The sequence below is a fragment of the Primulina eburnea genome, chromosome 4 (assembly GCF_022965805.1).
Source record: "Primulina eburnea isolate SZY01 chromosome 4, ASM2296580v1, whole genome shotgun sequence".
Classification (NCBI taxonomy): domain Eukaryota; kingdom Viridiplantae; phylum Streptophyta; class Magnoliopsida; order Lamiales; family Gesneriaceae; genus Primulina; species Primulina eburnea.
Window position 1 is genome coordinate 3,000,746 of NC_133104.1, and position 52,255 is coordinate 3,053,000.

A 52,255-nucleotide genomic window follows, 5' to 3' on the forward strand; every position below is an offset into this window, starting at 1 on the left:
ATAGAATTGTTTCCACGGTGTAAATTATCAACTTCGGAAGCAAATAGATCGTCTGATTTTTCAGAGTTTAAGTTCATGGTTAGCCCTCAGAAGGTTGAATCAAATAAAGAAGAAGATGACTATAAAAGACCAGAAGATGGTGGAACAAATACCGACGAAGGAAGGATTAATCAAACACGTTTCGATTCAGATGATGAGTACATAGAGCTCAAACCTACAAGAGTGAATCCAACTAATGTTAATGAAGAAAGTTTTGCCTGCGAGGAGGAATCTAAGGAAACCAAGGAACTAAAAGAACCCGAAAGATTGAAAGGCAAAGGGAGCTCTTGGGATTCAGATTTTAATGATGAAAATGAACCTGATGTGCTGTGGGAACACCAGCATTTAGTTCAACAGATGAAAATGGAGTTGAAAAACTGTAGAAGTGGAGGGCTTCCTACTATATTAGAAGATTGCGAAACTCCGAAAATGGTGGAAGATTTGAAGCCTCTAAACATAGATCAGAAGTTTGAGCACAAGGATTTAATGGAGGAAATTCACAAGTTTTACAGGACTTATGCGGAGAAAATGAGGAAATTGGATGTCTTGAATTTCCAGACGTTACAAGCAATGAGTAAAATTAAAACTAACCTTTTTCTGCTTTCATACTTGTGTTTCTTATTTTACTTAAGTTCCATGTTTTATTCGGATAATTTAAACTGGTAGACTCGTGATTGCCAATGCATTATGCATCTGCCATATTGTTAGCTGCTTAAGTCGCTCAACGATTGAAACATGTCAATACTCAATAGGTCTCGTCTGAGATTTAAAAAATTTGAACTATGTATAGCTTTTTGTCTCTGTGCAATTACATTGGCATTAGACTGAAGGTTAGTCCTTCGATTGCGACTCGAAGGGATTGCTGGGAGAAGCGTGGTTGAAACCAACAATTACCCACTTAGTTATTGTGTTGCTACCTAGTAACAGATATGGTTTTCCACAATTTTTTGAGAGGGTCAACAATTAAATTTTCTGAAGATTTTTCACGTGAGTAGTTGAATATTATCTGGTTTTTCCTCACCTCCAATGTTTAATGCTTGTCACATGTCATATTATTGAAATATTTTGGTCAATGAATTTAGAAGTTGTTTGGTGGTCTCTTTCCCGTTCTTTAAATGTAATTCTGCCTAGTTATTTATGAACTTCAAGAGTATATTCCACCAACTTTACTTTAGTAGTATTGCAATGGCCCTCCATCCACTGAACATACTTTCATTTTTCCTCGAAATACTGATTCGTAGTCGTTATATTTTAAATTGGTTATGGACGGCCTCAATTAAATAACTACTACTTTTACATATAATTTATTCATAAATGCATATTATATGTGAAAAATTTCATCCCCACTGTTAACATTTCTGGTGTTTGTGGAATCTAATTTATGAACATGTTACAGGTTTCTTGCAGCTAAAAGATTCTGAAATATTCACTTCTGGCAAGAAGAAATCTGCTTCAATGCTAAAACAGTTCACTTTACCGAAAATTTGGCCTGGAAAAGTACAGAGGATTCATGCTGATCCGACGCTTAGGACAATAGTTGAATTGAACCGTGACTTAGAATTGGTTTACGTTGGACAAAGTTGCCTTTCGTGGGAGATTTTATCATGGCTGTATATAAAAACAAAGGAGTTACTACAATATGATTCTGAAGGGAATCATTCGTATAATCGTGCAGTGGAAGAATTCCAGCAGTTCCAAGTGCTGATACAAAGATTTGTGGAAGACGAACCGTTTCAAGGTCCCAGAGTACAGAACTATGTCAAGAACCGGTGCATGATCCGGAGTCTACTTCAAGTCCCATTAATCAAAGGTAAAATATACCAATAATAATTTTTTTTTTTTTTTTTTTTGCATAATTTGAGCAGTGTTATTGGTTTGTGGAGTTTAACATGAGCTTGAAATTCCATACAGATGATTGTGCCAAGGACAAGAAGGAAAGAGGAGAGGAAAATGACTCAGTCTCACTTGAATTTTTAGTGCGAACCATAAAGGAGTCGATGCTGGTTTTCCGTGAATTTCTACACTCTGATAAGAGTTCAAAAGATCATGGACCCAAGATGGATACTCAAGAACCCGAAAATATGACACTTCTAGCCGATGTAATCACAGCCCTTCAAAAGGTTTGACGAATGATCTTTCTTGGAAACCAACTTACCGTATCATTCTTTTATTTAATACAAAAAACGTTACTGTTTTGATGTTTTTGCAATGCAGAAAGAGAGAAGACTTAAAGAAAATATAAGAAGTAAGAGCTGCATAGTGAAAATGATGCAAAAACAGGAAGAATGTGACCAAATTTGCACGTGCGAAGTGGAATTGAGATTGATTTCAAGAGTTATTGGACTCGCAAGGTTGAATAGAGACCAATTGATATGGTGCCAGAATAAGCTACGAAATATCAATTTTGTGAACAGGAGGGTGCATTTGGAGCCATCTTTCTTGCTTTTTCCCTACTAATTAGACTACATTTTTATTGCCTTTGTAAATGTATAATGGTTTCTACTAAAGAAAAGAAAAGGAATCTGTAGAACACTTCTATTGTGCAAAATTTGTCGGTATTGTGGCCATTGTGTTTATAGGAGTTCTTTATTATGTGCAGGACCGAGTGTTTGTCGCTTTATCAAAAGCTATAGCTAGCGGTAATGGTGCAACTCAAATCTTTTAAACCACACACCAGCTCAAGCACCACGGTTCGATCATTCTACCAAGCAGGAATAATTATTACACTCAACAATCTCTCTCAAAAGCTATAGTACAGTAAATTTTCGTAAAAATCAGTAAACTAAACAGTGAACAAAACACAATAGAGCAAAAGTTAAAGTAAACCATACCGAGTTATGTACAAAGTACAGTGTCCTTAAAACAGATTCGTCTCTTCCTGTATGTGTTTCGAGGATCTTCTTAAAAGTCTTTTTCTCATGATACAACGGAACAACCAACAGTGACTTAGCACGAATCACTACTACGACGAACTGAAAACGTACTTTTACTTTATGACCGAAATTTAACGGAGGGTAAATAAAAAACTAACAATATGAAATGCAAGAGAATGTTTGAAAGAGATAAGATCTTCATATATTTGAAATGAGAAAATAAACACACTATTTCTAATCGTTAACTCATTTGAATCTGTTCAGGTTTCTATATCCCGTGGGAAAAGACTCGGGTGGTGTTTCTATATCTACGTTTTGTATTGTGAGGTTGAAACTTTATATTTTTGTACGTTCAGATTCTTTGAGATACAACTCTTTGTTTTTTGGGGCTTTGTCTTCCATTTTATCGAAGACATGTTAAAAGAGCGTTCTTTCGAGATGGGGCCAAAAAAATTACATACAAGATTTCTGAAAGATCACTAAATGATTTTTTAAGTAAAATAATTTTAAGTTAAATATTTAATTTTTTTAATCGAGATCTTTTCTCTCACATTATATGGAGCTACAGCTGCCTCGTGAATTTCAAATTTGTGTGTGCTATATCAGACATCTGAAAGAAACTTGTCAAAAATAATTTGTGAGACTTCTACGCCATTCAGATTTCAGTTGTTTTACACATCACAAGGTAACAGTACCCATAAAAAAAGGGGAAAACCAAAAAATAAATAGATTTGGAAACAAATGAAAGAACCATGTACTACCACGAATCAGCCCTTACAATTGTTGGTAGAATAATTAGCGGAGAACTCACTAGGACAAGGGGAAGAATCCCACAGAAAATTAGACCTCCATGCATCACCTAAACTCGATGGAAAACTATAACCAAATCCCATATTCACATCAAATTGTTCCACATTTTGCACCAACCCTTCACCTTGGCCAAGATTTCCTTGTACAATGTCCTCGGCTAACACAGCTGAGATGCGGTGGCATTGCTCACTCGATGTACTAAGATCCGTCTTATCTGAGCCTGTATCTAAACATTCAAACATGGATCTCGAGATATTCCCCAGCAGCAAGGAATTTGAAATGTCATTAACGGTATTTTGTGAGACCGGGTAGGATGTATCTCCATGGGAAATTGATAGTACTTGAGTTGGTCTGTGTTCCATTTGATCATAAACTAGTTTGCATGGTTGAGGAAGAGAGAAACTAGCAACGGATAACTGTTGAATGTCACTGCCGGAGAAACCGAATCCTACGGATGAATATTTTGTTTCATCTGAACATGTCAAATTGCTGGAACTGAACTGAATCTTGTTTACAAGACAAGGGCTTTTATCCGACACTGGAGACACCCAAGAATTAGAGATAGCCCTTTGTGTATTCGAGTTAGCTTTCTTGAAAATCCGACATATCGCCCACGCTTCCTGAAAAGATAAAAAAACACACGTACATCACAATTTTTTATCATTATAGTCGTAAGAAAAAGATGAACATTAGGTACAAAATTTAAGGTTCTTACATTTGTGGGAATGTTTAATTTGTCCAAATATCTTGTGGATAAAGCTGAGTCTGAGACCGAGGGTAACCGAAACTCATGCATCATCCAGTCAGTTTTTAACCCTTTAGCCGCCCTGCCTTTGTAGAAGACGAGGGATTTTTTTAAGCCGATGCATTTCGATCCTTCGGAGGAGTAGATTGGCCTGTCTGTGCCCGTGGCTTTCCAAAATCCAGCGCCGGTTACACGGTTAGGACGCGAGCTGTTCCTGTATTTTCTGTCCCTTGGACAGTAGAAGTACCACTCTTTTTCTCCAGTCGCCGCCAGCTCTATACACACACAATATTCTTACTTAAATCAAATCTAACGTCAAATTAAAGTCGTAGGACATGCAGATAAGACATATATATCAAGGGTGTGGTCATGTATTTCTCGAACTTACTTGGAAGATCCCATGGATCATATTTATAGATATCTAGTTGCCTAATAAGCTCGATCGAGAGCTGTTTCTGTTGAATCTTCTTTCTCAGATAAAACCCTACAAGTTCTTCATCAGTTGGATGAAACCTGAACCCTGGCAGCAAAAGATCATCCACTTCCCCGTTTCTATCCTCCATGTTCTTCACAGAATCGTGTAATATGTAGGATTTAAAGCAAATTTCCAGAAAAAAAGAATCTTAAAAATTACGTGCATATACAATTTAAACCTAATACCAAATGCACGAGTATTATGCAGTATATGAAGCCCTGGCTTGCATCCCAAGAACCGAAGGATCAGCCGCCCTTTCTGGTGAGTTTAAGGAGCTTATATTTTCTAAAATAGCCTAACTAATTTATAAGCTTAAAAATTATTAGATTCAATCCCTTAAGAACAAGTACCAAGAAAATCACAAGTCAAGAAAATATATTTATTTCAGTTATATATTTGGGATTCTTGCTAAATCGACTCTTATTTAGTAAGTTTATAAGGAAAACTCCTAATTTATGCATATGGGTCAGATGAAAATAGAAACCCGAGAACCCAAAAATCCGATCCGATCCGGTTAGACCTGGTTGAACGGGTTTTTCTAAATAATACCTTATTAAACTTATATAGCATTCTAAGTCCAAATCTTGGAATCTGAATGACATTAAAATCAGCCATCATGCATGGAGATTAGAATGCAATAATATTGGTTTCAACATGTCAAAGTTTGAGTTTAAACCAAGAGTCTTATTAAATAATTTTTAAAGTCAAGACAAAGCAAGCTTCTTAACATGTGGGTTAATTTAATATTGGACATCGGCATTTCAAATTTTGTAAGAAAAAGTGGACCAAAACCAACTCCCAATGCAAAAGATCAAAACTATATTCAATTATTAATTCACTAATTAAATTCCCATGAAACTATAGTTTAATCAAGAATATAATTAATATTTAGTGGAGTCAGTGTCTCTCAGGATCCACAAATGCCTCTTCTATTCCATTCCCAAGCTTCTATTCCACTGACTTGTCAGATTTAAGTAATATGTATTTGAAATAAATTAATAATTGATTAAAGATATGTTTTTATTAATCTAGCTAGCGTTGGCCAGGAATAATTTCTGAAGGGAATAATATGAACCATATATCATTAATACATTTGTAATACTAATATATATTTTTGGGTCATTTTCTTTTTTGTGGTCACATTATTTTGGGTCTACGTACTCTCACATAAGAATAATTAGTAAAATTTTATTTTGACCTTGTTTGGTAAGGAATGTGACCTGTTAATTTTTGTCTTTTATACATTGAAACATCAAAATAAAAATACAAAATCTTAAAATATGTTTAAAATATTTAGTCTTCATAAATCTTACGTTTATTCTAATTGTAACAAAAATAAACCAATTTGCTGATGATTCCATTGACAAAAAGGTCACAAGCTTGCGACGAGATATCGGGTTCGAGACATAATTGAAATAAATCTCATACTCTTAACCTCAAATTAAAAATAAATTAAAAAATTTAACAACGTTATCATAAATCTAATGATGACATGCATGTTAAAAGGGTATATCTGTTGCACTCGAAAAAATTATGTAGGACGGCTTGCACTAATGCACTACCCGAAACTCTAAAATTTTGCAAAAGAAAATTAACCATTTTATGAATTAATTATTTATAATTAATAAATGTAAAGTTCGTGAAATCATAAGATGTTAAGAATTGTTGGAGAAGGGCACAACTAGGAACTGATCAAAATGGCAATATATATCTCTTACCAAGTGATTTTTTTTTTTTTAAATTTAAGTGTTACTTTAACTCCTTCGGTTCAAGGGGTGGCATGTTCTATGGTGCTTTCGAAATACGAAACTCGCCGTCCCCTTTCTGGGATGGAAAACCATGAATCTTGTCGCGAAATGTATCATGAAAATCCGACTAGTTTGTCGCGAAATGTATCACGAAAACACAATGGATTTTTCCTGAAAGTGCTAACAATATCATAGATAAGAAAACCTTCATTTCATACAAGTTATTCCTAAAAAATGAGGAATAACTCTAGTTTGTCCGATTCCATACAATTATCAATTTCAAATTGTACCTAAATATTATTTTCCAAGGTATCTCCACACGTATTTGAATATATCTAGTATTTTGTAGCCTGTTTTCAAATCTCACGAGGCTTGGATTTCCTCAAATCTTCTTGCTTGTCGGAAAGATACTATGCAAATTTCCTAAATCCCCTCTCTCAAAGTTCGATTAATATAATTAACCAAGCAGTATTTAATTTAGTTATCGTACCAAAGATTTCCCTAAATTGAATGCATGCGGGCCCGGGGTTTCACGAGTCAAATGCAAAGTTTTGGACTAATTGAAGCCTTTGAAATCTCTTAATCTTTGACCTTGGGTTTGCTTCCCAGACGTGTAATGTGAAAAACTGTGTCCAAATTCCTTCCATTGTTAGCACTCTCTAATTATAAATGGAAAAATAATATTTTTGGTTATGTGAATTGTATATTTTTCACTTTCTGTCTTATCGGTCAATTCATAATTTTAATCAACTAATATGCACTTTTTTCTTCTCATTTTAAGTCCTCTTCACTAGAAGGCATATGTGACGTTGTAAAATGATTTTGTGGCACCGAAAAATACTTACATATATAACACCGAAATATGCTGACATGATACAGAAAAATGTCGACGTTTTCGGTATCACATCATCACTTCAACGAAAAAAGAACTTAAAATGAGAGAAAGTGCAAGTTGGTGAACTATAATCGTGAATTGATAAATAACACCACAACAAATGAAAAGTTTGTAAGTTATATGACAAAAAAATGTTATTTTCCCAATTATAAATCAATAGATACATATTGTGTAGGTAAATATTTTCAAATTTTAGTTTTTTGTGTGATATTTTACCGTTTCAGTAAAATTTCCATAATTTATTATGCCAAACTAGTTACAATCGCATTAGAAATAAGCATAGACGAGGGGATCACCCAGCCTTCGAAACCAGACAAAGAACTAGCCGCTCTAAATAACTTGTGGACCGTGGACGACATGATTCACTGATCTTTTAACGAAAACAAAAGAGCATGATTGTAAATCCAATGCAAGAATTTTACACTCTACAACAATCAATCCTAGGCTAAACAAATTTGGAGTCGGATCCTGTAAAACTTTATAACCAAAAGAGCATCGGATTCATAACACAAACCATAGCTGAAGCAGCTTGTAGATTCAGGAAACCCTTGGTGAGATTAAATTTCAGCATCTTTCAAATGAGAAGGGAAAAAATTGTTTAATCTACGCACCGAAATGTGGTAGCTACAAGTTTCATTGCCATAAAAAAAAATAAAAAAAAAATCTATGCACATATTAGAATATATATTAGGGTTTTTTTTCTGTATATTACTCCATATTTCTGATTTATTATAATATTGTATAAATAGTATAGATTAGCTGTATGGTACATATACATGGGTAGTAATTAATAATTCACCAAATTTTCTAAAAAAATATTTATAACAAAAACCAAAGTCTATAATTAGCCTAAAGAACCTGAACAAGCTAAATGTGAATAATTTTTTAGTGTGGAAGAAATAAATAATATAAGAATATACTGTATATGTAAGATTTATTAAAATTGAATATGGGATAATTCCCAACATAGAATTTTATCATAATGGTTTAATAAAAAAAACAAGCATATATTGATAATTAGCGACTGTTAAATAATTGGTCTATAATTAAATAGAGATCGAGAGACTCTAATTAGGGACTGATAACATAGAGAGAAGAAGAATAGGGTTTCTTATTGAACCGTAGAAACAACCTAAAGAGTTTATATAGTTAAGGTTTACAATGAAAGTAAATAGACTAAAATATCCTTAGGCACTAATAAATATAATATTACTAATATAATATAACTAATATTCTCCCTCAAACTCACGATGCTGCAGCGATAAGCATTGAGAGTTTGTCAGACAAGAAACGGAAGCGCGAAGCCGAAAGTGCTTTTGTAAACATATCAGCAATTTGCAGATGAGAAGAAACAAATGGCAATGTGATGGTGCCGATCTGTAGGTGGTGTCGAGTGACATGACAATCAATCTCGATATGTTTGGTTCGCTCATGAAAAACTGGATTGTGTGCAATCTGAATAGCACTCTGATTATCACAATGTAATGGAGTTGGGTGACAAAGAGAAATACCCATATCAGCAAGCAACCGGCGTAACCAAACGATTTCACAGGTAGTCGAGGCCATGGCACGATACTCTGCTTCTGTAGAAGAGCGAGATATGACATCTTGTTTCTTGCTCTTCCACGAAATAGGCGAGTCACCGAGGAAAATACAAAATCCAGTGGTCGATTTGCGATCCGTAGGATCACCAGCCCAATCCGCATCAGAATAAGCACGCAGCTCTAACGAAGACGTAGAAGGGAACAAGAGACTATGAAACTGAGTGCCCCGAAGGTACCTGAGAATACGAAGAACGGCAGCCCAATGAACTGTAGTAGGAGCAGTGACAAACTGACTAACCATATGAACAGCATGCGCAATGTCTGGGCGAGTCACAGTAAGATAAACCAAACTGCCTACAATGGTACGATAGAGACTGGAATCTGTCAAAGGAGTGCCATCCGACGGAGAGTATCTAGCATTAGTCTCAAGGGGAGTATCAACAATCTTGTTGTCAGTGAGTCGAGTACGCTCAAACAAATCAGCTATATACTTTGATTGAGATAAGAGATAGCCTTTTGGAGAATAGGCAACCTCAATTCCCAAAAAATAACGTAGCACACCCAAATCTTTCATAGCGAAGCAACGTGCCAACTCAGACTTCAAAGACTCAATACCTTTATAATCATCACCAGTAATTATCATGTCATCAACATACAAGGATAATAGAATACGACATGCCGTTGTACGCTTAACAAATAATGCCGAATCGTGGTTACTAGGAAGAAAGCCAAACGAAGTGATCACTATGGAAAACTTCTCAAACCAGGCACGTGGTGCTTGTTTGAGACCATAAAGAGCTTTGCGAAGTTTGCAAACTTTACCAGGTTGATGAGCTACACCGGGAGGAGGTGTCATATAAACTTCCTCATGAAGATCACCATTCAAGAAGGCATTCTTGACATCCATCTGAGATATTTTCCATTGACAAACAGAAGCAACTGCAATCAGAGTTCGAACAGTCGTCATTTTTGCAACAGGGGCAAAAGTTTCTTCGTAATCCATGCCATACTCCTGGGAATAGCCTTTAGCAACAAGTCGGGCCTTGTATCGTTCAATAGATCCATCGGATTTGGTTTTAATCTTATACACCCAACGAGAACCAATGGTATGTTTTCCAGACGGCAGCGAAACCAAATCCCATGTATGAGTCTGGTGTAGAGCAGTAAGTTCCTCAGCCATAGCAGCCTGCCAAAGAGGATCACGAACTGCCTCTCTATAGGATGAAGGCTCGGAAAGACGATGAACAGAGGCAACAAAAGAAGCAAAGGAAGTAGAATAAGATGAGTACTCAAAATCAGGGAGTTTAGTAGACTTACGAGTACGAGTAGACTGACGCAGAGGAGGATCGTCCGCAATCTCATCCGATAACTGGGTGGTCGTAGGAGTAGGGGCATGAGAGGTGGATGCCTCGTGAACCAAAGTATCAGATAGAACTTCGCCGGGGTCGGTATCAAAGGGGTCAATACGAACTAAATCTGACCGTGTCATGTGATGAGAACTAGCAGGAACAGAAAAGAAGGGAATATGCTCTAAAAACACAACATGACGCGAGACATATAGTTTTTGACTAACTGGATCAAAACAACGATATCCCTTTTGACCAACACCATAACCCAAAAAGACACATAAGGCGGACCGAGGAGACAATTTATTACGCTCAACATGTGGTCGGAGAACAAAGCAAGTACAATCGAAGACGCGCAACGATGAATAATCAGGTGAATGACTATATAACTTTTCAAAAGGGGACAAACCGGAATTATGAGATATAGGAATTCTATTGATCACATAAGCAGCTGTAAGTACTGCCTCCCCCCAAAACTCACTTGGAACCTCGGCTGACAACAAAAACGAACGAGCTGTTTCAACAAGATGACGATGTTTCCTTTCAGCAACACCATTTTGTTGAGGAGTGTCTGTACACGAGGTTTGGTGGATAGTCCCATCAGAAGCAAGTAACTGAGAAAAATTGTTAGAAGTGTATTCACCCCCCAAATCACACCGAAAACATTTAATGACAGAGGAATGTTGGGTTTTCACAAGAGCTCTAAAGTTACTGAATATGGTAAGAAAATCAGACCTGTGTTTCATAAGATAAACCCAAGTATAACGAGTGAAATCATCAATGAACGAAACATAATATCTGGAACCCCCTTTGGTGGATACAGGAGAGGGTCCCCACACATCAGAATGCACAAGATCAAATGGCGCAATAGACAAAGAAATACTTTTATAAAAAGGCAAGGCTGAAAATTTAGCCAGTTTACAACCACGACAATCAGAAATATCATGACTGGATAAATGACCTAAAACTCCTGTAGACAACAAAAAATTTAAACGAGACGCAGAAACATGACCCAAACGAGAATGCCAAAGATAAAAATCAGAAGACGAACAACTCAAACGAAAAGACGACAAATCCACACTAGAAGCAGCAATATCTGATATTTGGAGCTCATCCAAAACATAGAGTCCCCCTTCCCTACGGCCTGTCCCAATCACCTTCTGAGATTGCGGGTCCTGAACACAACAATTGGTAGAAGTAAAAAGAACTGAGAGACCAGAATCACACAATTGACCAACAGATGCAAGATTTAAGGTTAGACTAGGAATATGGTATACATCTGATAGAGATACACGAGATGTGTTAACAGAGCCAATTCCTACCAATGGCATTGGAGTACCATCGGCGGTCATGACAGACAAAGAGGGAGCAGAAGTAACAGACGTAAAAGAATCAATATCAGGAGACATATGATGAGAAGCGCCTGAATCTAAGATCCATAAGGGAGACGTTTTACCTGAATTAGCAGACAAAGACAAACCTTTAGGAGAGGAGGCTGACATGGCATGAGACTGTGAAGTAAGGAACTGCTGAAACTGCTCAAACATATATGGATCCAAAGACGGGGCAGCAACTGCATTGTTGGATTGAGGTGGGCGATACGACCATGGAGCAGTCTGCGACGGGCGTTGTTGTTGTGGTGGTCGTTGTTGCTGCTGTTGCTTGCCTTTACTCAGCAATTTCGGACACTGAGCCTTCCAATGACCTTTCCCCTTGCAGAAAGCACATTCATCCAGAGAGACCTTAGGAGCTGATCTGTTTTGGTTGCTAGGTGGAGAATGTTGAGGAGCAACAAAGACGGATGGAGTCGTATTTGTGACAGACACCTTATCTACTTTAGACTTAAGCCGAATCTCCTCTGCTAACAGTTCATTAACCACTGAATCAACAGATGGAAGAGGAGAACGATGTAGAATTGTCCCACGCAATCCCTCGAAATCATTCCGAAGGGCCATCAAAAACTGTACCAGCCGTTGGGCTTCTCTACGAGAAATATACGGTTCAAATGCTCGCAGCTCTGCAGACTCAGTGAGAGCCAACTGATCCCAGAGATTAGTCATGGCAGAATAAAACTCTTGAATACTCATATCATTCTGCTGAAGTGCGCGAATATCTGACTCCAATTGATACTGTTTGGCGAAATTAGACTGCGTATACAATCTAGCCAGATGATCCCATACCTCTTTAGCCGTCTCATACTTAGCCAACTGAACACCAATAGAGTGAGTAACAGAATTGTTAATCCACGTAATAATTTTTGAATTATCAGCCTCCCAATTGTCGACCAAGGCCGCATAATCGTTTGCCTGGTCGTCTGTAGGTTTAACCCGCACACCTGTAACATAGTTCCACATAGATTTTCCACGCAAAAAATTCTTCATAACATAGCTCCAATACGTGTAGTTTTTACCATCCAATTGAATACTAATCGACTGAAGGGAATCATCCTTACGACTAGCCATAATGAAATAGACACAGAGAATAAATCCCCAAATCTGAAATTCTTGAATCAACAGAAATTTGAAATCCCCAAATAACCAAATCAACAGATTCGAAAAATCCAAATATTGACAAAATCCAATCAAACAAAGCGAGAACAAATCAAAGCGAAAAATCTGAAAAACCGAAAATTCTGAACCTCAAATTGCAGTCTCGTTTTTCCCTAACCGAACAGTCTTAGAAAACAGAAAAAACGATCTCCACCGTTCAGAATTTACCTCTGTATGTTCTAAACCAACTGTCAAAATTTCAAGACGATCCAACGGCTGAAACGTGAGAGATCGCAATTCTCGTTCTGCTGCTGCTGAAAAATCCGAAAATCCGAAAAAATCCCCTTCTTTTTCTTCTTCTTCTTTTCAAATCCGAGAAACGTAATTCGATCCCCAATAACTATAGACTGGATTAACAGTCTCTCAAAACTTCAAACAAATTTATAGGGCGGCTCTGATACCATGATAACATAGAGAGAAGAAGAATAGGGTTTCTTATTGAACCGTATAAACAACCTAAAGAGTTTATATAGTTAAGGTTTACAATGAAAGTAAATAGACTAAAATATCCTTAGGCATTAATAAATATAATATTACTAATATAATATAACTAATAGGGACCACGGCCTAATTTTCAGTCCTCATAAGAAATTATTTCTTAAAACATAATGAGTATAAACCGAAATAAATATAATTATTGGAGACCAACATAAATAATCTCTCTAATATAAACATTTAAGTCGCTAATGATTTTTGCAAGAAATTATTAGGTTGCATTTTGATGGATGAATTTGATGCTAGAGATTTCAAAACCATAATTAAAAATTCATTGGTTTGTTTGACAAAATCCACTCGACAATAGATTTCAAATCCGAACTAGTTTTTTTAGTAATAATGTGAATTCCATATTCACTCCAACATGAAGTCATTTCAAATTCATGCTTCAAATACCCTCTCAAATCCAAATTAAACAATAGTGTTTGGTCAGCAATTTAGACCAAATTAATTTTCGGTCACTTATTATCTCTCTAAATTCCGGGGGTTTTCCAGTTATATGGTATGTATTTTTAGAAAACGAGAGATAGTTAACATAAAAATAACATATATATTTCATTATTATTTTAAAATTTTAAAATATGCTATGTTATCTTTTATTTAATAAATGTCTTTGATACCGATGAACATTGAATAAATTTAATAATGGATGCATGTTTCCTTGTTTTTATTAAAGTAAATTTATTGAAATATAAACAACCATACCTAAATTTTGTGCAGAAAATACATATATGATGACAAATGAAATGAAATGAAATTATTACCTCTCCATATAATTGACATTAAAACAATCTCAAAATATGGCAAGCGATTGTTCATTTTCAAATTCTTAATTTGTGGCCAATATTTGTTGCATACATATATGGACCAAATGGAATTTAAAAAACACGAAAATTATTGTGAAACCTTCCATGTGGTTTGGCTCAGGTTGGCATATATATCATTCATTGAGTGACATTTTTGACATTTTCCCGACCTCATTTATTTATGTTTTAATTGTGACATTTTCCCGACCTCGTTTATTTATGTTTTTATGGTATTTAGGTGTATTATTATTATTATTATTATTATTATTATTATTATTATTATTATTATTATTATTATTAAAAATTATTTATTTGTTACTACATCATTTTTCCTAAACTTCAATTCCAATGGTCCCAAGATTTTGTTTGATAATAATATTATTTTCACATTATTTGAATCGATACTTTATTCCATGGCTTCAGTCTATATTTTTCTCCTCTAGTGCGGTGAAAGATACACTAGAATATTTTTTGAATTCTATGTGAAAAGACCCCGATCAATGCGTGATGATTCGATAGGAAAATGGACATACATTGCTTATGCATATACAAATATAAAATCGAACGAGGGATTATTTTTTTTATTACAAATACCATGTGTGTGTGTGTGTGTGTGGGCGTGTGTGGTCTATGTCTTGATCCTTCTAAAGTCCATTCTCCCCTCATTTCCTTTTATTTATCTAAACAAAATTTCAAGATTTTCAATGATGACTCGTGACATGCCCCAAACCCGGGATCACGTCTATGAGACTGTACAATGGGTCCCTATAGCAACTACTTCATATTCGTCATTGCTTTATGAAAATGATTAACTAAGTTGCTATAGAAGTCCATTGTAAGCACGTTATAAGCTCATTTTAAATCTTTAATTTTTATCATGTGAGACAAGGGGTATCACAATCACCCCTCCTTCAGAACGCGACGTCCTCGTCGCGGCCTGACCACTCGATCCACCAGCGCCGATAATCTAGATGTGACTCCTACATTAAAGAAGTGGCTCGCGTCATGTAACACTTTGCCTCGCAGGTTCAAGAGGTGTCTCTCATGCACGCAGCATTTTGTCTCGTATAGAACTTATTTCCCGGTGTTCCTTGTCGGTTACCAGTTCAGATACCATTCTGTCACGCTCTGAACCCGAGCCCACGCTTGCGTGACTGCAGAATGGGCCCATATAGCAACTACTTCGTATTCGTCATCACTTTACGAAAATGATTAACTCAAGTTGCTATAGAAGCCTATTATAAGCTCATTATAAACTCATTTTTAAATATTTAATTTTTAACATATAGGACAAGGATATCACAACTCGTTCTTGAAAACAACATTTTCTTTTTCATGTATATATATTTGGTATTTGAGGGATTCGCTATTTCAATTTCCACCATTTTTCAAATCTTTTGCTAATGTGCTTTTGTTTTTATACTTTTAAAATTATAAAATTGACATGTGACTTCTAGTTCGACAGTTTTTATATGCATGAAATGGAAACGGTTTTAAGTTTGTTTAATATTAATGGATCTTTAGTTTAAGAGGAAAAAAAAGACAAAAAAAAATGCATCTATATAATCCAAAAATAATTACAATTTACACATATTTGTACTCTTCCCTCCCTCAAGGGTACTTGTTATATATATATATATATATATATATATATATATATATATATATATATATATATATATATATATATATATATATCTATTATCTATTATAAATATATGAGTTGAATTATGAATTTACATCTATGTCCTTATCTTCATTAAATAATATTCATTAATACATGGCTCTTTGGTTATTTTGTTTCATTTATCAATTAATGTAATCTAAATCTAAATTAAATTGAAGCAAAACAAAATTTTGCATTCATTTTTTTTTTTATGAAATTTGCAATCCATTTTTTTAAAAAACTTATATAAATAATGAATTTCAAAATTATATCTATTATCTATTATTACTATTATAAATATATGAGTTGAATTGTGAATTTACATCATTGATATATATATATCCTAATATATCAATATTTTTATTCATGATTCAAGTCGGAGCAGTTTTTCTGTGAAACAGTTTCATTGATATATATCCTAATATATCAATATTTTTATTCATGATTCAAGTCGGATTAGAGACATATTTCACAAAATTGACCCACGAAACAGTTTCATATGAGTTTCTGCGACAATTTTATTTTTAATTTGAGCAAATTAACATCCATGAATAACGTAAATTCTATGAATTTACATGTATGTCCTTATTTTCGTTAAATAGTCTATTATTTTATTACTATTATAAATATATGAGTTGAATTGTGAATTTACATCTATATCCTTATCTTCATTAAATAATATCCATTAATACAAAATTTTATAATTTTCCATATCAATATTTTTATTCATGATTCAAGTCGGATTAGATATGTTTCACAAAATTGACCCACGAAACAGCTTCATATGAGTTTCTGCGACAATTTTATTTTTAATTTGAGCAAATTAACATCCATGAATAACGTAAATTCTGTGAATTTACATGTATGTCCTTATTTTCGTTAAATAGTATTAATAAATACATGTTTTTTTGTTTTGCAGGTATTGATTAATTTTACAATAAATTAAAGAAAACTGAAATTTTATTTTGGAATAAGATTTATAGTCAATTTTTTTTTATATAAAAAAATTATATCTTTAATGAAATTTAAAGTAAGCGATACAATGTCAGCAGTACGCACAAAAACTTCCTAAGACTTCATCCATATATGAATTTACATCTATGTCCTTATCTTCATTAAATAATATCCATTAATACGTGTCTCTTTGGTTATTTTGTTTTCATTTATCAATTAATAAAATCTAAACTAAATTGAAGAAAAACAAAATTTTGCATCCATTTTTTGTGATCAAATTTGCAATCCGTTTTTTTAAAAAACTTATATATATAATGAATTTCAAAATGATAAAAATAATAAATATATATTTTAGTTTGTTTTTTCATAGTTATTAATAACTTCTAAAATAAATTGAAAAAAAATAAAATTTAGCTACCATTTTTCAGAGTGGCATTTAAATTTATCTTATATTTTTTTGGAACGACATTTGCACTCCATTTTTTTAAAATATATCTTTAATAAAATTTTAAATAATAGTAATAATCCATTTTTTTAAAAAAATTATATCTTTAATGAAATTCAAAATGATAACAATAATAAAAATAATTTTTTGTATGTTTTTTCCTAGCTACTACTATTATTATTGTTACGACTGAAAATATATGACTTTAAATTGTGAATTTACATCTATGTTCTTATGTTGATGAAATAATATTCATTAATACATGTCACTTTATTTGTTTTTTTATGTATTAATTAATAAAATTTAAATTAAATTGAAGAAAAATAAAATTTAACCTCCATTTTTTGTGATGAAATTTTCACTCCATTTTTTTTGAAAATTATATCTTTAATGAAATTCACATTGATAACAATAATAAATATATGTTTTTTGTTTGTTTTTTCCTTATCCATTAATGAGTTCTAAAATAAATTGAAGAAAAATGAATTTTAACTATTGTTTTTTTTAAATGAAAAATTTATCTATCATTTTTTAGAATGAAATTTAAATTTATCTTTCATTTTTTGGAATGAAATTTGCACTCAATTTTTTTAAATATATGTATCTTTAATAAAATTTAAAATAATCTTAATAATAAATACATTTTTTGGTTTGTTCTCACATCTATTAGTGAATTCTAAAATAAATTGAAGAAAAATAAATTTCAGTCACCACGTGTTAGAATGAAATTTACACTCCATGTTTTTTCTTTAAAAAAACAATATCTTTAATTAAATTTAAAATAAATCGAAGAATAATGAAATTTACGTTCATTTTTTTAAATGAACTATATTCTTATTTTAAAAATATTTATTTTTATTTTATGTATCTCTCCTTTTTTGTGTGATTTGTGAACTGTATCTCTATTTTTAGGATGTCCTTTTGTTTGATTTAAAATTTTTCATTAATCAATAATTAATAATTTTTAAAATAAATAGAATAAAAATGAAGTTTACGTTTTTGTTCAAAATTTTATATTTATCCAATTTTTGAGTAAGTCTTCTGTAAGACAGTATCAAGTAGATATATCTCTAAAACGAGTCGACATTTTTTATTGAATAATGTTAATGCATTTTAAAATAAATCGAAAAAAGATGAAGTTTACAATATTCTTCAAAATTTTATAATTCTCCAATTTTCGAGCAGGTCTTCTGTGAAACAGTTTCATTGATATATATCATAATATATCAATATTTTTCTTCATGATTCAGGTCGGATTGGAGACATGTTTCACAAAATTGACCCACGAAACATCTTCATATGAGTTTCTGCGACAATTTAATTTTTATTTTGAGCAAATTAACATCCATGAATAACGTAAATTTTGTGAATTTACATGTATGCCCTTATTTTCGTTAAATAGTATTAATAAATACATGTTTTTTTGTTTTGCATGTATTGATTAATTTTACAATAAATTAAAGAAAACTGAAATTTTATTTTGGAATAAGATTATAGTCAATTGTTTTTAAAAAATATTATATCTTTAATGAAATTTAAAGTAAGCGACACAATATCAGCAGTACGCACAAGAACTTCCTAAGACTTCATTCATCTATGTACTACTCTCACTCGTGCATGCTTAACCCAACAAAACTAAATAACAGTGAAAGATTAATATTTTAACTTATTCAAATCCTTTTTATGTGAAACAAATTATTCTTACATCTATAATTACTTAAAATGATTTGTAATATTTTACTGATGTTTTTAAATATTTTTTTTGCTCAAAAAAAAAAGTTCTAAAAATATTACAATATCTTCATGCTTTATGTCCTATCAAATTTCTTTCGATGAATACAATATAACTTGTAGCTAATTTTTTCAATGACGCGATTTATGTATAGATCTTTATAAATTCAAAATATATCATGAGAACTTCAAAAATTACGGTTGTTATAAGTCCCACACGTGCAACGCACGTACATATCTTCTAGTATATATATATATATATATCTGTATAGACACACAAACACACAATTATATATATATATATATACATGATGTATGTGTGTTTGTATATATATATATGATGTATGTGTGTTTGTATGTGTGTGTATATATATATATATATATATATATACACATACAAACACACATACAAGTGATGTGGTTCAAATTAAGCCAAAGTTCTCTGCCCACACCGATTCCCATTTCGTATATTTCGACTTTCTCCTCATATCTACATAAAAAATTCTCTCGTATTAATTTCTATTTCATAATTTTTTTCCTACAAATCAAATTCACTATATGAGTACTTCACGAAGTAGCGACAACTTCCGGGACAATTCCTTTTCCTCGTACTTAGATGGAGTTGAGGAAACCTTTGTGCTCGAATTACGATCTTCCAAACATGATCCCGCTTATCTCGGAAAGCATAGGACGACGGAAGATCGAGAAATCGACGTTTTTGATGCGAAAAAATATTTCAATGAAGGCACGAATTATACCCCCATAGTTGATCGTAACAAAGGGCTGCCAGATCACCGGTCCAAGAAAGATGACCCCATAATTCAAGTATTGCCTGCAAAAGATTGGGATCAGATAGCGACCGCGAGTGTTCGATCCGAGTCAAGCTGGAGCAGTGGAAGCGGCATGTTGCATAGTGTTCCGAGGAACCAGAAGCCCAAAAAGTTTAAAAGAAAGGGCTTTCTTGCCAACATTGGCTGCAACTGTTCTTGTAGTGACAAGAATTCTGTCGAAATCGGAGATTTTGATCGAGATAACTGTTCCACTAAGAGTGGTAATATTCTGGTTAAAACCAGTGATCCTTCGGTTAAGAAATCCCCGTCGGAACATGATACGAGAGCGAAGTTTCTTGATTCTGAAATGAAAGAGGGTCATTTTAGCTTCCCTGTGTTAAATTCCAAGACTGGAGATGATGCAGCAAGAACGCAAATACAAGCCGAACAAGAGGATGCCACTAAGCGAAAGTCATTGAATGTATTCGGATCCCCCATTCTTGAAAAGGGCAAGAACCGCCTGAGCCTGGACAAGAAGCTATCAATGTTGACTTGGGATGCAGTACTTGTTCCAGGAGTAACTGAAGAAATCAAGATCCCTCCAATTTGCAGTGATTTGAATAACGATGGCGACAGCGATGCAAGCTCCGATTTATTCGAAATCGAAAGCCTGTCGAAAGGTAATTCTTTTCTCTCCAGGCAGGCATCAGATTGCCTGTCAGGCTGTGTAACACCTCGAAATTGTTATGCACCAAGTGAAGCCAGTATAGAGTGGAGTGTTGTTACGGCCAGCGCGGCAGATTTCTCCATCTTCTCGGATTTCGAAGAGCAGAGATCCACCACCACCATCACCACCACCACCACCACTTCCACTGCCGCCACTACCCCAAATCCTCAAAAACCAGGCCTGAATCCAAGAAACAGCACACTCAAAGAACTGTCGAAACGGCGTACGGGTATTCTTTCAGGCTGTAAAAGTGAGAAAGCAGTTAGAGTTGCCGGAGACGCACATAAATCACATGAGAAGGAGTTATCAAACACAAGAAATCTCCTAAAATCGGACACGCTTGCACCGAGTAAGGTTCCAGGATTTGAACCAAGAAAAATACAACAATCTTTTGAACATCTGTTGTACACTTAGTAAACTGTCATGTTCATGTTCCACATGGTCAGTTTTTGACCAAATTATTGAGTGAACATATTACGGTAAATGGGAAGAATAAGTGTGTTTATCAAAGCTCATATTTATTCAAACTACAGAAATTGATATACCATCTTTTGGGTATACCTGTTTGGCTGATGCAGTTAATAGCATTGAGTACAAGGCTCCGAGTCGATTGATTTTACCCATGTTTTTAGCTGATTCAGTCGTGAAACATTGGGTCATCCGAGCTAAAATCCGGGTATACATGCATGTGGCTCCGTCACTTGTTTGTAGCTGATTCAGTCACGAAGCAACGTGCAGCCGTTGCACCATACCCAACTTGAATACAATATAAATATTAATAGTAAATTTGTAAGTAAATGTACATATATATTTTTTCACAAATTAGTCAATAAAAATATTATTTTACTGTTCATCTATCATTTCAAACAATTGTTTTCTTTTTGTTTGATTTGAATCATTCAATATTTCGTTCAAAATTTTTTTCATGCTTATTTGTTCGATTAAATTATGAATCTCATCATCATATCTGATTTTCATGTTTTTTCATCGTCGAATTTGATGTTAATCTCTTTGATACTTGTTTGTTTTTTTTCCGTATGGTGTTTTTATTTTATTTATTTGAGTCGTTCATGCTTCGGCTCTTACTCCATTGTATTTCATCTTTTTTTAAGTCTCACTTGATTTTTCCACATCTTTGACAACCATTGACAACACATAATTTTTCTTAGTAAATAATTTTCTAGTTTGAAATTAAGCTTGTGATATTTCTTTTTGGTTCTCTAATGTTCTTTATGTTAAACATATATTTTCTCTGTAAATGAACTAAACTCATATTTAATTAAGCTTTCGATGAATCAAACATATTTTTTATTTCGAAATAATTTTATTCTTTATGAGACAGACGTTTGATTTATGAGAGGAGATAAACTGAAAATGGGATGTTCTTTGCATAATTTGAATTGAAGAAAAGCGAATGTTCTTTGCTTAATTTTACAAGTGACGCCCTAATTCATTAGTGATGGTGAGAAAATGGGATGCATTCAGTCACATTCCATAACAAACGTATTAATGGCATGGTCCCTCAAGTAAAGGGACAGCCACTACCAGGATGGCAATTTGCCCTCCTCTTTATCTGATGTCTTGGAAAGGTAAATAAAATCATCCTACATAATATTATAATCATTGTAATTAAAGATATTATGGCTGCGGTCAGATCGTTCCAACTCAAAGGACAAAATTTGTTTTCAGAAAGAATGCGTGGATGTGTCACGTCTCGAGTCCGGATCCGTATTTGTGTATGTGTGATTGTATAATGAGCTCTTATAACAACTACTTTGTATTCATTCTCGTTTTACGAAAAATGATTAACCCAAGTTGTTATAGAACTTCATTGTAAGTCAATTATAAACTCATTTTAAATTTTTAATTTTTAAATGTGAGACAAAGATATCACTGTATGCGTTTCAAATTAGAGTACTCATATTGGGAAATATTTAATTAGCATTAGTTATGTTAGGTTAGGACGTATTTTTTTTAACAAAAAAAAAACAGATTCGAACTTATGAAAGCATCGACGCATATTGCACGTATGCGGAACTTGTACCAGATCCACCTTCGAATTAAGGTGGATCCCGGAGTTGGAGGGGAAGAACATGCACTACAAAAAAAATACTCTTACAAAAGCGGTTTTTTTCAATTATAAGATCGGTTTTTAACCGCTCCAACACTTGTACCACCGGTTGCAAAATCGCTTCTCTTATTTATGACCTTATATCTTATAGAAACGGTTTTTTCAACCGGTGGTACAAGTTGAAGAACCGCTTCTATTGTTTATTTTAGGTACGGTTTGATAATGCTCGTACCCATTACCCATTACGGTTTTTTTCCGATATTGTACCTACAATTTGTGACGATTTATGAGAAAACGTCGCCTACAAAATTAGCCACAGATTTATGTGAAACCGTCACTACTCAGCGACGGATTAAAACACCGTCGTTTACAATTTTAGCGACCGAATTAATAACCTGTCGCTAAAATTAGCGACAACTTGTTCATGAATTCCGTCGCTAACTTAGCAACGGTTATATCATGATTTTCGTCGCTAATATTTTCGGTAAAAAATAAAAAATAATAATAAATCTAGAAAAACTTACAACACTATGATAACATAATTCTTGATCTTAGCTACACTTAAAAATTTACTAAAAATTAAAGGGAAAAAATTTACATTAAATCCAAACTAAAATCGTGTAAAAAAAATTTTATTGTTGTGAAGTGGTAAAATTGTGTAAGACAAAAAAAATTTAAATATTGTGAAGTGGGGAAAGAAAATGGATCGGAAGTGGAGGTATTTATAGAAAATTCGACGACGGTTAATGAAACAACTGTCGCTATTAGCGACGGTTGCCGAATAAACCGTCGCTATTTATGGCAGTTTTTTCAAAATTTAAATTAGGCAACGGTTTATCTCGTGCTCGTCGCTATATTTAGCAACGGTAATGCTATAACTGTCGATAATATTAGCGATGGGTTTAGTAAAACAGTCGCTAAGTGAATACATGCGACGGTTTGACTTTACCCGTCGCTAAATGTAGCAACGGTTTGGTAAGACCGTCGCTAAATGTAGCCACGGTTTGATAACACGGTCGCTAAATATAGCGACGGGTGTTAGTAAAACCGTCGCATTTTTTAAAAAGCGACAGTTTGTATTAAACCGTCACGAATAAAAGCGACGCTTTGTATTAAACCGTCGCGAATATTAGCGACGGTTTTCGCAAATATCGTCGCTAAATATGACAACAGTTCCGGAATGCTCTTAATAGTTATATCAATAAGAACAATGTATAAAAAAGGTTTATAAATGTATTTAATAGGTGCAAATTTCAAATCAATCCTAAAAAACCAGAGCTATAAGAGCGGTCCACAACACCGGTTTTGTGAAAGCACTGTTAAAAATATTCGGTTAGAGTAGTTTCCAGAATAGTTCAAATAGTTAAATCAATATGAGAAATTTATAGCAGCAGTTGATACAAATCGGTACTAAAAATTGCGCAACTAAAGCGGTTATGCGACCACTCCTAAAATTAAGGAAATAGAAACGGTTTAAGTAAAATCGATTTTGTTGTTCAGTCTGCACGAACGGTTTTAGAAGTGGTCCTCAAAAAATGTTTCTAGAAATACTTTTTTTTTGTAGTGAGGGTTATTCGATGCTTCCTTGATGATATTATCGACATATTAGTAAAGAATTTTTATTGTGAACCTCATGCAAAATGTATTTTGTGGATGTTTTTTTTTCATGTGTATTTGGTTTTTCTAATTTTACAATATCATGATATAAGGTTGTTACGTTTACGCGGTGGATTGTTATTATAAATTATGAATACGTGAATTCTCTTTTGTAGTAAGTATCAAATTTGGTTAGAATGGAAATCCTAGTTTTGGCAAGTAGTAACTATAATTATTGTGTTCTTGATATTTTTTCCATCAATTATTTTTGCATGTCGATGAGGCTTTAATATCTAACATTATAAATATAAAAAAAAAAAAAGGTTTTTTTTATTGTCAACAAAATTAATAAAAAAACGTTGGTTTTTTTTTTTTTTAATGAAGTTAGTAAAGTAGACGAACTTTTGATAATAATCAAGAATTTGTTTATCTCAACCAACTCTTGCATAAAATATATTGTGATTTATTTGACTAACATAAAGTATTATTTTTTATTGCGAATATCGGTAGGGTTGATCCGTCTCACAGATTAAGATCCGTGAGATGGTCTCACATGAGACTTACTCTTTTCAATGGCAAAAACTTGTGTGAGACGGTCTCATGGGTCGTATTTGTGAGACGGATCTCTTATTTGTGTCATCAATGAAAGAATATTACTTTTATACTAAGGTTGTGTTTGGTGTGGGTGATAAGTAAATGATAGATTATTAAACTCATGTTTGTCTCATTTTTTATGGGTCCAATTAATCAAGAAGTTCATGATAAAAAAACCTACTTGCTTGAAAAGATATCACATTGTTTTGGAGGGATTGACAATCCAATTGTATATCCTTACCTTGAGTTTTGATATCAATCCAATTAATTATCCTATCCTACACACCAAACATAACCTAAGAGTATTACTTTTATTGAGAATATCGGTAGGGTTGACCCGTCTCACAAATTAAGATTCGTGAGACGGTATCACATGAGACCCCGTCATTTTCAATTTATCATGTTAATTCGATGTTTCACGTACATAAAAAATTTACTTATTCTATCGTACAAAAATAATATTATAAAACATGAATAATAATCAATTTCTCAAAAGGATAATTAATTCGAATAGTTAAATCTGTTGTCTAGTACTAAATTGATAAAGGCCAAGAAAAGAAAATGGAGACCGACACTCGTGTTAGCTGCAGCCTATAATTGATTCGAAATCAAATCTGAATTATATCTGAATAAAAATTCAGAAGATGACAGATTGCTAGTAAATACAATAAAAATCTAAAGGGAAACTCGTTGAATATTTCAAATCAAGAATCCTCTTTGGAAATGACTACACAGATAATCGGTCCACAATGTGCACTAAATTCGCGAGTAAACTGCGTAACAGCTCAAACTCTGAAACTACAGGCAGTGAAAAACATTTTGAATCTCTAGCCTACCTAATCCATCAGTCACACAGATGTCGGTGACACAACTGAATAAATCTTGTGTTTATTTATCATGAATTTATATTAACGAGATTAGTAAATTCAATTCATATTTAAAATAAAAAATAATGTTTTTAAATTAAAATTAATATTTTCTTATATATCGAATCGAATGAAAAATTCTTATAACAAAATTGATCGTGAGATGATCTCATCAGAATTTTTGTATACTTTATTTTGGGATTTATTCAAGACATATAATTAATGTGTTTGAGAGTTTCGAGCTGAGTTTCAAGCGTTCAAACTCGAATGTGAAAGACGAAAAGAATTCGACTTAAATTAATAAGACGAAATCTCAGAAAAATGAAAGATGACAAAGAAAAGCAATCATATTATTTTCAGGACAAGCAATGTGATTAGTCAAACGTACAATTAATAATATCTATATATATTCTGCATGGATGTAGTGGGTGACGTCCACTATCCCAGGTTGATCGTTAATCCTGACCAAATAACTAATGAGTTGGGGCCTCGTATGGGCCAAATAAACTGATTTTAATGGCAGAAAACAGCTCATAACCACCAACATTTACTTAAGCATAAAAGAATTTGGACTTAACTCAATCTCAAAAGTTAATTTAAAAAGAGAAGATTGTCCAAATCCATATATACAACTCCAGAAATTTTATCCAACCAATATGAGACAACTAACACACCCTATTCACGCCCAATAATGAACATCTAGAACGTGAAGTTTACAAATGACCAAAATATGGACAAAACGGTATAATATAGCACTAATAAATTTATAAATTATAATATTAGAAATTTAAGTATATCAATTAATTTATATTCAAATGCAAGAATTCTTGAAAATAAAATAATAAGAAACAAAATAACTCAAAACTACTTTTTGCAAAATAAGGTATCAACAAAGCTGACAGCAATTGAAATTAACTCAAAAACAAATGTATTCTGCAGAAATAAACAATGACAAATAGGGGGAAAAACTGTAAATATAAGTTACAATTCCACAGTACAAAATAACCTGGAAAACACCCTTCTTCAGGCGAGATACCGGTACAATCGTCTATCCACATTATCCCTCTCAAGAAAATCCCGCTCAATAAGGGACTCAATCCGTTTCTTGATCTCCCCAGGATTAGCAAGAAACCGCGATTGCAGTTGTTTTGTAACCTCGGCGATGATATTATTGTGATCTAAAACCCTTCTTGCTTTCATAATTCTCACTATTGCAGCCTCAATCTGTGGTTTTCTGTCCTCTTCAACCCTCTGTCGAGTCTCTTGTTTTTCAGGCTCAGATTCCTTTTGTGCTACCACGGTTCCAATCTTCACCTTACGAAGCTTGCTAGTAAACTTGTCATTAACAGAAAATACATCGTCTTCTCCTATATCCCTGCTCATGGGGTCTTTCCGAAGGACGTTTTTACCTTTCACACAAGCTAAGGACTGGAGGCATCTTTTCAAATCAGAAGAGGAAATCTCAGTTGCCTGCTCAATCTCTCTATATGTAAGAGTATCAGCATTGTTAAACAGCATTAGAACACACATTTGATAAGTCGAAACGTTCAGCTCATATTTCTGGCCATTTCCAAAGGTTGCTCTGAGATCAGCAGTGCCCATATTTGTTTGCCAGGATAATCTCCGGCCAGTATGGGTTCCGAGGTAATATGACCGAAATTTCTCACACAAAGCCAACATTTCAGCTGGTAGGTTGCAGGTAATGCTGGATTGGGTGGGCCATGATCCAGTAGTCAAAACCTGGACCACCAGTGTAGGGCTGTTCCCTAACTCTGAACCGCAGGCTGTGTAGAACCCTTGCATTGTGTCTTGAGATGTCTTCATATCTGTGAACATCCCTTCTAATTTCGAAGTAAACTGATAGCCACATTCAGTCTTCAGTTTAACAATCAAACTTCTCTCAGCATCATCAGATACTGTTTTCCCCGATAAGAGACGCTTTGCCAGATGTTGTTTGTAGTACTTCTCAAAGACATCTTTTTCCTGGAGGTAGCGGAACAACATCATCACCTTGTCAAGAATAATCTCGATGTCCTCCTCTTTCACTCCCTTCAGTCCTTTACGGAGTTTATCATCAACAAACAATGAAATATACTCAGGAGAACGGGGATTCAAGTTGATAAAATATTCAAAAGAAGAACTCAAGGCATTTTGGAAGGTCTTGTCATTGCCAAAGGCCATGCTTATGATCTTATCATACTTGTCCCTTTTCTCAAGGAGTAAGTCAACAAAATCAACTGGATTCTTTGATTTCTCAGGGTCGCTGACAAGTTGTTTGCCAGTGTCTCTAATGTGAGATGTCATTACATCTCTAATTGTAGAGAGACCATTATTAACTCGACGAAATAAGCTGTACATCCTTCCCAAGTCCTCAAACTTATTATCACAAAGCATATTTACTAAACCTGAATTTTCCATGTGAACTAGTCTAAGCATGTGATTGGCAATCATCTCTTTCTCTACAACATTAGTGATTTGGGCTTCACTATTTGCGTCCAAGTAGTGGGATACCCTCTCAATTTCTTCATTTAAACGCCTTTCAGCTTTCTTTAGGTAGTCCCCGCAATCACTGCACTCGATAAACTCCTGAGATTCTGCTCTGTAGAAATCAGCTGAAACTTCAAGAAATGGTTTCTCAAAATCTTCTTGGTAGACTGAAGGTCCCAATTCCATAAGCATTTTGATTATGTTTCTCATTAGTCCTCTGTTGATAACTTCACCTGTGCGTTCCCTGAATATTAATTCAAGAAGTGTGTTCAAAAGCCTCGTTCTTATTTTACTAGAGTGGATTACATTGTCTCTCCAAATATTGAGTCCTAGTTCATGAACAGAAGTTCTCTGGGTATTAGGGATGAAAGTTCTATCCATGTACATCAATATATCCCGAATCATCTGCAGTGCTTTATTATGATCACTCCATTTTGTATTAAGTTCCTCCAGGAATGATCCACCCTGGGCAGCCTCGATACATTTGGACATTGTTTGAAGATGGAATGTCATTGTTGACACGAGTCCTGAATAAAGAGAATCCCCAAATTTATGCAATACCATATTGTAAGCATTTCTGCATTAAAAAAAAATAAGTGAGATAACAGCTCATTTTTAGGTACAGAAAAGAATTGAACACATGTAGGAAACGAAAATGAAAGGAATCAGTTTAAAAATAAGCCAAATCTGATTTTTTTATTTTCTAATTCTTTTAGTAACAATATCCACCCATGAAACGACAATTTCCTCTTTTCGACATTTATTAACTTTATATATCTCTGATTTCTACAGTACCATCTCATCCAAAGATAAATTGTAAGTCAGGTAGTGCACTTGCTGAATTTCAGCAAAAACCTCAATTTCCTTTATTCTACATGTCATATTTGTGCTGTACCAGAAAAAGGGAACATAAATATGATATCCGGCCAGGAGAAAAAACTAGAATCCCAACTCTCAAGTACATTAGGAATGATAGAGTTCAAACTGGCAGAATGGCAATTTGAACAAGTAAATAACAACCACAGTTTACATATTTCTCCAAATTCCTCAACAACCTCAGGTGAATCATAGAAATCTCCGAACCTACGACACCCAATCTTATGTGAGAACAACCACACATACTCCTCATTTTTGTTACCTATAGGCTGCAACATTCTACCCATGTGAGGGCCCAAAAATTCTCAATATGAACTAAATCGATTTATCACTTGGATGGGACGTTAATACTTTAAATCTAACTATTGAGGAATCGGTAAAATGCTCGGAAATTTCGAAGTGTTGAGAATTTGGGAGCTCATCAAATGCATAATGAATAATTAGAGATATCGATAAGTCAGAAAGTCAACATGCATGCAAGGTCTATTTCCTAATGAAAAAATCGTTTAAGAGCTATACGAGCCCAATACTATTTGAAGTAGAGGAATCAGAAAAACAGCAGCGGCGAACAGCACAGACAAGAAACTGATCAGATTAGGTAAGCAAATTCAAGTTAAATAAGAATTCTGCAAGTTCAGAAATTCTTGAATTTTGATGCCTCTGAATCCTTTAATACAGGATTTTATTCTAATCAAAATAAGATTTCAATCACAATCAAAATAGTATTCTGTTCCAAATTAACACTAGATTCTGCAACCCTATTTTTAACTAGATATTATGTTACATGAATTCGAAATGACAATCATATTGGTTGTATATCAAATTCATCTCAACTACCATTACATTTAACTACACTAATAAATGATGTATTTAAAATTCATCAAAACAACCAAATAGATTTTAAATCATGATTTGTTTCAAATACCTTCATCCAAATGCATCCTTGGATTATGCGTCTATAATAGGATCCTAGGTTGAACTAAAATCGGTCGTGTATTCACTAGTATGCAGTTCACAAGCTAGGAAAACAAATTTGATAAATGACTCATGTAACATGCATGTCAGTCTGATTGACAAAATCTGTTTCAGTAATCAATTAAGAAAGCAAGTTCAACTTAAATAACAATCCCGCATATTAGGAAATTTTTCAATTTGTATAGCATTAAAATTCCTAAAATACAGAATTTCTTTCTTATAGAAATTAAGTCCAAATTAACGTCGAATTCTACATCTCGACCTGCATCTCCATTCCAACTTGATATAAGACTATACATTCATAAAATGAGGTTCTGGATTGAACTAATATCATTCATATAATTCAATTATAAGAAGTTCATTAGATAGGAAGAACAAAGTGCCAAGGATTTCATGTCCAGTATAGAAAAGAGATAGTAAGTTCACAACAATAAATTAAGAATGAGATCACCCTAGCAACCTTTTGTAAATGTTTTTATGCAAATGTTTGAATCTCCAGTAGAATGAAAGGTGTGTATTGGCACATAAACACTTGACAAATAATTTTAATCTTATTTTTTTGAATAAAGTTCTAAATTTGACTGTTTTTGTGAATACAAAACTTGCAAGGCTCTCCACTACTAGGTAAATTGAGCAGGTGATTAAGGATGTCCTAACCCAACGGCCAGTTAATGCCTGTTGTAGACCTGGAACGAAGGAGTTAGTTCCGTCATGTGTAATTGGTTGACAGCAAGGTAAAATATATGCATAATTGTGATCCATTGAAAAGGAGTCAATAATTAATATTATGCTATCAACAAGAATGACTAGGATAAGTAACCATGATGCAACCATTTGTTGATAAGTAAAATATTCACGGGTTACAATCATTAGTACCGCATATGCTCTATTTCTATTTGAATCAAGTTAGATTCGGTTTAAATTTGAACTAAATGTTTTTTTTATTTCTCTCAGATTTTTCCCCTTAAATATGTATTATGTGTGTTTTCTTTCTGATAAAGCTACTTCTATTTGATACTTGTGATGCCTGAAATATGCACTAATTGTTAAGGTAAGTCTCAGTAGGACTTGACCAGGTGGAAAATAAATAGACACTCAAAACAAGTACATGTTCCAGCATCAGTAACCAACTCCTTATCAATCTTAATTCCTTTCAATCTGAACAATAATTCAATCGATTCAATTCTAACAAGTAGGAAACAAGGGAGAGAGAACCCTTGTATAAATTTGATTAGTATACTGCCTGTGAAGCTTATAAAGAAACAAAATCCCTGTATAAAGTGTTTGTAGGACATGCGGTTGCTCAAAATGGTTTAAGCAAGCACCTCCCCGACTATGGTGATACATGTAAAATGTTTAATAAATTTAACCTCAGATTTCTACATGATGTATTTTGGGTCCGAATTTATAAAGTTACTTTTTTAACAGCAATCTGTGTAGACATTCTTAGGGGATATTCTCAGTCTTCTCTGTTCATCTGCCTATCTACTTTCCATATGGTGGGTAATCTACTTGATAATCAGACTCTCTTTTAATTGTCCTGATGAAAAGTTCTGTTAAACCTAATATTATGCCAACAGGGGCGAAATCGTGTTTTAAAATGCCAAATAAATGATAGTGTTTGTTTTTATTTTGGAGGATAAAAAATAAATTCCTAAAATGAAAACAAAGAACACCTAAGAATCTCACTAAATCAGGCATGGTACGGTTTTAATGATATTGGCAGATCATATGAACAAAGGGCCACATTTGGTACTCACATCATCAAGGTTGTAAATGGCGGGAGGCGGTGGCGGGGCGGTCGGTGACCGCCTACCGCCTCAGCCGCCTAGGCGGTGCCCAAGCGGCGCCTAGGCGGTTGAATTTTTTTAAGTAATTTTTTTATAGATAATCATGCAATATAATCATTTTTATATAAAATGTACAATTAAATAATGTTTAAGCACAAATATAATATCATCTAGATAATGTGTAATTAATAAAGATTTATCATCATATTAATGCTATTATGCTAACAAAGTAATATAATTGTTTTTACCAAAAAACTAAGTTTAATTTTTTTAATTATTTTTCTGACCGTGCGGCAGTGGGCAGATTGTGTGTGGTTGTTGAGAGTGAAAAACAAAAATAAAATAGAGAAAGTGAGGTGTGTTAGGGTTTTAATATTTAAAATTAGTTTACTTTGACTAGGTTTTTAAAATTGTTGACTACAACTTAAAATCTTGACTGCCTCGCCCGCCTGCTCGCCGCCTCGCCAACGCCGTATAGCTTGGGCCGCCTAAAACACCCGCCTCATGCATAGGCGGTGCGGTCGAGGGCCGCCTACCGCCTAGGCGGTGCCTAGGCGGCCGCCTCGACCGCCATTTAGAACACTGCACATCATACAAATCTAACAAATATCAAAAGGTAAACACTGTTTTTAATAAATTTCTGCTACTAGGAGACATAATGGCTGAAAGAAGAACTAACTCTCAAAATTTCAAATAAACTCCCACTTACTAAGTCGATTTCTTTTATCAGAAACGAAATTCAGTAAAGTGCACATATACACAATGAGGGATGCTGTCAATCTTCAAAATTATAGTTCGATAACCCAATTAGAAGATGTAGTCTGAACACAAACAAGTTACACAATTACAAGTCAATTTGTATTCCCTCAAAGATCCATTGTTACATTCTTTTCATAGCTCCATGTTTTTTCCATTATCACCAAATTACATCATGTTCCAATTTTTTTCCCGTTTCCAAACGTATGATAACGTATAATTGGTTGCTCACAAGTGCCGTAACATTTTTTGGCTATATTTAAATGAAACCAAATTCTTTCAATATCCTATAACATATAGATGATGTGAATTTGACTGATATGAAAATGTGATATCTAGATTTGCATTTCTCGAAAAGAACATACCAACTAGGAGGACCCATCAGGTCACGTTTTTTTCATTGTGGAACATAACGAGTATTTAATTTATTAAGCGCCAAAATCCAAGTAAACACTCGCAACTTGATATGAACTAAGGTTTTACGAATTTGGGAATATTGACTAGGTCTAGTCATCACGCAGGTAAGGAAAAGGTGTATGTGCACTGTTCTCACTGTAAGACGAACTCCCTATCAACCAACTACCTACATACTACATAGTAACAACGGACTTAACTGCCTCCTCTTTCGATGAGGTAAACCCACTTCGAAAATGAATGGGGTTTTTTTTTAACAGGCAATGGGGTGTTATGTAAGCAGATAAGTAGCATGCTTCTGTATTAAGCAATATGTGAGTGCAAATCAACCAAAAAAAAATCCTGGTGATTATAGGTAACAGCATTAAAATCTTAAAAATTCAAAGCACATGACCATGATTCAGCTCGCAAACACACAATCGTTTCAGTTGAGAGGCAATCAGATACAAAAAGACTTCATTGTGAGACTGTACCCCAAAAAAAGTTTTAAAAACAAACACAAAAAGCTTCAACAACAAGCCCAAAACTTCAATATGAAGAAATAACAATTATCGCACTGCAGGTAAAATAAAATTATAAATCTCATAGCGACTAGGTGCTGTTGTAGAAAACGGATTAGAAAACATTAAAGCCGAATCAAACCCAATACAGACTTCAAATCACAAATTAATTGGGAAAAGATGATCAAAAAGACATTAATCCAAAAAAAACCTGTATAATTCTTCAAAGCTGAGTCCACTGGCGTTATGGTTATAAATTTCATTAATCGCGTGCTCTAAAATCTTCCAAGTCTTTTCTGCATACTTCGGATCTACAACCACCTTATGCTTAAACGCTTCAATCTGAAAATTCCTCTTCTTCTGCCCACTGCTCATCCTTTTGGTTTTTTCCCTTTTCCGCTAAAAAATAATGTTTTTTTTCTTAAAAAAAACAGAAATTCAAATTCTCGAAACCCGAAATAAAGAGCCAATCAAGCCAGATGTTGCAGGAAAAAATGATAAAATTAATAATTTCTGCTCAATTTCAGCAGCTCGCGAAGAAGAATCGCGGTTTGAAATGGAGTGGGGAAATCTATGAAAAGATTAATCTGTACGTCAAGCTAATCCACCCCAACAAGATTTGGTTTTTGATTGAGGAAAGCAAAGTAAATGTTGGATTGTGGATTGATGCAATGTTTTAGAGGGTTTTGCGGTTTTGTTCGGACAACCATGCTTTGTTTCGAATATTTTCCTAAATATGAATAAATAATAATAAAGGAAACTAAATTTATTATTATATTAATTAATAAATGAAATGAGTCTTAGCGAGAAGTTTGAATAATCATATGATAAAGATTTAATCAGATATATTTTTAATATCAAATGAATATTTTCATTTTTAAATATGTTAACCTCTAGTACTATGACATAATAATAAAATATTCGGAAAAAATAATCGGTGGAGCTAAAAGTAATAGTAATATTTAAAAAGATAAATATTAGTTATAAGAAAATAAAATAAATAAATTGTTATGTTTGGATACTCAATGTGAGATTATATTTTTATAAGGATTCAAATATCATTATCATTATTAAAAAAAATAAAAATCGATTCATAGAAGGCTTTATTCGATTATTTTGAGTCACTTAACTAAATTCACTGACACAAAAACTCATATAACTCACACGTTTTTCATTTTTAGTTATGTTGTCGGTCAATTTATGATCTTGGTTTATTAATTTGAACTTTTTGTTATATTTTTTTCGTCGAAGTGCTAATTTGACCCGATAAATAATAATGTATCACCAGAAAAATGTTGATATGACAACAAAAATTGCCGACGTGTCTGATATTACGCTTTAAAATTAATGAACTAAGAAGTAACTTGACGGCTAACAAAAAAAAATTCATATAGCATAACCAAAATATAATTTATCCTCTATGGCCCAGTTTCAAGTCACACATAAGTAATCTCTTGATAATTTATTTACCATATCTCAAGTTTAATTATTCATATTATTTATCAATCTACTAATTAATTATCTTATATCAATTAAATTATTAATTATTTTCTAATATCAATCAAATCATTGAATTTAAATTACAATATTACCATTAATAAATAATACTATTAGTACTTTATTTATTATTCAAAAGACAAAATGGTAATTTATATCTTATCTCAAATTTAATCCGTCAAATCCAATAAACTATTATTTATCAATCAAATCAAATAACAAATTAACTATAATTTTTTATTTATTATATTAGAATATTAATCTACATATTATTATCTCATCTTTAATTTCAAACGGTGTCTTAAATGTTTATTCAATAATTTTTCTATAACAACTTCCCCCTCAATCTCAGAGTAAAAAGATACTGCACGTATCAATGACTCATAGATGACATTAAGATCCTAAATTTAAAAGAGAGTCTTATGTTCGAAACGAAACTATAACAAAACCCTCCTCAAAACTCAAAAAAAAAAAAAAAAAAAAAACAAACAAACAAACTTTGTAAGCGGTCACCCAGTTTCAATTAAATAGCTGATTTTTTTTACGAATATAAAAACTCACGTGAAACAGTCTAATAAGTCAGTTTTATGAGACATATTTTATTTGGGTCACCCATGAAAAAATATTATTTTTTACGTAAAAAATTTTTTTTTTATCGTAAATATGAGTATGATTACACGTCTCACGAATAAAGATTCGTGAGGCTATATCGTATGAGACATATTCTCTTATGAATAGATGTTGTGTGACTATTTATCAACATCATAGATTGAGAGAAGATAAAACAAACTTCGAGCTGAGAATTAAATGGAGTCAGTTAACCAATAGACGGCCAGCCAATTAATGGGATCGACTAAGAACCAAAGATATAACAAGGAATTTGTGGTGTTTTGGAAGTTTGATCAAAATTTCTTTCATAATCAAGACTAAAAATTCTTTACTTTAGAGCTTCTTTAGAAATAGTACAGATATTTTATTGTTATTTCTAAAATTTGAAACACTTCAAATTCAAAAAAAAAAACTACTACATACAAACAAACACATTCTGTCATTCAAATGGACTTAAATATGTGAAAGAAGCCCTTTATTTTTTTCCAGAACAAAACCCTCAAACATACTCCAACGGCAAATAAGCTAGATGGCTCTCATTTGGCCGCGGCACTGGTCTTGAGAAATCGAGCCCCGAAATACTCGGCCAGTTTCTCCCGATCAGGCAGATATTCTTTAACAAAGCTCGAGTTGAGGTACTCGTCCATCCATGCACACAAATTCGGGAACTTGTCGTTTGTTATGAGTTGGAGTCCCACCAATTCAGCGAAAATCATAGACCAATAGGCAATAAAGTTGGCAGCAATATCCACAAGCCCGATGTTATCTCCACCGAAGAATTTCTTGCCTTTGAGCTCGTTGTCAAGAAATTTCAGCAATTCCTCCGCTTCTTCCTTGGCTTTCACTTGATCCTCCCCTACACTCCAACAAGCCGTCCACATTGCTGGCAAGCACTGAAACAAGAAATGTTTTACCAGTTTACATCAGTTAGCTTGCATGAGTTGCATCAAGTAAAAGAACTCCTGAAAATTTTGATTCGTGATACATATAGAAGCAATGAGATTAAAAATAAAAAGAATACACCTACCTTTTCATCAATAAATCTAGCCCAGAAACGCGCTATGGCCCTGTCATAAGGATTTTTCGGCAAGATGGATGGCCCGTTTTTCCATGTCTCGTCTATATATTCAAGAATCACCAATGACTCGGCGATTGGCTTACCATTGTGGAGCAGCACGGGAACTTTCTTGTACACTGGATTGTATTGGAGAAGCAAAGGTGACTTATTGCTAAGATCTTCTTCTATGTATTCGTATACCACTCCTTTCAGTTTGAGCGCCATCTCGACTCTGCGGCTGAATGGGCTTCCCCAGGCACCAAATACCTTCACTTCCGCCATTATAATTCTTGGATTTTTGTATGATCGATTTCTGTGTTGTTTGCTCTTGTTGAGAGCTCTTTTTTATAGGGAAATTTGACTTGTCGGCTAAGTGAGTGAATTGTAGGAGCTGTGGTTGTTGTTGACCTTGAGAATGGAGAGACATAAAGGAGCTTGATAAGCTGGCGTGTGGCATGAGCTCAGCGCCATGCAGAGTGGGCGTACCTTCGGACTCTTCTTGAAGAAACGGAAACCGTACGCTTCGAGGAAGTTTCGAGAAGGTTCCAAGTCATTACAAGAAATACGACCGATATAAGTTTCACAATAACTCATGGATTTCTGTTTCAAAAAATAATTACTAATGGATTACAATTACTTAGTGTTTATTTTTCAAAAAAAATGCTATTTATAGAATTTTGGTCTTCTGATTCCCCAAATTTGGTCTTAATTTGATTTTTTTTTTTTGCACGTTATGTTGATTCTGCCCGAGTGCTAACACGATGATGCTACATTGAAGTAATGTTCTTTCAAGTTTCTTAAACTACTGAATGATTTTATCTTTATCTTATATATCGTTTTCCCAAAAAGTTTGAGTTTATCAACAAAATTCGAAAATAACAAAAAATGAAACAATTTATATAATGTTGATAAAATAATAAAGCAAAAACTTGTGTGGGACGGTCTCACAGGTCGTATTTGTGAGATTGATCTCTTATTTGGGTCATCCATGAAAAATTATTATTTTTTATGTTAAGAGTATTATTTATTAAAGTGAATATCGGTAGGGTGAACTCGTTTTACAGATTAAGATCTGTGAGACGGTCCTGTTCAAATAATAATGAAAATCAGTCGTCGGATTTTTAGGTCCTTGGGCAGGGCCTTGGAAGGTGATGTCCAAGTCGACTTAGCTGAACTAAAGAAAAGATATAGCAAGACCTCTTAGTAAAGAGAAAACAAAAAACATCTTCAACAGCAATTGGTGAAGTTTTTTAACCACTTTCGCTCTTATCATACATACGTCAATCAACGAATCTCAACCTATCAAAAACAGAGAAGAGCTTATTTGGGTTTGAAGGAATTAGCTAACTTGAAAATTATTTATCAGGATGATCACCGATAATAATTTGTCGTTAACTTCCATGAATGAGATCTTTGATCAATTACAACCGTTTCTGAGCCTAAGGAGAAGATCTGTTTGTCAAAGAATGTGGGAAGGAAATAGCCTGACAAAGGCTTATTCTATATTTTATTTAACAACACAAAAACTATTTGACTCTTTTCTTTTCTTCCTTATTATGGAACATAATATAGCAGATGTTCTTTAACAAAGCTCGAGTCCACGTACTCGTCGATCCATGCACACAAATTCAGGAACTTGTAGTTTGTTATGAGTTAAGAGTCCCACCAGTTCAGTCATAAGCACAAATTCAGGAACTTGTAGTTTGTTATGTGAAGAACACGGTTGAATACGTCAGCTAAGATTTTCGTCATACCTACAGCAAATGTTACGAACAGAAACCGATCAAACAAACAAAAAAGGTGCGAACAGAAGAAATCAAGTAAAGTCGCGATCAGTTTGAGAACAAAAAAAGGAAGAGACGGCACTTTAAATTCAGAAGAAAGCACTCGATACAACACGATAAGATTGTAGTGGACTTAAACATGTGAAACACACAGCCTGATTCGTGAAACTTGAGAACACGGTTTTTATTTTTTATACAAAACAAAAGCATCACACATTCCCACACGACATAAATAAGAAAGAATCCCAACTTCTTGCAAGGTTACTAGTTTACTCCCACAGCATAAACAACAGATGATGGCTCTCATGATTTAGCTGCACTGGCCTCCAGAAACCGACCCCTGATCAACTCAGTCAATTTATCCCGATCAGGCAGATGTTCCTTAAAGCTCGAGTTGAACTCGTCGATCCAAGCACACAAATTCGGGAACTTGTCGTTGGTCATGAGTTCGACTCCCACCACTTCAATAATAATTCCAAACCAAAAGGCAATAAAATTGCCAGCGATATCGGCCAGCGTAAAGCTATCTCCCCCAAAGAATTTCTTGCCTTTTAGCTCGTTATCAAGAAGTTGTAAGAACTCTTGTGCTTCTTCCTTGTCCTTCACGTGATCCTCCCCTGGAATCCAACAAGCCTTCCACAACGTTGAGACACACTAAAACAAAACAAATTAACCAGCAGGACCTCATGAGAACTTTGATTCATAAAGAAAATAATATTAAAAAAAAGTAAATAAATGAGTACTTTCTCATCCAGGAATTTAGCCCAGAAACGCGCCATGGCTCTGTCATAAGGATTTTTCGGCATGATCGATGGCCCATGTTCCCAAGTGTCGTCAATATATTCAAGAATCACCAATGACTCCGCAATCGGCTTACCATTATGTAGCAGCACAGGAATTTTTTTGTAAACTGGATTATACTGAAGAAGCTGAGGGGACTTATTTCTTACATCTTCTTCTATGAATTCGTATTCCACTCCTTTCAGTTTCAGCGCCAATTCCACTCTATGGGTAAAGGGGCTTCCCCAGGCACCAAAAACCTTCACTTCCGCCATTATAATTCTGGGATTTTTTGGCTCGAGTTTTACTCTTTTTTCTGGTTTTCTTGGGAGGAAATTTGACTTGTCCGCAACGGAAGTGTGAATAAAATTGAACTCCACGAATTTTTATTTATGAAATAATGTTATACAACGTAGCATTTACGCATGAGTTTCCCTTGTCTACTTCAATGATGAGCTAGCTATATTATATGGTCCAATCGTGTATTAAATTGTATTGAAATTCATGGAACATGACATGAATTATGAAGTCAAACTTTTTATTACACAAATTCATGAACCATATTAATTAAGGACTGACTTTTCGTCAAGCGTATTTTTCATGAACAAGAAATATGAATGATCTGATAAATTTCACAAAACTTAGATTAAAATTAATTGGTAATTTTTTTTTCTTCAAAAAATAAGATATTTAGCCTGATATATAACATATGTGATATGGATATATAAATTATTATCATTTAGTAACATAAATGCATGTTACACGGTTTAAAAGAGAGGAGGTTAGATGTTAAATCTATGTGAGACGGTCTCACGGGTCGTACTTTGTGAGACAAATATCTTATTTGGGTCATCCATAAAAAATTATTACTTTATATGCTAAGAATATTATTTTTTATTTTGAATATCGGTATAGTTGACCCGTCTCAAAGATAAAGATTCTTGAGATCGTCTCACAAGAGACCTACTCGTAACATAAATGAATAACTTCATTTATTCCCTTCAATATAATCATACCTTGAGATATATAGCCAAATAGGGATCGACTAAAAACTAAATATCACGAGGACTTTTGATTGTTTAAAGAAGTTTTTTTGAACTACTTTTTTCCCATAAATGATTCCCACCCTTTATTTTTAGAGTAGGTCTCATGTGAGACCGTCTCACGGATCACAATCCGTGAGACGGGTCAACCCTACCCATATTCACAATAAAAAGTAATACTCTTAGCATAAAAAGTAATATTTTTTCATGGATTATCCAAATAAAGATCCGTCTCACAAAATACGACCCGTGAGACCGTCTCACACAAGTTTTTGTCTTATTTTTATTTTTTCAAAAAAATTGGCTCATATATTACCCACCCCATTTTTAAAATTTTAAAAATTTTTGTTTAATAAATATTTTCAAAAAATTTAATCTTAAAATTTTTTGTTTTATAAATTAATTAAAATTCTAGTGCAATAAAAAAAATTATAAATACTCATGTCATTCCACAAATTATTTCATTCATTCAAACACATTATACTACATCATAAATCACTAAAAATCGTCTCTCTACTATCTTTATTATCTCAATTTAATTTTTAATATTTATTTCTTGAATATTATTTTTTTGTCTGAAATTGATGAAAATAACAAACGATTATTTAATGACTTTCGTTTGTTTTTATTTGAACAAAAAATATTTTTCATTCAGAGTAGATTATTTAATTTCGAGATTCATAATTAATTTTTTCCCAAACGCTTTATATTTTTTTAAAAAAATAAACAATCCAAATATCAAAAAGAATATGTAAAAAAACATTTATTATTTCAATCTTATGGAACTTCAAATTCATAGAAAAGCACCGAATACAAACCCAACGAAATAAGCAAAAGATCCAAACTTATTGCAATACAAATCTAGCTTTAGGTTTACTCCCATAGCAAATAAAACATATGGTTCTCACTTAGCAGTACTAGTCTTTTGAAACCGAGCCCGATAACTCTCGGTCAATTTTTCCCGATCAGGCATATGTTGCTTAACAAAGCTCGAGTTCAAGTACTCCTCGATCCAAGCACACAAGTTTGGAAACTTATCCTTGGTTATGATTTCGATTCCCACTAGTTCAGAAATAATCACAGCCCAATAGGCAAGAAAATTGCCAGCAATATCAACAAACCCAATGCTATCTCCCCCGAAGAATTTCTTGCCTTTCAGTTCATCGTCAAGAAATTTTAGCAATTTTTCTACTTCTTCCTTAGCCTTCACTTGCTCCTCCTCTGCACTCACATAAGCCTTCAGAAATGCTGGAATGCACTGAAAACAAAAACAAAAATTAAGCAGTTTACGTCTTATTAAGAATACATGCTAGCAAGTTATTAGCACGAGAACAATCGATTTGATTTTCGAATTAATCGAATCATCACAAATATTAAGAAAGGGAAAAAACAAGTCATGATGATTTCATACAGAGTTTGAATATAAGTAAAAGAATTTATATTATATTGCATCACTTGCCGGTAAAGAAACTCGTGAAAATATGCATCACGATCGATATATATAGCAGGAATAGAATAAAACATGGAAGATAAAAAAGAATTAGTACCGTCTCGTCCAAGAATTTAGCCCAGAAGCGCGCCATGGCTCTGTCATAAGGATTTTTCGGCAAGATGGGCGGCCCGTTTTCCCAAGTTTCATCGATGTATTCAAGAATCACCAATGACTCGGGGATTGGCTTACCATTATGTAGCAAGACAGGAATCTTTTTGTGGACTGGATTGCTTTGAAGAAGTAGAGGGGACTTGTTGCTTAGATCTTCTTCTACGTATTCATATTCTACTCCTTTGAGTTTCAGCGCCATTTCCACTCTCAAGCTGAATGGGCTTCGCCAAGAACCAAGCAACTTCACTTCCGCCATTATCACGATTACAGTTTTTTTTGTTTTTCAATGTGTTTTCTGTGTAGTTTGCTGTGTTTGGGAGCTCATTCTTATAGGGAAATTTGACTTGTCCTCCACGAAAGTGTGCGTGAAACTCAGTAACTTCAAGTAGGATCGAGAATGGCCGCGGGTCACTTTTTTTGACCAATTTGGAGCTGAATATATTTAGTATATAGTTGAGTGAGATTCAAACCTTAGTTTAGAGACAAAAGTTAACGGATGAGACCAACAATAGTGCCATACTACGACCCCGTCTCTTTGGAAAGGATGGGTTTTTTTTTATAATTAATTTGAAAATAACAAATATTTCAAAAATAATTCAAAAAAAATATTTTGTAAAATTACTTTAATCCGTACACGAAGATAAAATATAAAATATAAAAAAAATAGAGATATTATTTGATTGGGTGATTGAAAAATTATAAAATATAATATTTACGAAGCATGGATTAAAGTAATTTTGCAAAATAATTTTTTTGAATTATTTTTGAAATATTTTTTTTATTTTTAAATTAATTATAAATAAAACATCATAAAATTACTAATTAACTAATTGGTTACATATACAAGGGTAAAGTAACAATATAATTCATAAATTACAATTTCTCATGTGTAGATTGGTTGTAGACGCAAAAGTTAGATTTGAAATTTTTGTGATCGAGTTAAATATGAAAAGATAATATTTATATTTTATTATTTTACTATATATAGAGAATGATTCAGTTCATGTAATTTGTATACTTGTTTCGAGACGAATGTAATATAAATATATGAGATTAATTTTAAAATTTTGGATTTATGGTGATAGTTGGATGAGCTTGGGAGAGTAGACAAAAATTTGTATGAGACGATCTCACGAGTTATATTTGTGAGACGGGTCTCTTTATTTGGGTCATCCATGAAAAATTATTATTTTTTATACTAAGGGTAATACTTTTTATAGTGAATATTAGTAGGATTGACACGTCTCATATATTAAGATCCGTGAGACGGTCTCACATGAGACTCACTCTTGAGAGTAATGCCTAGGGCTGTAAACGAATATAATCGAATCGAATTTTAAGAAATTTTCAGTATTCTAGCTCGAGCTCGAATCCGAATAAATATATTCGAAGCTCGATTCGAAACTCGAATTTTTATTATCTTCAATTCGAACTCGATTCGAATCGAAGCTCGAGTTCGAATTCGTTTCGACTTAATAATAATAATAATAATAATAATAATAATAATAATAATAATATATACATACTTAATAATATTATATATATATGTACTTAATAATATTTTATTTATTTTTTAAATATAATGCTAAGGTTCGCGAACAATCGAACAATATAATTTTAGTTCGAATTCGATTCGAAAAATATTCGAACATGTTCGAGTTCGACTCGAATTCGAACCAAATATTATTCGAACCGGCTCGAAAAGTTCGTGAACATGTTCGGTATTTTATGAAAGGAGTCTCTTATTTAGGTCATCCAGGAAAAAGTATTACTTTTTATTGTGAATATCGGTAAAGTTGACTCGTCTTACAGATAAATATTCGTGAGATCGTCTCACAAGAGACATACTCATTCAAGTTATATTTTCTCACACAACTTGACATATAGCTTGTTGAAGTACTCCAGAAATTATAAAGAATTATAGGGTAAAAGGGAATATAAATCTTACACAAAAGGAAATTAAATCCATATTATTACAATCCTTTTTTTGGTGAAAGAATGGTATCTCAACTCGCTGCTGGGCCTTAAATGATGGATTGCAATAAACGAGTTCGATTCAAGCAAACAAAATTACCGCCGGACGCAAGAATCAAATGCTATGTTGATCAAACTCCGAAACTAGTAGGAGTAAACAAACAACCATACGTGTTTAACGTGTATTCAAAGTGATGGAGTAGATGAGTATTTGGTTAATAGTAATGGGCTCGATTTTTTCTACCAGCGTGGGTAAGTCTGTCGCACAAAATTTGTCCTGTGTAGTTTATATGGCTAGAGTGTTTTGTAAAATACTACTACGTTACGGAGAGATTTACCCAGCACATATAAAAAATTAACACTTGCGGGTGTCAGTCATAAACAAAAAACCATACGAGTTAATTATATTTTTCGTAAAATAACATATGGATTTTTTTGATTTCCCTCTCATATATATGTATAATGTATTTAGAGCTTATCTCTCTTATACAAAAATAATAATATATAACGGAGGCAAATATTAAAAAAATTAAATATAGGAGAGTTAAATACAAGAAACTCAAGTAACATACATGACGAAATTTTTTATATGGTCCATGGGAATTTAGTAACTTTCACACAAATACACAAAAATATCAGAATGTTTGGTAATGTGTGAGTCAGGAATAGAGCTCAAAGTTTTACTAAAAGTCGGGGAAATCGAATTTTTTTTAAAAAAAATAATCAATAAAAAGTTAAAAATAAAAATGTAAACATTTATTTGTAAAATAACAACAACAATAATATTATTTATTATATATTTGGAATGTATGACGTGGACGTTGATTCTCATAATTACAATCTTATTTTGATATCTATTTTCGATTATATATCATTTGTGAGACGGACTCGATCAGTAATACGAGTCAGTTATATCTATATATAATTATAAGTAATATTTTTCATAAGTGATCTAAATATGATATCTGTTTCATAAAATTGACTCATGAAATCGTTTGACAAAGTTTTGGTATTTTTTGTAATAGACCGACACGACATTTGTTTATTTTTTTTTATCTATATCTGTTTTAGCAAGACCAAAGTATACCCTACTTTCTTGAATCACTTTTATTGGAAGTCTAAAGAAGAAATTGACCATTACGTTTAATTTCATTTTTTTATCTCAGAAGAGTAGGTCTCATGTGAGACCGTCTCACGGATCTCAATCTGTGATACGGGTCAACCCTACCCATATTCACCATAAAAAGTAGTACTCTTAGCATAAAAAGCAATACTATTTCATGGATTACCAAATAAAGATCCGTCTCACAAAATTTAACCCATGACACTGTCTCACACAAGTTTTTGTCATCTCAGAAAACTTCGCACCATGGTGGGGTAGAACACTAAAGCTGCACTTGATGACTTGACCAAAATAATTTCTCTAACAATAATATGGGACATCAATAAATAATGTAATATTTATGGGCTTGGTATATAAAAAAAATACAAATATTTAAAACATCGTGTTCAGTACGAAATGTGTGATGTCCCAAAACTTGAGAAGTTTTTTTTGCACATAAAAGTAATTAAAGTGGTTAAATGATTTTATTTAAATGAAAATAAAATATTAATTAAAACGACAATGAGACTCATAAATATTTGGTTGGTGTAATATTTGATTGTGGAATGTGAGATTAATTTGAGTAAGAAATATTTAATTGATGATGTGAATTATGAGGTCCACAAATATTTAAAAAAAATATTTTTCTTATTGTGGAAGGCCGTATATAGAAAAATATAATTTTAATTATTTTAGTCGATAAAATTTTCCACATTTCCTTGTGTTCAAGAACATAATTTTCTCGATTAAGTTAGTGCATCACTTGATACAACTAAAATGTTAGAGACCACCCGGTATTCTAATTAGCGGTATGTGGTAAGTGGCAACCGGCCGTCCACTTAAGCTTTTTTTTTTTTACTTAAATATCTGATTTATTTTGTTCGTTTCAGAATTTCTCAAAAAATTAATCTATATCGAATTCAAACTCAAAATAAATGACGCACTTTTTTTATTTTTATGCGATACAAATTGATTGAAAAATATGTCAACCAATTTTTTCAAATATTGACTAGTCAGAAAGATTGCAAAAAACGACAAAGCGCGTTTCATAAAGATTGACGTTTTAGAAAAACTAGTTTTTTTTTAATGAAATATTTGATCAAATGGGTGTTTCATTTATCAATTTGAAATTGGCCCTACACACTGGGGAAAAAAATATCGATGGAGTCAACTAAAAATTCAAATTTGACCAAGGATGGAAATGTTTTCTTGCCCATCAAGTTGATTTCTTTCAAGAACGAAGATCACTCCTATAAGTAGAGCCCCCGTTTACTCCTAAACCAACCAACTTAACAAGCTAATTGAAGCAAATAACCACGTCGCCCATCGAGCTTTTTGTGTTGTTTTTGTAAAAATACAGTCATGTCATTCTTTTCATGGATTTTGAGGCTCTTCTTCAAGTCAATCAGTTCACAGAAATCCGATGATTCTAGTGTAAGCATTCGCCATAAGAAACTACCTTCTAATTCCGCTGAGGAAAAAGGTGTACCAAAATCTCGGAATGCTCCGATTATAGTTCCAAATTTCCCTACAAATTCCACACATTCGTGCCTGTAAAAAAAAAAAGGAATCATAGGAGATCGTAAGCCCCGTTCGGTTGAAGTTTGAAACCTCCAAGCGTATAACTGTGAAATCGGCCAAGTAGCTCCGAATAATAAGCTGATCAAAGGCTCCACGCATGTCTCTGCCTAGCAGAGAGAATTCGGAGAGGTCTTGTTTCCAAGCCCGCATCTCTGCGGTTTATGGCCCGGGGACTTTCCTGAGCGTAGCCTACATACCCAGACACAATGCCCGCACGCTTCGTCTCCTATGTGATAGTGGCATGTCATCCATATCTCCATTTTAAGAGTTGAATTGTTATTTTATCTCTTCGATGTGGGAGGCATTAAACCTTGAAGGGTGCTTGCCTTGGTTAGTTTAGGATTGGCAACATTTGAGTTCATCACTCAGATTGACGTGTTGTCCCCGTACCATTGCACATTATGTACACGAACCATTAAATAAAACGAAGTGTTTGGATAAATAATAAGATAATGAAGTTTAAAAATATTAAAATTTGTTTTTATAAGAATTTTTTGTTATGATACTTACCAAAATATAATAATATTATAAAAATAATACAATGATGTTACTTTTGTACATATTTTAATATATAAATTTATCATCATCATCAAACGATCTAGAAAGTATTTTAAAAGCTTGATAACAGCTCTTCCAAACACATCGATTCATCATATATATATATATATATATATATATATCCCAGGAAAGAACCCATCAAAATCCGACCCAGGGGCCCGTGGCCCATCCTAAGCCCAAATGGAAGACAGGCCCATTACGGACCTAGTTATTCTCCTATAAATACCAGGTTTGAGCACTCAGTTGATTCATTCAATATATTGTTTTCAGCAGCGCCCTTAGCTGCTCCCTCATATATCCTCAGTCTCTGACTTGAGCGTCGGAGGGACTACGCCAGGACACCCTCCTGGCCCCCTCCTAACGGTCTTATTTGTGATTTCAGGCCCAGGGTAATTTTGAAACCCGTGTCTGGATTAGTGACACTTGCGTGGATCAGATTTTTTTCGAATAATAGTTTTAATTTCTTAAAAGAATCGACTTATGTGATAATTGTCGTCCATAAAGTCAAAATTTCGGTGCCTCTTTATATGTGAAGCAATAGAATCTCCGTAAATTTTGGCCCAATATTTCTTCTGATCACCTTTTCATGCACTTGAAATTTTCAAATTTCACCTTTTCACACAACTTTTAGTCACAAAACATGCACGAATCATTTCATTTAACTAGCATTTCTCAAACATAAAAAGCAAGTGATCAATTAGCTTCCAATCCTTTCTCAATTCACCAAACATCCGTCAAAGGTTGTAAGGAAACCAAAACAAATTCCCGATGGGCTCTGGAGACAATATTTTTTCAGTGGTGGCAAAAAATATTGATGTTCTTGCCATGTGCGTATAATATGCAGAATGTTTTTATTTCATTTAAATATCTTGGTTGGTTGATTATTTCAATATTCCTAATTTGAACTATTTCTTGATTTTCAGGCCTTTGGTCTCCCTTGTTTTCCCACTGTGAGTCGTTTATTTTATATTCTTGCAAATTTTCTTTTACGTGCATTTATAACTAGCTAGTGAATGCATCTAGCATAGAAAATATGGATATTATTAAAGTATACATCTAAAATTATTTACGACTGCATCGGGTTTTGGGTGGGTGAGGACCTAGAAAATTCGATGAAGGGAACGAATAATTTTGGTCGCGTGATAAATTTGTATATTTTTCATTTTTTGTTATGTAATTGTTGTTCAATTCATAGTCTTAGTAACTTAATTTGTATTTTTCAATTTTAGTATTTTTCCATGGGAACGCTGGGGTCGGATATTGCTGCCGTGTCTGATGTCACATGAACGATACAATTAAAAAAGAACTAAAATTGAAAAACGATGTTCAAGTTAGTGAACTAAAAACGTGAATTGAGTTTTAACATGACAAAAATGAAAAATGCACATGTTAAGATACCAAAATAATCAAAGTTGTTCTCACTCGATCAAATATGGCAAACTTTATAATCTTTGTAAAACTTATAAAGTTTAAAAAAAAAATTGCAGGGAAGGTTGTTTGCAATTATATCAGTTATAATATTGTCATAAATCTGTTGAAAATACAAGAAATCATTTCATAGAACAGGAGAGATTGATTCCACACACACATATATACACTAAACCATTGTGCAGATATTGTTCAATCAAGGCCATCGAAACAAAATCGCGCGCAGACGATCAGCAATGGCTAACATATTGGGTTCTTTACTCTCTGGTCACACTATTTGAACTCACATTTGCTAAAGTACTTGAATGGTACGTAATTATATATAAATGTAGTTCATCTTTTTATAGTAGAAATGGACATATATATATATAATTGAATACCATTAGGTTTCCGATTTGGTCTTACGCGAAGTTGATGGCGATATGCTGGTTGGTGCTGCCTTACTTCAACGGGGCAGCGTATGTGTACAAGAATTACATAAGACCGTTTTACAAGAATCCTCAGGTTAAAATATGGTACATTCCTAGGAAAAAGGATGCCTTCAGCAAACCAGATGATATTTTAACTGCTGCAGAAAAATACATAGAAGAGAATGGACCTGAAGCTTTCGAAAGGATGATAGCAAGGGTAATATTTAAGCTCTGTCACGATGTTCCCTTTAATTTCAACGTAATTTAAATGCCATTCTTTGGAAAGATTCAACATGAACAGTTCGATCACTCATGCATGTGAGCTAGGCAACTATCACCTTCACATGTATTTATTTGAAATCGCAATGTTTGTTATCGCGATCCGAAGTTGTTTTTCATTTAATTTACTCTTCTTTTTTTTTTTTTTGCTGTAGGCTGATAGAGAAGCAAGAGACAGGCGTAGCAGCTACTCAATCTTTCATGATGGTTATGAATATTGAAGTTTTACAAATATGAATATTTGGTATTCATTCAATGTGTAATGGGACTTCATAAATTCCTATTAACATTTGTGCCTTATCATGATCAGGACAACTCCCTCTTGGTTTCAAGATTTGAATGGATACGTTGGGATATTAAGAAGATTCAAAATATGAAATATAAAAGAAATACACAAACTATCCATTTTTAGAGTCACGAATATTTATCTGTGAGACGTGTCAACCCTACCAATATTCACAATAAAAGTAATAATTTTAGCATAAAAAATAATATTTTTTCATGGATGACCCAAATAAGAGATTTGTCTCACAAAATATGATCAGTGAGACCGTCTCACACAAGTTTTTGCCTAATTTTTAATATCCAATGGTACACATGCTATAGGTGTGGGTGCAATAATTGTCTTTTGATCATAGAGTTACACCGTTATCACTATGTATAATTTTTTGAGTAAAAAACTCTGTATGTTATAAATTATTTGGCACGTAGTAATTATAAAATTGATTGATCAACAGATGGGTACTTGCATTGACAGGAGCCAACGATTAATCGTGATACGGTCTCCAATTATCCCGAGTTCATGGCTCGACGTTCACGTGGGCACTGGCGGAGCCAGCTCAGGCCCAGTGTGGGCTTGTGCCTACACTGGGCCAAATTTTTTTTTTATATGTTTATGTATATATATATATATATTTATTTATGTCTAAATTTTTAATTTGTGTAAGTTATTATTATATGTTTAGCTGTCTATACTGATCCAATTTTTTTTTTAATATTTTGTAAACCCAAATTTTAGACTCCATTTTTTACATGTTATTAGTATCCAAGTATATACTCTATAGCCTCCTTAATGTGTTTTCTCTTCTCGAGACATGAACGTCATATACTTTGATTAACAATCATTCAAATTCATTTTAATTATTGCTTTCATCTTTCATAATCTCTAAAAAATCCAAAATATTACCAAATTTTAGGTTCATTTTTTCGTTCAATGTTTGTCGATCATTCAATTGTTTTCAATGCTACTAGCTGTGCGTAATTTGTGTTCAAACTTTATGACACATTATTTTTAGATGTCGATTAATCATTGTTTTTTTTTCTTTATTAATTATAATATATTGTTGCCTACACTGAACCAAGATCCTGGCTCCGCCCCTGCACGTGGGTCTGCCTGCCAACACTGGGCCATCCTTAGCAACAGCATGGAAGGAGGCAGAAGTAGCACACGAAAAGACAGAAGCAGACACGCAGAGGGTAGAGACCTTGATGTCACGAATTTCATCATTAGAGGAGTTGGTTAGTCTACTCGTTGCCGACATGGCATGTCAAGCATGGCCACTTCGGCAGCCGATCCTCACACCTCGACATATCCTTTCCTCCTCACACCTCGGCAACAGCTACTGCAACAGGGGCAATGGAGGCTACACCGAGTTCAACCATTTTCAATGCATGACCAAATAAGATATTTGTCTCACAAAATACGATCCGTGAGATCGTTTCACACAAGTTTTTGCCAAATATAAAATCTTATGGATGTCAATTACGTTTAAATTTTATTCAAATAGATTTAATTTTGATGAACCTGAAACTTCAAAAAATAAAATTTATACGGGAGATGTTGTTTTATTAAAAATAGAAATGGCATATAATAAAAACTCGATTACACGGGAGATGTTGCTTTACCAATAATCGTTAAACAACAAAATTTATTTTGTTTACATGTTTATTTTACTATATTAGATTATTAGTACTTAAATAACCTAAATTATATAATATATCAGACTCATTGAATTTAGAAATCTTATCAATATCTATTGATAGAAAATAAAAGATATACAATGGAATTCGAATTCAAATTAAGGATATATTGGAAAATTCTTTCCGAAATTCGGAAGTCCTAATAATCGTGACAGTGTTATAAATTCGCGAGGCCCGTAGAAGACACGGCACGGAGCTTGTTTGTTATAACACCCAATTCTGTCTTTTCTAACATTAAAACCTTCTTTCATTATTTGGTTTTAAGTATTTTTCACGACTTGTCTTTTACACTATATAATAGAGAGAGACATGGCGGGTAAAAATTATTTGTTTAAATCGGAAAACATTTTAGAGCGAGTGAACATATTCTGTAAAATATTTTCATAAAAACGAGTTGTTTCAACAATTTTTAGATTGTTAAGACTAATTTTTTGAACGGATCCGACCAGAGAATAAACAAGTGCGAAAAAGATTTGGTTAGATAAGTGATAAAATATATATTAAAATAATACATCAAATAATAAGCAATGGCCGAAAAGATAAAGTAAGTACGATAAATTAAATAACATATTTTTTATAGATGTTCGAAAATACATTCTTACGTCATGTCAAAACTGGCAGTCTTTAGAACAATCGGAAGTAATGCATTTTTATTGATTTGCTCATTTATGATCGACAATTAGTCGTTTAATATGGCTAGTCAGAACTTAGATGATCTTCCACTTTTAAAGAAAGATACACTGGAGTGTATGGACTTTGTATCGGCGGTCGAAATTATGAAATACGTATTATATAGTGGTTGGTTTCTAAAACAGTTTGATGATATTATTTTGTCAATCACCAAACTTAAAATAAATGAAATATTTTAACATCATCTTTCTGAAATCGAATTCGAAACCAAAAACTTATTGTTAAATTCCGGTTCTTTAAAATAAGAAGCCGTAACCATGTGAGCGTAAACTTACAATACAGTTTAAAATATTGTAGTGTGTATATTCAACTTATTTATATAAATTAAATTTTAGCA

The 52,255-nt window shown here is 33.3% G+C and overlaps 8 protein-coding genes and 1 long non-coding RNA gene across 10 annotated transcripts in view; 4 read left to right on the forward strand and 5 right to left on the reverse strand.

The window, feature by feature from the left end:
- Positions 1–2,601, forward strand: part of LOC140830623 (uncharacterized) — a 3,739-nt gene extending 1,138 nt beyond the window's left edge. Inside the window, exons 2-5 of the mRNA XM_073194033.1 lie at positions 1–613; positions 1,436–1,849; positions 1,951–2,159; positions 2,254–2,601. The exon at positions 1–613 is cut by the window's left edge and continues 562 nt beyond it. Coding sequence (XP_073050134.1) covers positions 1–613; positions 1,436–1,849; positions 1,951–2,159; positions 2,254–2,496 — 1,479 coding nt within the window. The 3' untranslated portion in view covers positions 2,497–2,601. The remainder of the gene's footprint in view (positions 614–1,435; positions 1,850–1,950; positions 2,160–2,253) is intronic.
- Positions 2,602–3,679: 1,078 nt separating this feature from the next.
- On the reverse strand, positions 3,680–5,042 carry LOC140829607 (NAC transcription factor 32-like). The gene is made up of 3 exons (XM_073192920.1): positions 4,856–5,042; positions 4,438–4,742; positions 3,680–4,342 (listed from the first exon to the last, which is right to left on the reverse strand). The coding sequence occupies exons 1-3, from the start codon at positions 5,028–5,030 to the stop codon at positions 3,680–3,682; spliced, it is 1,143 nt and encodes a 380-aa protein (XP_073049021.1). The 5' UTR covers positions 5,031–5,042.
- A 14,442-nt stretch (positions 5,043–19,484) lies between these two features.
- On the forward strand, positions 19,485–21,364 carry LOC140829698 (protein PHYTOCHROME KINASE SUBSTRATE 1-like). Its single transcript, XM_073193004.1, has one exon. The coding sequence runs from the start codon at positions 19,680–19,682 to the stop codon at positions 21,030–21,032; it is 1,353 nt and encodes a 450-aa protein (XP_073049105.1). The 5' UTR covers positions 19,485–19,679; the 3' UTR covers positions 21,033–21,364.
- A 5,265-nt stretch (positions 21,365–26,629) lies between these two features.
- LOC140830624 (cullin-3A-like) lies at positions 26,630–34,263 on the reverse strand. 2 transcript variants are annotated; one of them, XM_073194035.1, is made up of 2 exons: positions 33,755–34,263; positions 26,630–28,759 (listed from the first exon to the last, which is right to left on the reverse strand). In XM_073194035.1, the coding sequence occupies exons 1-2, from the start codon at positions 33,804–33,806 to the stop codon at positions 26,769–26,771; spliced, it is 2,043 nt and encodes a 680-aa protein (XP_073050136.1). In that variant the 5' UTR covers positions 33,807–34,263; the 3' UTR covers positions 26,630–26,768. The 2 variants fall into 2 exon arrangements, with proteins under 2 accessions (XP_073050136.1, XP_073050135.1); XM_073194034.1 differs by having other exon boundaries at positions 26,630–28,809.
- Positions 28,816–33,659, forward strand: LOC140830625 (uncharacterized). The gene is made up of 2 exons (XR_012117650.1): positions 28,816–29,240; positions 29,304–33,659. It is a non-coding gene; the product is annotated as an uncharacterized lncRNA (long non-coding RNA).
- A 1,787-nt stretch (positions 34,264–36,050) lies between the features above and the next one.
- Positions 36,051–37,197, reverse strand: LOC140830626 (probable glutathione S-transferase). The gene is made up of 2 exons (XM_073194036.1): positions 36,677–37,197; positions 36,051–36,542 (listed from the first exon to the last, which is right to left on the reverse strand). Exons 1-2 carry the CDS (start codon positions 36,986–36,988, stop codon positions 36,186–36,188), a joined length of 669 nt encoding a protein of 222 aa, XP_073050137.1. The 5' UTR covers positions 36,989–37,197; the 3' UTR covers positions 36,051–36,185.
- A 1,358-nt stretch (positions 37,198–38,555) lies between these two features.
- LOC140830629 (probable glutathione S-transferase) lies at positions 38,556–39,666 on the reverse strand. Its single transcript, XM_073194038.1, has 2 exons — positions 39,234–39,666; positions 38,556–39,144 (listed from the first exon to the last, which is right to left on the reverse strand). Exons 1-2 carry the CDS (start codon positions 39,543–39,545, stop codon positions 38,794–38,796), a joined length of 663 nt encoding a protein of 220 aa, XP_073050139.1. The 5' UTR covers positions 39,546–39,666; the 3' UTR covers positions 38,556–38,793.
- A 1,397-nt stretch (positions 39,667–41,063) lies between these two features.
- LOC140830628 (probable glutathione S-transferase) lies at positions 41,064–42,323 on the reverse strand. Its single transcript, XM_073194037.1, has 2 exons — positions 41,861–42,323; positions 41,064–41,571 (listed from the first exon to the last, which is right to left on the reverse strand). Exons 1-2 carry the CDS (start codon positions 42,170–42,172, stop codon positions 41,218–41,220), a joined length of 666 nt encoding a protein of 221 aa, XP_073050138.1. The 5' UTR covers positions 42,173–42,323; the 3' UTR covers positions 41,064–41,217.
- Positions 42,324–47,702: 5,379 nt separating this feature from the next.
- On the forward strand, positions 47,703–49,613 carry LOC140829699 (HVA22-like protein a). The gene is made up of 5 exons (XM_073193005.1): positions 47,703–47,958; positions 48,055–48,081; positions 48,745–48,867; positions 48,946–49,186; positions 49,404–49,613. The coding sequence occupies exons 1-5, from the start codon at positions 47,900–47,902 to the stop codon at positions 49,467–49,469; spliced, it is 516 nt and encodes a 171-aa protein (XP_073049106.1). The 5' UTR covers positions 47,703–47,899; the 3' UTR covers positions 49,470–49,613.
- Positions 49,614–52,255: the final 2,642 nt, after the last annotated feature.

Excerpts from the sequence above, each read along its gene's own strand:
- LOC140829698 (XM_073193004.1), top strand. The coding sequence starts at position 19,680 with ATGAGTACTTCACGAAGTAGCGACAACTTCCGGGACAATTCCTTTTCC.
- LOC140830629 (XM_073194038.1), bottom strand. The coding sequence starts at position 39,545 with ATGGCGGAAGTGAAGGTTTTTGGTGCCTGGGGAAGCCCCTTTACCCAT. Across the intron at positions 39,145-39,233 it reads CTAAATTCCTGGATGAGAAA|TGTGTCTCAACGTTGTGGAA; the intron begins GTACTCATTTAT and ends GTTTTGTTTTAG.
- LOC140830628 (XM_073194037.1), bottom strand. The coding sequence starts at position 42,172 with ATGGCGGAAGTGAAGTTGCTTGGTTCTTGGCGAAGCCCATTCAGCTTG. Across the intron at positions 41,572-41,860 it reads CTAAATTCTTGGACGAGACG|TGCATTCCAGCATTTCTGAA; the intron begins GTACTAATTCTT and ends TTTTGTTTTCAG.
- LOC140830624 (XM_073194034.1), bottom strand. The coding sequence starts at position 33,918 with ATGAGCAGTGGGCAGAAGAAGAGGAATTTTCAGATTGAAGCGTTTAAG. Across the intron at positions 28,810-33,754 it reads AGCTTTGAAGAATTATACAG|AAATGCTTACAATATGGTAT; the intron begins GTTTTTTTTGGA and ends TTTTTAATGCAG.
- LOC140829607 (XM_073192920.1), bottom strand. The coding sequence starts at position 5,030 with ATGGAGGATAGAAACGGGGAAGTGGATGATCTTTTGCTGCCAGGGTTC. Across the intron at positions 4,743-4,855 it reads TGATCCATGGGATCTTCCAA|AGCTGGCGGCGACTGGAGAA; the intron begins GTAAGTTCGAGA and ends GTGTGTGTATAG. Across the intron at positions 4,343-4,437 it reads AATTAAACATTCCCACAAAT|GAAGCGTGGGCGATATGTCG; the intron begins GTAAGAACCTTA and ends TTATCTTTTCAG.
- LOC140830626 (XM_073194036.1), bottom strand. The coding sequence starts at position 36,988 with ATGGCGGAAGTGAAGGTATTTGGTGCCTGGGGAAGCCCATTCAGCCGC. Across the intron at positions 36,543-36,676 it reads CTAGATTTATTGATGAAAAG|TGCTTGCCAGCAATGTGGAC; the intron begins GTAGGTGTATTC and ends TTCTTGTTTCAG.
- LOC140829699 (XM_073193005.1), top strand. The coding sequence starts at position 47,900 with ATGGGCTCTGGAGACAATATTTTTTCAGTGGTGGCAAAAAATATTGAT. Across the intron at positions 48,868-48,945 it reads TTTGCTAAAGTACTTGAATG|GTTTCCGATTTGGTCTTACG; the intron begins GTACGTAATTAT and ends GAATACCATTAG. Across the intron at positions 49,187-49,403 it reads TCGAAAGGATGATAGCAAGG|GCTGATAGAGAAGCAAGAGA; the intron begins GTAATATTTAAG and ends TTTTTGCTGTAG.